Consider the following 72,089-nt stretch of genomic DNA (forward strand, 5'->3'; position numbering starts at 1 on the left):
GGTAAGCCAATCGCAGCATTGTTAGCAATCGTGGAAAATATCAGTAAGACAGTTCCTTCCCTCTTCCCAAATTCCCCGCATTTTAACATGGGTGCAGCAGCTTTTGTTTAGGAAGGACCAGGCACTTACCTTGCACTTTTGTAGCTCACTTCTCCGAAGCAGAGTGCGTTTTGGTTAACTCGCTAGTGCTGCACACTCCAGCACATACTCCATTTGAACAAATCTGCTGCTCAGCAGGTCTGATTTCCATAAACAGTGTGCACAAACTCTGTTGCCTTCAAGAGAAGGAACTGTGCTAGGTAGTTCCTTTTCCATATACAGAAGGATTACATCTACACAAATTTGCTAGTGCTAGAACACCAAGTTACTCTTAATTTTATTATTGCTCTTTTTCCCCCCTACACAGCCAGGTCTAAACAGGTACTACAAACACAAAGAGAGATCATACAAATATAGGGAATAAGAACTTTGTTTTTAGGAGAACTGAAATGATTTTAAAATATAAATTTGAGTGTGTGTGGGTTCCATTTCACTTAATTCCATCCATCAACCTACTCTGCAGCCAGTGACAGTTATACGAAGAAAGCCCTGGTTATGTTGCATCAAAGCTTACAAACTGTATAAGCTCTAAGAAGAGAGACTATTTGAAGACAGCTGCTGAATTCCTTGTGGAAGCTCCCTCCTCGCCCTTCTTATAGGCGACAGTGAACTTTAATGAGCTATTAAACTAATACATAACTGATTTTTCTAGGGTTTAAATAGCCAATAAATACCATTGAAGAGACTTACAAGTTAGCACTAAGTCAAATTAATTACAAGGTAAATATTAACTTACTAACCTCACTAAGACTTGCAGGCATAAGCTACAGATGAAGTAAAGGTATTTTCCCAGCTTCCATTTTCTCCCATGTTAAATATACTGCTGAATCTACTTCAGTTTGTTTGTATTCTGATACACTAACATACTGGTTAGTATGAAGATATTTCAGAGGTTATGTCCCAACTTTTCCTTTTCACGCCTCCGATTGAGTTTTTTTTCATAGTAAGTAATTAATATACACCGGACACTTAAAAATTGGTTTTGAAATCTGGTAGATAGAACTATGATAATGGAATAAAAACAACAGTTCCCTTTATAAAGAAAAACTGGATACCACTGATTATTAAAATGAGTTGCATCAACTCAGGGTTATTCTGCAGAGCTTTATGGAAGTCTGCTTCCTCCTTTGCAGTAGCTAGGATTAAAATAAATAAATAGATAATAAATCTAAGCATGCACATTTTCTTTCTTTGAAAATGTTTCATACTCCATATTGATTCTTGAAGAGGTGACTTTATTTTGGCAGATTATTTTTTTAGATAATTGAGTTCAAGACTACTTAAGCCTCACTCTGCAACCTGAATTTTTTAGAGCTGTAGTCAAGCAAAGTGTCAAATACTCATCCCTGTCCTCATTTGCATCCTGGGGCTGCTGTAACTTTCTTCAACTGCTGAAGGTAAAAAAAAGCTGAAAACAAACAGGGGCTGCTTCTGCCCAGATTCCCTCTACTCCAATAGTCTCATTCAGAGAGAGAGAGAGAGAGAACTGCAACAGGAATGTTTCTGTCCAGATATCCACCTCTGCATTGCAGTCACTTCCTTAAAATCGTAATTTCTATGGCTAAAAACTTAGCAGTCGGCTATGGTGTGTCCATGTGCAGCCAGAAAGACTAACAATTCCGTATCTGTTGGGAAACTTTAATCAAATAGTTGTTTCAGTAAAATAACACTCCACTGTTTTATATTTAGAAAATAAGTAAAAAAATTAGTACTGTTGAAAGCTTCATTATTAAATTGGCAAAACCATTATGTGAAGAAGTCAAAAGTCTGTAGGGCTTTTTTGGAATGGAGGGGTGGAAGAAGAGAGTGCTTTGTTCTGGTAACCACAGCTAGTAAGGGCAGTTAAATACAAAGAAGTGTGCAACATAATCCCAAATGTAAAACACAATTTAGCATGATGTAGTCACATGAGACTGTAACAATAACAGACATAACAGCAATTATTTGGAAACAAGAAACTGAGAAATGACATTTATTAAAATGAATGAGACTCAATGTCAGACTAAACAGCAAAAGCTGATGAAATTCCATCAAGCGCTGACGTGCAAAACATGAAATTAAAATGAAGACCCTCACCTAGAGCAACAGCCAGAGCAGGTTACGGAGGAGTACCACGCTCTAGAGGGCACTCTAGACCTTCCACTGGCTGCCTGGGCTAGAACCACCACAGCTGCAGTCCCACTATCAATGTAAGCACGTAACAGAACCCTCCACATTTTTGAACAACTCATAACCACCACACCTGAAAGCATTTGCAAGAGCAGGAGTGCAACTCATTAAAATGACAGACACTTCTCACTACACCAATAATTTCTAATGACTTTTTTTGTGCAAAAGTCCTATCTGCATACACTACCAACTTGCACAGATTCTGTAGTTTTCCCTCAAACAAAGAAGTCTCAAAATACTTTTCAAAAGACACTGTTAATTACTGTCCATTATGAGGGGAAAGCTAAGCACAGAGTAGTGATGAAACATATCAAATCCAGGGACAAAGTTAGACATGTCCTCCAATCTAACTAAACATTTATTACATAAACTTTGTTAATGAACTAGAATAAACAATTTACTCATGTTTGTCAGTGTATAAGAAAATAAATCAGCAGTTTCAGGCCAACTGATGAGTAAAGCCAAAGAGCAAAGAAAGCTCATAAACACACAGGTAAATAGAACTATTTTCATAGATTTATTTGAAAAATACTTACAAAAGCAAGTATGTTTGACACTAAAATAGTTAAACTTATTTTGTGTTTACATTGGTGTAATTAAGCGTGCAGCATTAACAGTCTTTTTTGTTTGAAGCATTGTTAGTTTGCCTTAAGGAAGTGGGGAAAATTCTGGTTTACTGATGAACAATGTCTCCCTGCCACTTCCTCAGCAGCAACTACAGCTGTGATCTCTGCCCGAGATCTCAGCACGCTGAAAACTGGATTTGCTTTACTAAATGACAGCCTGCCAAGTGCAGATTTACTGGAACCTGGAAGGCAGGTCAGGTTTTTTCCCCTAGGAAGCAACAGGAGAGAGGAAGGAGAGGAAAACAAAAGGATTGGGGTTTTTTGTCAAGAATTTACCAAAGCTACATTTCATGAAAGAGTCCTTAAAAATGTCCTTTTGTTAGTGGCCGTCTTCCTACAAAACATGTGCATACTTCTGAACTTACCCGTAAACCAATGCCCCTGAAGCTTACCATTCCTATAGCACTTCTTTGCTAGGAGAGGCCAGGACTAGCATAGCTAAGGTTCCCCCATCCAGACAGCAGTTCAGTAGTGTCAGAAATGAAATACAGTGCAATTAGTTTCCACATACTGTATAGCTACATTTTAAGACAAAACTGGCACAGATACTGATTGAAAGAGTTTGCTGTCTCCATGTAATCCATGCTCTGGCAACACCTATAGTCTGTTCACAGAGTGGTTTACCAGGGCACATGGAGTGGACGGGATCTCACCAGCCATTATTTTGCATGGTGCCAGTAGCTGCTGCTGCTCGAGCCAACGTATTTCTGTGTGCCTCTGAAGCAGAAGAAAAAGTCCCATCCATCACATGGACTGGCAGCATTCGCCTTCTGCCAGGCTGAGGGGTGTAGCTGTTCTGTCGCCAGTCATCTTCTGGGGGCATATCAACTCTCCTTGGACCCGGGGCCTTAACGCAAGAAGGGGGCACAGGACAACCTTGAGAGGCACCGGGATCCCAAGAAGGCTCATGTGGTATTCTTAAAGTGCTGTAGTCTGTGCTGGCTGGTAGCCTGCAACCGATGGCATAAGATTCATGCATTTGATGTTGCAAAGGCTGCTGGAGGAAGCCTTCTTGTAAACTCTTGCCTGGCTGGCCAGCGTGTTTCCCCCAGAGCGTCGTTCGTTTATCTGGTAACATGGCTGTTTGCCTGGCAGGGTAGCTCGTGTTCAGCCAATGGCCAGAGACACTTGATGCTCCACCTCCTAAATGCGGATTAACAAGAGGCTTTTGCCCCTGGGAGAGGGTGCCTTTGGGTGCACAAGGGAGACTCCCGTAGCTCAGTGCCACACCTGGGTAGTCTTCACCTTGGAAAGCTTCACCCCTGTCAGGCACAGCCAAAAGTTTCTGGATGATGTTCTTCTGATCTCCTGGGGTAGGGGAGTGGGGGGAGAGGGGGGAAAAAAAAAAATGGTTTGCTTGGTTATGTTTTTTGTTTCATCCTCTCAGAACTTTCAGCTGTGGCCAACAGGTGAAAGAACAAAACCAAAATCACTAGTACATCCAGTTACTGTTTGACATGCAAACCTGAGTAAAAGCTAGCTGTACCCTTTCTAACATTCACCTTCCTCACTGCATTTCCTCCCTACCCTACCACAGCTGCTGTCACAGACTTCAGATTTCTTTAATAGCCCTTCTGTCATCAAGGAGGAGCCCAACAAACTACTTGAAGGCTGATAGATCAAACTGGTTTTGATGGCTGTCACAGGGAAAATAATTCTCATGCAGGAATTAGTTATTTCTATTGGCACAATTACATGTGTGATTTGCTGGAATGAGTAGCTTGTGGAAGTACTCTCATACATGAGAACAAGGTGGTGGGTCTTACTGCTACTTTTATACTAAAGAAAATACATCACAAAGATGTGAATATTATTTTATATAAAGTCATCATGATGTTTCCATAAAGATTATTCCCTTTTGTTATGTCCACTTAGCACAGAATCACAGAACAACTCAAAAGGCCAAAGAAGAAAAAGAACGTGATTCGTCCTTCCAGATTTCTGGAGGAATTCAGGCAGATGGTGAAACATCATTATGAAAGACAAGATCTGAAGAGCTGTATTTCAGCAGTATTTCCGATCACGAAGGAGGATGAAAAGTCCTGTGATTACCTGACGGTTTACGTGCCTTGCCCACCATGCTGGGCATCAGTACATCATGGGGTAGGTGCTGCACCTGGTTTGGGTTGTGCTGGGGATCTAAGGGAAACACAGGAGGATCATGGGGGAAAGGAAGGGAAGTGGAGCTGGAAGAACGGTGGCTGGTGTCCACTGGCATTTTCCTCGTATTTGGTGCTTCCTTTTATAAAATGAGAAAGGAGAAGAAAAGAACATAACATGATGAGTAAACACAGAGTTGGGTTAAATCAAGCAAAGATGGTGTTGATCCAAGGAAAGGGATGAGTCACCGGAACAAAAACATGCATCGTGTGTAAAAAAGAAATACAAATAAAAACTCCATCAATCCAGTAAGGCTCTTACTGCAGTGGTGGGCTACTTAGGAGGATCATTTGACTGGAAATATACAAAGGAGAAAAAGCCAAAGCAAACTTTGGTTTGCAAACTGAATACACAGAACAATGTCAAGCCAGTCAGCATGCTACACAAGCCATGAAATAAAGAAGGGTATTGCTGATCCTTCCCTCCTATTTTCTAGCAGGCTTTACTGAAAGCTCTGATTTCAGACTATGACCAGATTTACCTGTTGCAGCTGAAGTATTTTCCAGTGCTGTGCCATTTCCCTCTATTAGCAGGTACCTACCCCAAAGCAGGGGTGGCCAAATGGCACAATAGCAAACAGTCACAGACTTGAGCCCAGTGACTAACTTGAAGACTGGTGACAGACAGCCATCCTATCAGCTGCTTCTGTTGTGGGGATAAAAACCTTCAGCACAGAGGGAGGTCTTGAACAGCTAGAGGTTTTTAAATGCTTCTGCCAGCACCTCCAGGTATGCATTAAAGCCCTCAACTAAAGCATGCTGAGGAGCAAACATTCAGAAGTTGACATATTCTTAGCTTATGGTACACAGCAGAAAGACAGAATCAGACCAACCAGTCTACATAACTCATTTTGCAACTGAGACTCTTCTACACGTATTATGCGGTTGGTTTCAAATCAAAAAACTTAAGCACAATTTGCAAAAAATTCAATCCAAGCCAAACCCTCACATTATATCTGGCTATGTTGCTAAACACCAACAATAATCTGTTATTGTTTTCCTCACTGACAGTTACTTGCACCTAAGACTACTTAACAGAGATAACAAAGGCAGGGGGAATCAATCTCCCTATTTTTAGTTACTTCCTGTATGTAACTGGCTGCATGTTATGTACCAAGTCTTGAATTGTCTCCCCTTTATGCTTACTTTTACTCTCTAAAAATGCTACTTGCTTAATACACCCACAAGACAGCAGAAACTTGCACATGGTTAGTGGTGTCTTTTTAAAATTAAAGGTGTATTAGAAGCTGTCTTGAAAATACTCTACATCAACTGCAAAAAATGTTTATACTGGATGTCTTTGTATACTGGCAAGTAATATTACCTCACCTGCTTACCAGCTGCAGCAGGTACTACTCTTAAATGACTCCTGAAGAAGATGGCTTTGTTACTTAAACAAAAGCTCTTCCTTCTTCAAAAGAGAGAACAAAAATTCACAAAGACAAGCTTTCATCATGGCTTATTATTCAGTTGTCTGCTGTCTTGTTTGTTAACTACTAAATACAGACAGAGAAAACAGCAACCCTACACACCGATGATGGCTCTTGGGAAAGCTGCACATCATTGTACTTACAAAACTGTGAGAAGAGACCAAGGTCTCTTCTCTGTTTGAGATGACTGTCCCACTGAGACTGCGAGCAATGCGACGGAAATTCTCTGCACTGTACATTTCCTCCTCTTCTGGTTCCCTGTTATGTTCTCTGGTATACGTGACCTGCAGACAATATCACACATTTCAGAAAAGGCTCTCCATAATATCAATTTTGTATAATAATTATAGAGAAAAGAGATCAATATAAATCTAGCAGACTACTTATACTTCAGTGAAACTCCATGACCTTTTCTTTTTTGAAATCCTTCATTCAGGTACTACCTTAAAAACCTAAAGCACATGGGTCTGTTTGGGTCTGATGATGAAAAATATTATTCCTTATAGTTTTTCTTTCTTTAGTAAATATACGCTGATTAATTTGTCTAAGTGAGATTCAGTCTTTTATAAGTATCTAAAGCCAGGACAAAAAGTCTCTACTGGGATGAATCTACCTAAAGGACTGACTGCTGCTACAGGCATCACTGCCCCTGTAGAGATATCATGGCTGCAACTGACAGCCATCCTATGATAAAGTACTACAGTCTTTTCATAACTGAAAAAAAAAATCTAGGATTATTTGATGAGTGCTGAAAGCTTGTTAGTCTTATGTTAGCAAGGGAAATGTTTATTCCTCCTTTCTTTTCCTCTGTTCTATAAGCAAGACCATTTAAGCTCCCTTTAATGAGTATGGAAGTATTATAGGAAATGTCATTTCCCCTTGAAAATACTTCTATGTTTTCACGTACAGGCACTGATAGGTAACTGCCAGTTATTTAAACAGTTTATCCTCAGAAAAAAAGAAGAAAAAGCATCTTCTCCCACTCTGAGGTGATCGACTACCAACTGTAGCAAATACCAAATTATCCCCCACTTTCGAAATATGTAGAATCATAGTGACACAGTAAAAAAAAAAAAGTCTGTGCCCCTGCAAATGGTAACATCAAGTAGCAGTTATCGTAAGTTGTGATGCAAGGCAGTTCATGTCAATATGCTGGAAGAGGCTAGATCTTAAAGTTTTCAGGGATATGTTCCTCAAAGTCAGCATTTAGATAATTTGATTGCATGCAAGCTGCATGTAGCACGAGTCACTGATTTTTTAGCTAATTAATCCTGAGCTAGACCGCACTTAAAATTCTCTCTAACATTAGTATCAATGACCCCAGTACCTTTTTCATAATATATTCCACTTCTCCCATTGTAAATTCTTTCATTTGCACAGGCCAAGCCCTTTCCCCTCTAGCACATCTTAAGTAACAACATGTCACCTTGGAGACAGAAGAGACAGCGGATCCACACAGACTGCGCTCGATCTCTGCTGTTGGGGTTTTCGAAAGACCCATGCCAGCTGTAGCATGCAGCTTCCTCACATTCAGGTTCGCAGAGACTGGGAAGGAAAGTGCTATGGTTAAATTCAACACTTGATTGCACATTTCGGCACATTTCTGACTATCTTAGGTCCGACTCCAGCAAAGACAGACAGACTATACACACAGAATGAGAAGTCATCAGAGATCCTTTGAACATTAATACATAAGCTAACTTCCAACATTTCAAGGGGAGACAGTCTATCAGGATATTCATGCCTGCTTCACTTGCCCTTTTGCAGGCTTCTGGGGAGCAGTTAATTTAACTATTTAAGACTTAAATGATTTAACTGCGCACCAGCACTTGTTTGATAGAGGTGAGATAGTTAAGGGGGCCTAAAGGGACAGCAAATCAGCTACCAGGAGCAAGTTACCTAAAGTTACTTGGGATAAACAAGACTCATCAGCCTTAAGCTCCCCACACATTCACCTGTTTGTTCCCACCCAATGCTACAGTTTGCCAGCCATTTGTTGTGCTGGTTAAATAATTAAAAGTGTATTTTTAACTAGGATTGCTACAGTTACTTCACTTCAGTGCAATCTGCACCAACCAGTTATAATCCTAACATTCCTCATGGAATAGACAGGCAGATCAACGACCTAATAAAGATGGTCACAGGGAATCTCTCTATAAAGGAAGAAAGGTGATGTGCTGGTAACGACACATTTTCTTCATTGAGGTGGCATTTAGAGGATCAGGTCTTTGCTTTAATCTCTGTTGTAAAGCTCCAGTAATGAAACAGACACATTTTCAGCATCATTCTGAATGCAAAGGTCTGGAAAAAAAGTTGATATGGGGCAGAAAGCTTACACAGCATTTGCAAATGAATAGGTAATCCAAGTTAAAAGCAAGAAAGAGCTGTCCTAGATTCACACAGGGGATTTTCATCCAGTTCATCACAGTAGATGCACTAGTTCAAACTTTTTGTTTTTATAAAGAATTTGCAGAACTTAGGAAGAAACATCTGAAAGTCACAGCAAACCAGAAGTAAAGATCTCAAACACAAACTCCACTTTAGAAGAACATCCGTATCTCATATCCCACATATATATAGTGGGAAAATAGGTAAGAAAAGTGTCAGCATAAGAAACAGGGCATTTGATGACAGAAATCTGAAGCTCCAGCTAATACTAAAGCAACTGGGCTTTATCCCGTTAGATACCCAGAAAGAGCCTCCAAAATCAGTAAGCTAAGGTAGGAACACATAAGACCTTCCGATTCAAGGCTGTGCAAGAGAGTATCTGCAAGGTTGTGAGGTCAGATCTTGCTTAACTCTGAAAGAAAACCAAAGGACAACAAATGGGCACCTTCGGATGTGTCACCTGGTCTGCCAGTGGACTGCAAGACAAGACAGTTTCACAGAAAACTTGAGCTGTTGAATAAAAACCTGTTCAAGAGTTTACTACAGTATTCACTCTGGTCACAGCCAGGGTTGATTTGTCAGGAACAATGGAGGCTCCACCTCCATAGGTGCAGGGCAGGGGAAAACCTGTCTTGTGTATGTATTGCAATATATATCACATATATATATTTCACTTTAATACCCATCAAGTTTCAGGCTGCTTTGTATTTAACCAGAAAATTCGTAGCTCTAATGCTATGACATGGATTACAAAGAAATTGACTTCACTTGTGCTAAGCAGAGAACCAAGGTTGCCCTATCTCAGGCAGGAGATTAGATCAGCTTAAGTGGGACTGGACTGCTGTCATCAAACTCTAATTGAATGTCTCCAGCACCAGCTGGATGTTCTCACCAACAGCAACAGAATCTGTTCATCTTCTTTCGGCACCAACTAATCCACAATGTCTCAAGGATTTTAGTGAAGATTGGGTACCCCCAGTGCTGCTTTCGCAAGTAATTTTCCAGAACTTAAAGCACATAGTCCTTAGCAAAACACAAGTTCAACTCTTGTAGATCTGGAAGCACTTTTAGAAGTTATTCCCCTCAACCAGGTACAGACTAAATTCTCAAATACAATACAATCAGTTAAAATTCACAAATGTGGAGAACATTAACTTCAGGCATAGAAACAGTTTAATAAATTCCAGAGGTGATGTAGGACTTTCAAACAGCAAAATTCAGCAGCCTGACCTAAGCAGCTAGTTCCCTACTTGAAAACAGGATCAGTTATTTCTGTGTTACTCTTAGCAGATGTTGCTCTCTGTTTGCCAAGATAACAGCTACTCTGCAGCCTCCCCAGGCAGTGCTATCACACTGCTTCTCTACCTATACAGTTAGAATGTTTCAGAGTGCACAGCCTCAATCTTTCTGTCTCTGTGCACAAATTCATGCCCATTTAACTAAATCAACTGGAAAGCGTACCTTCACCTATACCGGAGTACACAGGCAGGTGAACCAAGAAAAACAGCTGCAGCATTCTTACCTGATTGGTCAAATGGATACCTAGCACTGTCCTGTCTTCCCAAGAAAGGCCTAGTGGCCTGAGATGCCTGCAGACTAGTCTGATAGAGAGATTCCAGTTCTGAGAGCTCCTGTTCTGTGTCTTGATTCCACTGTGGATGCAGATGTACTGGGATCCTGCTCAAGTCATCTCCAACTGCTCTCTGATCAGAAAGGGGTGGACTCCTCCCAGGTACAGGAAGCCATTCAGTGTTCTTATTAGCCTTCTGAGAACTGTAATACCTAGTAACATTATCCACCCAACGGTCCACAGGCATAGAGGCAACCACGCTACTAGTAGCTCCATCATCCACCTGTTTCATTCCTCCATCATGACAGTGCCTTTCCAGGTAGGGTGCAGCAGGGTCTGCTATATTCTGTCCACCTCTTCTACACAGCTCTTCACTGTGAGAACAAATACTCTTAGAAGCAACATGTTGGGCACTAAAACCCTCCAAAGAAACTACCCCGTTCCTAATATCCACAGTTGAGTGTAATTTTTCAGAAGACTGTTTTTTGTTCTCTTGGTTTTGATGGATTAGCTGTCTGTAACCAGAGGATGAAGGGTTGATGAAAGATTTTTGTGTTAACTTTGGAGACTTCTCATCCTGACACACTGCAGCAATCCAGCCTTTTTCATGAGTACCTTTTCTCTGGGAGACTGCATGCATTTTCTGAAACTGCTCTGCCAAGGAACGAACATGTCCCTTTGTACTAAAAGCCTCAGATTTGCAACCTTCTGTGCCATATTCATCCTGTGAGGGCAATAAAATCTCATGGCTGTTTGCTCTGGAGTACTTATTTGTTTTCTGCAAAGGATCCAAGGAGCACTGCTGTGTAGGGGATGAAGTTGCAGGGGTCATTGCATGACAGGCCCCTAAATGATCAATGCTTGGCCGCACTGGAGAGCTTGCAAGTTTGGAACAAGGACTGTGCTGGCTGTCCTTTTCAGGAGATGCTGCTTGTGGTGGATGTGGACAAGGAAACAGTGTAGGCAAAGACCCGAAGTTTACTGTGTTAGCCTTGGATTTGTACTGAGGTATGAGAATAGGCGTTATGTTATGAACCTCTTCTAACTCGCTGCTACTGCAGCATTCCCTATAGTCTTTTGGCCCTGTGGCTGTGGTGTCAGCAAATTCCACACTATGGTGGGCTTCATTCTCAGTTCTTGCAGACCTCTCTGCCAACCCTTGCCTATAGGGAAAAGAGGGAACTTGGTCATGAAAATCAGCAGAAGCAGACTGGAAGTTTGGAGAGATCCTGTTGGATTGATTGCTTTCAGAAGGGGGCAAGGAGGAAGACTCTGGATATAATGATGAGTGCAATTCATGGCAGGAAGCAGGTGGGTGGAAGAAAGAACTGGACCCAAATTCCACTTCTTTGTTGGGTTCCAGTAGTACCTCCTGGCTCAGCAGTACTTGGAGCGGGCCAGTCTGTTCACTAAAACACACAGAAGGGTAAATGATTAGCAGTAGTTATTGCTTACGTTTATCCCTAGGGTGCAGAACTTGCACTAGGTGACGTATACCTCAACACACTTTTCTTTGCTAACTGTATTCTGATGAAGACTTTGCATTAATTCAGTAGATACATACATGTTAGTCCTTTGCTTCTAACCCTCGTTTCCTACTATAACTGATCTACTGAATCCATTTCATGTTGTTAAGATTATTTTGCTACAGTTCGGCTCTGTATAAAGTATTCTTCTACAGCACCCTAGGTACTTTAACAAGCAGACTGAGTGTGTGGGTAAGGATAACTGTAAGAATAAGAAAAACACCATTTATATAAAATAAAACAACTGTTTCCAACATACATTTTTGAAAATACTTTGGACACGTTCATGATCTGAACATGAACTGACAATTTTTCCTTAAGGTCCCTTCTCTCCAGGCAACTTCATGAAGTATGACTTGACAAATGGAAGGAACAAGTTGAAATCTCTCTCATATCATCTTTGTATTCTCATCTTTGAGATATTTATCCAACACATTAAATAAAGTTCAAGCTAAACATAACACTATTATTTTGTACTAATTTGTATTCTAAGTATACTTCTAAAAAATAATTTGTGTTCTATGCACCAATGCAAGACAATTATATCCTTGGGTCATACATGTCCTTGGCATTTTTCTGCATTTAGTTAGCATTTTAATATGCAGACAGAAAAAACAGTACCAAGTCCATGTGCCTGTGAGAAAATGACAGGCTACAAACAGCTCCAATAGAGAACTTAAGAAAACTGTAACATCATTGCTTCGTTTCCTCCTTGAGATGCATAGAATGAAAGTTATCATGAAGAGCTAGTTGGTATGTGTAGCGGAATGACTTTGTGAGTAATTGCAAACTTTGCACTGTCTACAACGTTATTTGTATCAAAGCAAGAGTACAGAACTCTGGCTAAGAATAGATTCTTTTCATTGGCTGCAATATTAACATTTGGTTGGATAGAACTTTTTGCAAAAGTAATGTTCTTTTCACAGAGCAGCAGGGAGCAAGTTCAGCATTAACAAAATTAGTTTAGAAAGTTTCTTTCTTTTATTTTCTTAGAATCTGCCAAAATGCATAATAGGGGCTCACATTGCTCCTGTAGAAGAGGATATAATGGACTCTTGATTGACAAAAAGATCAGCCCTCATTACATATAATTCAGCTACTGCAGGAAAAGAAAAGAACATTATGAACTATAGCCTGGCAGGTGTGCAAATTAACTGAGTTTTAGTATATAGCTGTATGTGGCATTTTAAAAAAAAGAAAAAGGATTCTCATCTGAGATTTCATCTAAGCTTCTGATAATACGACATGTAAGAAAGGGGAGAGGCAATAAAAGTAACAGTTCAAGAAACAGCCTAGAAATTGGATAGTTATGGTCTAGTGCTAGGAGGGAATGGCATGGGAAGAAATAAGGACTAAGCTGCATGCTAAGAGGGTAAGAAGAAAGGATCAGTTACAGCAGAGAGTTAATTATGCTATAGTTAAAGTCAGTATGAAAGAAAGAATCATGAAGAGATGCTGAAGAGGCTGCTAAGCCAGGCTACAGGATACTGTGAAGAACAGAAAGAAAATGAAGAATGATACAGCCATCAGGGAGAGTAGTCAAGGTGACAGGATCAGGAGCTGAATCCAAGAGTTGTACCACTGCATCACTAGAGAAGTGAACTAGAAAGAAAAGATCAGTGTACTTGACATTTTTGAAACTACAGAGCACTAAAACACGCCAGTTGCTGTTCCCAACGTAAAAGCAATTATAGCAAGATTTTTACTGTAGTACACTCTTTTACTGGCCAAGTCCTGAAACTGCTCCTGATTGTAAACAGTTGCACATTTCATCCTAACACACACCCCCTTTTTAGCCAGGTTATCGTCTATTGTATTCTTTCCCTTGGTGCATAAAATATCGATGCTGCCAGGCACTGACTGCTACAATTCTCTGTCACAGATCACATTTTGAACATGTGCACATTGAACTACTCTGTCAAGACTGGGGGGGAGAAAAAAAGGGGTAGTTGACCATCATATAATAGGATTTAACCTAAAGAAGAAAGGAATAGGAAGTAGCACTATAGGATTTGGACTATCCGGGGAATATATATAGTCTGCTATTTCTTTCCAGACTGCACTGCTCATAGATGCAGCTCAGATCTGGGTCTAGGTGATATACTTGGACTACCTTGTAGACTGGGCCATGGTGCCGCCCTGTGGTGGGTGCCAGGCTGGCGGCGGCAGCGGCTGCGATGGCTGTTGGTGCTGCATGCGATCCTGGAGGCTCCGGGCTTTTCGGATACTGATTTGCAGCTTCTTATCGACTAGGGCTCTGCTGTGAGTGCTAGCGCTGGCATCATGCATGGCAAGTCTTAGTTTAGCTAAAATGCAAAAGAAAACATAGCAGAAAACAAACAGAAAAAAGGAATAAAATTGAAAAAGAAAAAAAAGAAAAAAGATGCAGCAAGAACATAAAACATGGACCATGCAAATACTGCCACAAAAGAGTTCACAAGGATGCTATTGTTTCCATTAATGCACATTCAGCTTAGCCAGGTGTCCAAACATGTTAATCGAAACTAAACCAAAATAAAGTTAAAAAAAAAAAAAAATTATCCATGTTTTAGCCCAACTTCTCATCCCCTTCACACAGGCTCTTTCTAACCCTACCATGTTGATGCTTCATTCTATCACCTACCCTTCTCCTGTATCCTCCATACCTGGGACTCCCTTTATGTGCAGGAATACCCAGCTGGGATTTGAGATTCAGCATATACCTTGCTGCAATGGAAGCTAATAGAGCTATCACAACAGCTGTATGCTGCGCCCCTTATTCTGCAGTCCATACGAGCCAATTTCTAAATGCAAATGCACAGGAGCTACCCATTCTGTCTGCAGCCATTCTATACAGACAGAGAGGAGCATGGGGTGAGACAGCCAGCCAGTCATAATGGAAAAAGACCAAAAATAAAATGAAATCACATAGCACACATTCTCAAAGGTCACAATGCATTTAAGCACTTCAATGTCCTAATGCTTTTTTCTTCATGAAAGTCAGGTATAGCATAGCTCATTTCTGTTAATCCAGAGGACTCAAGAATGGGCTACCATTTTCTTCCTATGCTACACCCTCCATGAGAAACAGGGGAGCTTAATGTCTTTTGTAATTTGGTCTGAAGATGGGGAAAATAATTGAGGACCAAGTGGCAGGAGGAGTTACCTACCAGGTGCTTGCTGAAATGCACCATTTAGCACCAAAAAGGGCACATCAGCACCCCAGTGCTGTTACTGCCATAGTGCTGGAGAGAACAAAAATGGATGCAAACATGAAAAAAAGAGATGGAAGAGGAACAGGATTAAAACCCCCAAAAGGGAATGTTTGAGAAAAGGAAAGATTCTGTCTCCCTGCACATACCTGAAGACCAGCTGGATCCCCATATTTCTACCTGACCATTTAACGTGATTCAATGCTTCAGACTTTTTTCCTATGATACTAGTAAACTGTCAAAAGCACAATAGCTCAGGCGGTTAGAGTTACTTACATATAGCTTCATTACAGAGCGCCAAAGCTGCAGCACAATCCCCCTTCTGCTCCTGATTCAGCGACTCTTCAAAGATTGAGTCTGCCTCCTGCATCGACTTCTCAAAGCCATCACTCCTCCCTGCAATGGGCAGCACCCTTCATTTTGGTTTCATTCATTGCAGAACCCTCACTTACCCTCATCCCATTCATGATTGCCAAATTCTTCCACATATGGAGTCTCGCAGAGGCTGCACATATCCCAGACCACATCACCTAACCTTCCCTAAGCAGAAGTACAACTTGAGCACCCCGAGATGCTTGACATCCACACAGTAAAACAATCTGAACCAGAATTTTTGCTCGAATTTTGTTTACTTGAGAGAGTTGTACTGGCTTATTATATTATTTTCAACAGTCTAAAACCAGTATAAAAGATGGTACAGACATACCACAGAGTCAGTTCAGATGACTTCTGTCAAGTAGGAATTAATCAAAATTTAGAATTAAATCTAAATCAAAACATATCAGTAAAAGAAATAGAGCATGTCAGGGCTTTCCTTGTACATTATCTTAAGTCCCCTCCCAAAAAATCATCTGTGTCTTCTTCAGATATCCAATTACTTCCATACAAATTGGAAACAAACTGAAACAAACCAAGATGTCTGGGGAACAAAAAAATCAGACTTGAGTGCAAGTGTAAACGCCTTCACAAAATACTTGTACAAACGTGTTCAGTGCATACATTCAACTGCTGAAAGAGACATATGGAATATGAAAACCCTACAGTCTTGCAGCTTTAGGAGGAAAAACATGTGTAAGCCAAAAAGAAAGGGTCAATTGTCAAGAATTCTTTTTGCAACAATTTAGAAAACAGTATTGGAGAAGAAAAGGATAAATCATCCTTGGACATGCAAGAGAAAGGTGAAACACTGTGTCCTGGCATCAGAACATCCAGTTCTGAAGGAGGAAATGCCCAAACAATCTGGTCTCACCTATTATGCATTATGCAAGTTATGCACTAAAATGCACACATTCAAATGAGGCAGGGGAAAACAGAAAATAAAACTTGACTTTTTGTTTTGTTTAGGGGTGGGGTTTTTAAACGGAATGTCTCTGTCATTGTGGTAGAGAACATGAGTATCTTTATTGGCCAACAATAAATTCTCAAATTGCATAACATATGCTATGGCCTGGCCTGCTCCCCAACACCCTTGTACACAGATGCAAACATAAACTCTCTTATACCATAAACCCCAAAGAACTCACATGAAAAGCAAGTAGTGCAGAGAGAAATAAGAGTTGTTAGAGCAGTGAGTTAATCAAGCAGCACATTCAGTTTCAAAATCAAGGCTACTGAGGCTTGTAATCAAAGCCAGTATATTCAAGTTAGCTTTCTTTGCATGAATTTAGCAGTTTACTTGAGGGAAAATGAGTCACAAGCGTTCTGGAGTTCTGCGTACAAGCAAGCCTTCCAGGCAGTCAAGCAGTCTGTTAATGTTAAGCTATTACATCTCTGACTGGGGTGGGGAAAGGCTTAAAAGGAATAAAAACTTTCTCAAATCTCAAGTCAATGCCTGTAAACTCCTCAAATGTTCTACTGAAGTCTTTTTTGATTAAGCATTATTCTAGTTTACTTTCTTTTTAACAAGGAAAAGCTAAGCAATTTTTGCTTTTACCAACTAATACATCAAGAGATCAAAGAGGGGTAACGTCTTGGAGAATATGCTATTTTCTTTCGGGCAGGAGAGGCAGAGAAGACAACATCCTCCTCATGCTCAACAAGAGAGGTTTACTTTTAAATTTTTACATCATTAGCATTTATGTTACAAAAGTAAACACTAATACTAATAAAAAAAGACATCCATCTACTCTGGTACATCAGAATTTTTCACCTGGTTACTGGCAGGTCACAGCAGGACTGTAAAGGATAACTAAGTGGCTCACTGATGGTCAGCAAAAGTTATAGAAACATTCCCACAGTCAGACATTCTCATAGAGATCATATTTTTCAGCTACCATATGCACAGTGACATTCTGGCAGCTGAGCAGTTGGCATGGCTGTAGGCTGCAGCGCACTTGCTGTATTGTGCCCAGAGCTGGCATTGCTGTGGGGTGCCCTTCTCCTTCCTCTCTGTCCTGCAGCAGGAAACCAGCACCTCAACTCTTATCTACGACAAGTTTGAGCAAGCAGCATGGGGAGCAACGAGGCCTGGCAACACAGGAGGCCACAGTGGGTTTGCCCCAATCATGCATGCATTTGTGGGAGCAGAACTTAGGTGTTCATTAGACCTTCCCTTGGCTCTGCTGACCTACCAACAATCCCCCAGTTAAACGCTCTACCAGGCTTCAGGCTTCACTCCTGACTGGGTCAGTGTACTTCATCCCCTCACTGGCTGATGGAAGGCTAAAACAAAGGTGCCACATGTGAACCCTGTCACCAAGTTCCCTGTGCTGCAGCTCCATCCTTCCAATTAAACCTTTTCTGCTGCCAACCCCTGCCAGAAACATGAGGAGTCATGGAAAAGACAACCAAACTTAGTATTTGGCTTTTTAATTCTGCTCCCCCACCGCCCCCTGCAATTCTTTCTCCTTAGAAGAGATATGTAAGCTAAACCCAGCTCAGATTTTCAACATTAGATCCTGCTTAAGCCTGCCGCAGTACTTGTTCCCACCCCTGTGCTGTGGCTGCACAGCTGGGCAGGAAGAAAGAGTGGAAAGTACAAGGGCAGGAACAAGCAGAATTGCTTAGGTCAGTGATGCTACCAGAAACAAAACAATGGCCTAAACGGACAAGCTATGCTGCAGGTGGACCTGAGCTGTTTGAGAGGTACAAACAGCCCTGCCCATTCCAAGATCCTGGTTGAAGCCTTGTAGCTAAATCTAGGTATCAATACTAGTAATGGTGTGTATGACCACATAAAAATGAAAAGGTGCAAATATATTAAAACCACCTCTGCACTACTTTGTTGTCTCATTTAAGAAGGAATTTGGTCAAAATACCAAACAGGTTTTTTTGCATCCTACACGTCTGAAATTGATGGTCTTTCACTAACTGAAGGTACAAAACTGTAACGGAGGGGGGAGAGAGAGAGAGACTTACAGTAGGGAATTAAGTTCAAAGGTTCAAAAAACTTCAGCGCTACAATCTCGCAAAACATACTGCATTCAAAAAGTTACCCTGATTCTGCAGTTCATCTAGATCCATGAACCTGCTGGGACGGGGATTAAAGCCCATTGCTGCCTCCATTTCTTTTTCTCTTTTTCTGCGTAGTTCTTGTTCACGCGCTCTCCTTGCCACCTCCTCTTGCAATTCATCCAGTTCACTCTTTAACGGGACAAACATCTCCCCACCTTCAAAAACAAAACAAACAAAACAAAACAAAACAAAAAAAAACCCAAACCCAAAAACATGTTTTGATAGTAAAAAATCTCTTAAAGTATCCCTTAAAAGACAGAGAAATATTAACGGAGAATGCAACTAATGCTAGAACATAACAGACTGACTAAGCAAAGACCACAGAATGTCAGATCACAAATTTTGCTGTTTTACTTTTAAAACCCTGCCCAAGCCATTTGGTTTCCAATTGCCTCTCTGTGTCACTGACTGGCAGAAATGCTGCAGTATTGCTTCAAGCTCCCCTGCAGCACAGCCCATCCCTGGATTCACTGACCCAAGAAACAGCAAACGGAACAGAGAGAGCCACTGGAAGAGATAACCCTAAGCTGATGCTGAAATCTTGAGGCTTCTTACTGTGCTTATAATTTGTAAATAATGCTCTGTCAAATTAGCCAGATCATTAGCTTTAGTAAGTAAAATGGATTCCAACCGAGATGCTTTTCATCTAACTGCAGAAGCAGATGAAAATGGAAGGAAAATAAAGCATATCAATATCCTTGTCAACACAGCAGAAATCTATCAGTCATCATTTTCACTTCAACTATGACCTGTATTCAAAAAGTGTCTTCTCCCTTTCCTTTCTCCAGACATTCTCTGGAATAAAGTATTTGCTCAGAACGATATATAATCAGAATGAATATCTGCTGAAGAGTTCAGCCTTAGCCCAAACATCTTGTAAATATTCATTCTCATTTCTGACAATTTTGAATTTTGTACATCACTATGAGCTCCTTTTCAGGACTTGTCAATCCTACTAAGTTATTATGAGTTATGCTTGGGAAGATATTTTCCACTGATGGTAGAATACTGAGTTACAGGAGAGAATAGGCAAAATAGCTTTACTTTATCAGTTAAGTCAATACTCAAAAAAAGATGCCAGAGCAACATGATCAAAGGAATATTCCAACAAAGTTTTTTTACAACCCCCTTTGGTAAAGCTGGGAAGTTATATCTTGTAAAACTGTGTTATGTTCCTTACTGTTTCTTTTCCCTTTCCTCAATTTTCACTGTGAAGATAAAACATCCAGAAAGTAACTAACAACTCCAACACAATTTACCTTGCAAAACCACTGCTATTGAGGAAGTGTTATCTTACCATTTCCAATGGTGTGTGGGCTGTTAGCCCAGCTCCCAATTGATGAAGTAGACTCCACTTCCAAGATGCTGCTACTGTGAGACTTTGGGATGTTACGCCAGGCAGGAACCAATCCACCTGCTCGTTTCATATGAGCATCCCTCCAAGAAGAGAGTAATTACAGTTTACCATTTTACTCATGTCTCCAGGAGAAATTATATCCACCTTATCATCATCACATAAATATTTACTTGCATTTTAATTTTATTAAAAAAAAGTCTACCACAAGAAAATCTTGGGAGAAACAGGGGAAAAGAAAGTTAACAAGGGGGAGGACAATAATTCTGATCTCCTCCATGAGAGTATGCAGTGCATATTAAAACTGTGGTCTGATAGCTGTTCTCAACAGATTCTTACAGCTGAAAATCTACTATTCTGGCCATAAACAGTCTCAGTTTGTGATTGCCTGAAGCTTCCTAAGCCAAGGAGAGAAACATATTGTGCTGCCTATTTATTTTTGCATATAAATATTACAACTGTCTTGCAAGACTTCAATGAACTTCTCAGACTGAACATGTCGAAGATTTCTATACAAGACTTGATTTCTCATTTTGTACAAGGCTTCTATCACGCAACACCTTAACTGAAAACAAAAAGGTGTATGAGCTGTTCAAAGGACAAGCAAGAAGTCTGATATTTGAGTTTTTAAATCATAGACTAAGGGTACGACTATTTCAGATGCATCATTTTAGTCAACATTTCTCATTCAAATGAACCTCATTTCTTTTCCTTCTCACTAGCAGTAAGCTATCAATATACTGAGAAGAAAAGGAACCAAATGCACTCAGATTCCTATTTCCTTTCTATCTCTTCCCTAACCCAATAAACCTGCACTACAAGTTAGGAACCCAATTTACATTTTTTTAAAAAAATGTTCTACACCATTATGTAACTACAGAAAAGAAATCGAGACTTCAATCACTCCAAAAATGAAGTTTGTTGAAATCTACCTGTGGGTACTTGAACTTTCAGACAAAGGCATGTCCAGGCTAACTGGGCTGTTGCTGTTGCGTTCACTGCTTTCATAGCCAGACTCCATCCTCTGTATTAGATGAGGATGTTGATCCACCATGTGATGCTGGGTGCCCCGGCCTAGCACACCACGCTTGTATCTGACATTTGACTGGCTTGATCTTGTTTCTTGAACAGGGTGTTCCTTCACCTCATTCTCAATAAGCTCTTTACCTGTCAAGACAAAAGAATATAGCTTGGTAGAAGATCCAAGCTTCAATACCAGCAAATCGTCTATACATACGTTAGCTTCTCAGCCATGCTTAGCACTGCCTTTAATTTAGTGTAAAACTAGCAATATTAAGCAGAAAAATACCCAGTATTTTTACAGCGCTCCTAGTAATATTAAGCAATAATCTATTCAACAAATTTATTTTTTAATCTCTCCCTTTAGTATAACTTACCATATTCCCCCCCGCAAGTAACAATCAAGTCTGGAAAGAAAATCCCTTCCTCCCCATAACAATTTGTATTTGTACAAGATCATTTTACAGTATATTCAACTGTATTTCCAGTTTATATTTGTTATTGTACTCTGTCATATCTACTTCAGATACTGCACTTCTTACATTGTTTATTTTGCCACTTAGAATTTGATGAGGCTTGCTTATATAACTTTATTTCATAGAGGACAGGAAAACTTTTTCTTTTTTTCTTTTTTTTTTTTCTTTTTTTTTTTTTGTTAATTCTTCCTTACTGATTTTACTGTGTATTCCTACTTGCTTCTTGTTTGCTCCCCTTGCTTCCTTCCCTGGAGCTGTATTCTCCTCTCCCTTCATCTTCCCTATATATCTCTCTTCATGCTTCCCAATTTTTTTCAATCTTTAGCTCCTTCCAGTTGGTATCATCTGTCCCTCCCTCTCTTCCAGGCCCCCAAATTTCTGCAACAGCATCCTCACTAAGCACAATTCTACTGCCAGTCACACAAACCTCTGTCCTTCAAGCACTCTGAGATGGGAGCGCAGCAGCCTAAGTAGCGTAATAGCATAAAAACCAGGAACTGGTAAACTGCTCTCCGCACCCTTTATAGTTTCAGGAGTACCCTCCTCTTGAGAGGGAGCAAAATAACTGTTACATTCATTTGCAGACCGGGAAAAGGAAAGCAGGGGGCTGGGGCGGGGGCAACAAAAGATACCCAAAGTTGTTTCACAACAGATTTTGTTACCTTCAAAAACAGCAAAGCTCTACATACAAGTTGCATAGCTACTACAGGTGTAAAACGATCCCAGATAAACAAACACTGGCTGCCAGGCTCTTAACCTCACAATAAGAACGCAGCACTGATACACAAGGTACTTGCCGCACCATAGTCTGAGCCGTCATGCAAAAATACCATGATGAGCCAGAAAAAACACCCCAGACGAATACAAAAGGCCATTCCAAGGGATGAAATTCCAGATACTTAGCAGTCTATCCCTGTGTCCATTTAAACAGAGCAGATGGTAATGCTTCCCTTATTATTTCCTTACATGTGAAATTTAGCACACAGAAAGCAAACTATCATACATGCAAAATGAATACCCACATAGACACTAGCCTTGAAGGCTGACCTCAATGCCATGTTCAAAATTTCACTTTCCTACTCTACTTCAACAAAACTGGATAGCAGAGGATTACAAATTCCACGCATGCTGAAATAAATCTTTCTTCTCAAACTCTTACCTGCCTCTTCAGAGAAGGGGCTAAGCTGAGTGTAGCCACAGTGTTTCCTCTTGTCTTTACTGAAGATGCTGTCTATATTCAGAGACTCTCTTTTGGGTCTCCAGGTTGGCCGGTACCTGCTAGACGAACTAGATTTAGACTCACTACTGGTACTCTCCACTTCCCAGTCTCGAGAGTGTACAGACAGGCTTTTTGATGGTCGTGTTTCTGCCTGATCCACGCTACTGCCTCCACGAGGGGAATTCTGGATGGTTTGAGAGATCTGCTGTGGTCTGCTGTGGATCATATTGCTCACTGTCTCTTTAAATTCCCTCAGCCTGCTGGATGGTTTGGGGGCAGTTCTGGGGGCTTGTTTCTCCTTCAAGGTTTCTCCTGCAGTTTACAGAGACAGCAAAAGCCACAAAAACAACTTCAGATTAAACCAGCAACCCTACTTGCAGCACCTTCATACAGACTTTGAAAAGTAAAAAACCAAACCAAACCAAAAAAAACCCCAACAAAATTAAAAAACACCCAACCAACACCCCCCAAACAAACAAACAACAACAACAAAAAAGACAGGTAAAATACAGACAAAGATATAAGAAACAAGGAGGGAAATATATGTACACATTGAGGATCTTAAAAACATGCAGAAAGAGATACTGATACTTGAAATAAAGTAACATCTCTTGCCTTCACTATGGTATCCTGATGACTGAGCCTCATCTCCTTTTCGCCAAGACCGGCTAGAACTCCTCTTGCGGTCTGCCAGTGAGCCCTTTTTGGAAACATGCCTCTGATTGCACTCACTGTCAGTCAGGTGCCCTGGAAGGACAGAACAACACAGTAGAGATGACAAGAGCCTTCGGACCAAGTGTTCTGCGTGCTAAGAGCAGCAGGGCTCTCCTGCTCCTTAGGAGCTGCAGACGCTCCAATGCTAACTGGCAGGTTTGGCTAAGTTTTTGTATCCAAAAGTTTTTGGTTTTGTCTTGGGGAGGGGAGGGTGTTCTGTTTTTAAGGTCATAAAAGAGCAATACAGCCCCTCCAAGGACTCTGGTTAGTAAGAGTTCATCCATGGGGAGAGGAAAAAGTTGACTCTGCCTTGTCTTCTAATAGTCTAAGGACACCACTTTCTTGCTATCTGAATACTTTTTCAGTTTTAATGGCCATGAACACGAAAATCCTGAGGACAGCTTGCTTGACAATACTCTGTTGAACAAAGACTCAAACACATGAACAAGTTACCACTACTGCACATCATCAATGCAGTGCTCTGCACTACTATCCATCTGTACTCTCTTCACCTGTAGCAAATACTAAGTAATCTGAGTTAGCTTAGTCTATAGTGAAGATGAAGACGCCACAGTTGGCTCTCAAGGGCTAAGCCAGCTAATTCACATCTGCCACAAGCTAAGAGCATACGCACAAACCATCAACATGGATCAGCTGACACATGACAACGTATCCTTACTATAGCTCACGTGTCTGAGTGCTAATATTTTCTCTTGCACGCAATTTATTCCCCATTTCCTCACATCAAATGTGAATTTAGAGTATTTGTCATCGCAAGTTTTCCATATTGCCTTTTCTTAATTTTATCGTTCTCACACATTCACAGTCCTAAACCTGCAAGCACAAACACACACATGGCTTTACTCACGTGAGTAGTCCCAAGCAGAGATGCAGGGTAAGAAGGGAATTTATGAATACGCTACAAAGACTTTTCTCTAGCCTTTATATCACCAACTTTCACCTTGCATAGGATGATAGGAAAGGAAAATCCCTACTACCCAATAGTGGATTAACAGCCCCCAGACTACAGAGCTGGCTGTTCTGAGCCTTCCCCCTTCTCTAGAAATTAACATAAAAATCAACAACATTTAAAGCAGATTTTACACATAAAATGGTACCTTCAACAGTTGAAAAAAAAAAAAAAAATCACTTCAACTACAATTGCTACAAAGATACTATAATAAATGAGTGGGAAGGAATCCAAACAACAAAAAGCAAGCTACACAAGACTCGCATTTCTATTCATTTGCAAAGCAGAGAAAGATTTTGTAGCCAAATTCTTTAGGAACAAGCAGATCGTATAAAAGAAAAGAAATTAAGGAAGTAAAATAGAAATGTTGGCAGTGAAGATAGGAGATGTGCAGCATTTAGGTGACTGAGCATGAGTCAGTGCTTTGGGAGAATTGTTTTTTTTTTCCTTCACACCATAGACTGTCACACATCTTTTAGGGACTGAAAGAACAGTATTATCTTACACCTTGTAGTGGCTCCCTCAAGATAGAAGAGGCTTATGTTTCACTTCAGAGTGTACAACGTCTCTAGTTAAACATTCTTCCCCCCAAAGTTGTTCAACCTGACAGGGAGTGCTTGGTTAGCATCCTTCAAGTACTGTAACAGAAACTATTTAAAGATAATTAGTGCTGCTGGAGCTATCTTAGGGTCTGCATGGACTAATTAGAGCCCAACTTAGCCTTGTAGAATGAAGGCTGCTAGCTTTGTATAAATATTTTCTCCTCCTTTCATAAACTGCAAATTTTGTCCTGTTGTCACTGGACGTTTAATAGCCATGGAGGAGATGCCAAGAATCAAAAGTTTGCAGGACACAGACCTAGACCCTCTGGAACAAAGACCAAATCCAACATAATGCATGAATATAGGAATTACAATCCCAAGAATATTAGCAAACACTTTACACTCATTTTTTTTTAGTTCACTAAAATAACAAGCCACGATTTCTGTGTGAGTGCCCTATCATATACTTAAAAGGTGTCCCTTGCTGGATGTATCAATTAAATACCTCATCCTCCAGAGGTGGGATGGCTTCATAAGCAAACAGTGATATTCAAAGGAAAAGTTTGGGTTTGTTGGGGTTGTGTGCATGTCTAAGAATATGTTAGAGAAGAGAATTAAATCAAACAGGTTAAGACAGTGTCCTGGTTTCGGCTGGGATAGAGTTAATTTTCTTCCTAGTAGCAGGCATAGTGCTGTGTTTTGGATTTAGTAGGAGAAGAATGTTGATAACATGCTGATGTTTTTAGTTGTTGCTAAGTACTGCTTATGCTAGTCAAGGACTTTTCAGCTTCCCATGCTCTGCCAGGTGCACAAGAAACTGGGAGGGGGCACAGCCAGAATAGTTGATCCAAACTGGCCAAAGGGCTATTCCATGCCATATGACGTCATGCTTAGTATATAAGCTGGGGGGGGGGGTGGCTGGGGAGCAGCGATCGCTGCTCGGGAACTGTCTGGGTATCGGTTGGCGGGTGGTGAGCAATTGCATTGTGCATCACTTGCTTTGTATATTATTATTGTTATTATCATTATTATATAATCATTACTATTTTACTTTATTTCAATTATTAAACTGTTCTTATCTCAACCCAGGAGTGTTTCTCACTCTTACTCCTCCAATTCTCTCCCCCATCCCATCGGGGTAGGGGGAATGAGCGAGCGGCTGTGTGGTGCTTAGTTGCTGGCTGGGGCTAAACCACGACAGACAGAAAACCTTACTCCCTCCCACTGAAATCTCAGCTGCATGAATAGGGCAGGCAGAATACACACATTTTTCTCAGCAGCACAGGTTGGTAGGAGCAAGAGAGGGCTTATGCAGCCACTCTTCATGCCCCCATTCTGAAGTACCTGGGTGCCTGAGGTCATACAACCCAATGGTGGTCCTTCCCTGGAGGACGATGTGGGATAGGGTCCATAATTTTCTGGGCTGGAGTAGTGGGTAAATGATCATTAAATGAAGAATCCTGCTCTTGCCCAGAACGATTCAGTTGACAGCTCAATGTGGATGGCTTCTTTATAGCCCCACGGATCAGCATGTGATGACCGAGCAGTTGTATGAGTTGGCAGAGTGGCTTTTTTGGAAAGGTTTTGGGTAGGTAAAAAAAAAGAGGGGAAATGCCCAGACAGGTGGCTAGCTAAGGGGACAGACTGACTATAGCTAATGCTGAATCAAGGAAGATGAGGACAACTGAATTTAGGTGGTGAGACGGGCTAAGCTGAAGGGAATAACACAGGATAGAATCAGTAGGAGAAGAAAGAAAAAGAAAAGGAGAAAGTCACTAAAAATGACAGAACAAAAGGTTACATGGTAAACTTCATGCTTACATGATTGCAACCATCCCCCTACCCTCCCTTTTCTGCTGACTTTTGCATGGCGAGTTCTGCAGGGAGGAACCTAATCCAATAAACTCTGTGCCACTTTTGCAGACTATATAAACAATATTCCACTAGCATTTTCCATTTTGTCTTCTTCATACTCTGAAGATCAATATAAATTCTGTTTCTTCATCACTCAAATTCTGCTCCAACTTTCCCTTCTTTCTCACATTCTACCTAGGACTATGACTGGAACCCAGGGTGTTAAGTATTTGCTAAAACATTGAAAGTACTGTCAGGCTACCTAAAACCATGTATTACAGTTACTTGGATCTCTGATGAAGAATGAAAGAGTACTGAAGGAAACAGACTTGAAACATTTTTTTCCAGATTTTGATGTGAAAAATATTTGTACCATAGAGTGTTTCAGATGAAACAAATACACATATATCATCACAATACAAGAGAGCAACTATTTTGCAACTAAAAGGACAAAGTGGTGTGATAGCTGTTGACACTCTAGTGCAACCAACAGTTGCCGATTCAACTGTTATGCCTTCTTAGAAACTCTATTTAAGGCACAATAAAGTAACTTTTCAAACAGACTTAGTAGATGATATTTCTGATGCTTGAGAAGTCTGACCTTAACTCACGCACTACTTTTCAGAAGTGATGTTAGAAGTTAGTACTCTACGCAGAAACAGGCTGACTAGGGTCACTGGGCATGAATAATAGAGGAGATCTAAGACTTCACACTTCCAGTTAACCTCTTTTCAACTAAACAGTGTTCAGGCAGATTGTTCAGCTGCCCAAAGGAACATATATACAGATTGTCTTCTCATTGCAGATTTTCACTTAACTTGCTTCCATGGCACAGGCAGGAAATCATCTTATGCTCCTCCCTGGGGAAGTAAATACTACCAACACCCACTTACATAGAAAGTCCTTAGTGCTCAAGTATGGGAGATTCTGGTGATGAAAGCCCCTTTCCCAGACAGCTGCAACTCCTGAAATGAAGTAACTGCCCATAGATAAGTAAGTAGCACACACAACACTTACCAAACCGTACAGTGGCACTGTACAACACTCAACTTCCAGAATTACACAACAAAGAGAGCAAGTGGGATTGTGGATAACAGAAAACATGTCTGTAAATGTTTGTCTGGCTAGATACAAGTCTACAAAAGCCAACAAAACATTTAAAATTATGCTTATTTTTTGTGAATGCCAATGGCTCATTACAAACCAAAAACATTTAGGATACTAAACACTGTAAACTATTCTTTTACAGGTTGTATATAGAGAGATTTTTCACTGGAATCCACTGCAGTCATCATATTTAATGACAATAATCACACAGATGTAACGGTATCTGCTACCTGTGTCCCTGCTGCTTTGTGAAGCTGCATCATTCTCCACATTGTAGATGACCGTCCCCTGGGAGTCAGAGGAGAAGTGACTGACCACAGACTCATGGTGTGCCTGTTTATAAGGATAGCTGTCTGTAGAGGAATCTGTCCTGGTATCACTCGAGATGGAAGGTTCTCTCCCTAGGGAAGGAAGCAGTGTCAAGGAAGTAATGTCAAATATCAGTCTTTTTGGGCTATTATAAAAGTCAGGAGAGGCTAAAAAAAGAAAACAGGAATGAAAAAGAGGGAACTACACAGAAGTTAACAGAAAAACAGTACCAAACATACAAACTCTGATTCAAGGACACTAGAGCTTATGGGAAAGGTGCTCTCCTTTGGAAGAGGGGGGGCGGGGAGAGTGTCATTCCTTCTGCAAATTTTATTTCTTTCTGATAACTCCAAATTTATCAAATCCTTTTATTATGCAAAATTAAACTACATCCCTTGGACTGGAAGTACACGAGTACCACACTGAAATTATTCTTTTTTAAATTTCAACACTGTCAATTGTAATTAAAATATGAAATACACTGCTTCAGGGAAAGTTGAAGTTAAAATATTAATCAAGTACAAAATATTAATAAGGTAACAAGAACATCACAAGTTATAATTATTAACACATTTCATCTATTATGAATCAAAAGCTTATCTAGTAAAACTTTATACTGAAATTATATTACCTAAAGCAAAGTAACCTGCTCCTTCTCAAGAAGCTAGCATTGGTCCACTGCACAGGTGGGAAATGGAAAAGGATGAAGTTTCACAATCCAACTTCAGTACAGTAATTCCTAAACTCAAAGAGGAGAAAAAGACAACCTCCTCCCACCACTTTCAGTACAGAAAATTAAAAATCTGAACAGTTTGAAAGCTGTTGGCCGTTTTACATATGTGATGTATATACTGCTGAATATACAGGATATTAAATTCATACTTGTTCCTCAGTGAAGAAATTAACAAAGAAAAAAGAATTAAAGAAGAAAGTCATTCTTAGGTTTAATCGCAAACACTCAGCCTGAGGGCACTTCACACTTTCAGTGAGAGCAAATCCTGTAGCTGATGTTCTGTTTAAGGATGCCTAACAACTTCTGAAGTCAGAAACTTCCCCCCACCTCCCTACTGGCTAAAAATCTTATTGGTCTAAAGAAGTATAGAATACAGCTGTTAATGGAGATGACAGTCACAGAAAGAAGGGTGAATACAGGCAACAGGAATCAGTGCTGTGGAACAGAGTACTAGAAAATAATTTGTAAACTTAAGTCTTTATTCAACAGAAATATCAAAAACATCACAAGACTTGTCTGCACTTAGCTTCACAACATTTCATACCAGCACCTTGGACAATCTTTCCTCCGTAATTTGTAGTATCAGATCTTGATGTGATTAGATGCATTTATCAGATTCCGTTGACAAAAATTCAGGTACAATATTGTGATTAACAACTTAATAAGCAATTTCTATTCATTTCTGAATTATGGGCTGTGGATATCTGATAACACTGTATCCAGAAGAAGCTGTAGTTACACTTAGTGAGAGATAAAAAGGCCATTCTGAAAAAAGTATATTAGGGTAGAAAACTCTGGATATCAACAAGGCTAGAAAATAATTCACTTCTATTTGACAGGAAAATGTGTAGGGTATAATTTCTCCTGGCACATCAACCTGCAGTATCTCACAAATTCTCTCAAGAGCTTGGTATCAATGTTGAACACAGCAGACTACAGGAATAAGCCTTGAGGACTCACCAAGTATTTTTGAAATGAAAGAGCAGGTTACTCACTACAGCCTTCTGAATTTTATCTGAAAGGAAACACCTTTTTATATATATATTTTTGTATTCAGCTTCCTGAAGTCATTTGAAAACAAAATAATATTAGATACTGCAGAGACAATGAGCAGAAAGGTTATCTGTGTATTGCCCGGAGAACAACCAGCAGAACAGCAAGGGAAATTTACAGCATATATTGACCTGCGGCTTGGAGAAGTGCTCACAACTGATACATAGCACTGAGGGCCCTCCTCTCCCTCCTCCAGACTTCCCCTTTTTTTCAGAACAGGAAGACAGGTTTATAAATTGCAAGGCATCTTGTCAAGTGAGAAGTGAAGGTCATCTTACCAGTGTTTTTATTTGCATTTATTTTGAGAGGAGTTGGAGATTTATTTCATTACTGGTAGATTGTCAACACATAAATAAGGAGAGAGCAGATGTTCTCTACAGTTTCATTGACCAGGAAGCATAAAGTTAGCTATTGGCCAGGAAAACCATATTCTTGGAATTACAGTTGTATAAATAGGCTAAAATCCTGGAAGAAAGGTTGCATTTCCGGGTTTAGTCTTGCCTTGCTATTCGTGGCAACTTATAAACGTCTCTAATTGAGGATATTCTCTGCAAATGTCCAAAAATAGAAACAATCTTCTTTTGCAAAGCCATTACAATATAAACTTAGATCTGATTTTTATTTTCACCCTATCTGGATTGCAACTGCTTATCTTTCTCAGAATGTAACTATTCCTTTTTAAATGAGGTCTCATCCCCCAACGGTGCAACTAAATGTCTGAAAGTGTCCAGAACTTCAGTAAACCAACAGCCCGTTCAGACCACTACCGATATCTTGAGCAGACCAATTTCTAACTTCTGAAGCACCTATTTGGACATACCTTTCTAATTCAACAGACTACCATTAACACAAAGAATTCAGGAAGTAGAAACGTGTAGAAGACCTCTGAGATGTTAAATGCTACAAATCTGTAGCTGTAGAACTTTCTGGATGCAAAACAGACTATGAAAAATGAAGAAGTAAACATGATCTATGGGCATAAGCCTTTGCCAATGCCTTCCCCTTTAGTTTCCCACAAACCAGTTCATATCTCTTGGACTGCTTTATCTGAGTAAAAGACAAGCCAAAGGCTGAAGATAAGCTGCACTGATTCTCTCTCATTCTTTATTTTTAATGAAAATTTTCTTCCCCTTCCCTGCACATCCCTTCACTATCCTAGCAAAGGACTCATTTATGTTTCCTTAATGTTTCTTTTCCCTGACTTCCCTCCCAAGTTTAATTCTGCAGCTTCCTTTAATTTTTATGTGTTCGTTCATCCCTGCTCTTGTTCCCTTCCTGTTAAAACTGCTGATGGATTTATGAACTCAGTCACTGAAGTCACCAGTTATTACCCCTCTCTATGTCCATGCCACAACAGCTGCTTCACTTCCCGCTCCCCATCCTGCCAGTTTCTTTCTCCAAACCTTTTTGGAAAAGATTACTACCCAAACAATCATCAGATTTGGACTGAGAGAGAGGTTCAAAGATGAAACACTGGAATTCCTCTGCAAAATTCTAGATCAGCTTGACAGGCAACAAGGACCCCTGCTAACAAAACCGCACCCAAAACAGAAGAAAAACTTTTCACATGCAGCATCACAGTATAAAAGTGTAAGGCATATAGTCCAGACTGCTTACCCGAGTCTTCACTATCATAGCAAGTCCTGCTATATTGCTGTAAATCCACTTGAGGGGGCAAGTCCTGTGTTGACACTGGAGTTCCTCTGGGATCTGCATACAGCAGCAGCAAAGGCTGATAATGACCTTTAATGCACTTTGTCACAACATCTTTCCATTTTGGACCAATCTGAATTAACAACAACAAAAAAATGCACAAGAAAGGTTTTCTGTCATCGCTTTCTATAATAAGCTCTCTTTTTTTCCCTTGCACTTCTTTCAGAGTTTGATCTTCCACTGACTTTCTTTAACTCCTTCTGTACCCAGCATTGAACTGGACTCACCAAGAAAACTCTGATTCTTGGTCACATGTTGGAAAACACATCAAAAAGAGATATGAATTCTAAAATGTAACTGAAAGGAAACTGACTCTTAAAATCGGCATTTCCAGTCCTCTTTGAGATTCACCTTATTTGAGAAAAAACAGTATCACTTGTGACACCAGCTGGTCAAAACCACACCTTTGCAACACCCTGGAACCAACCCACCTAAAATCAAGGTATTCACCATCTTATGGCTAAACAAATTACAATTCCTGCTAAAAATACGACTACAAAAATAATCCTTCCCTTTCAGATTTTTTTTTCCATAAAAAAACTTTTCATCCTCTGAAACGCTCTAATGTTGCATCAGTAAAAAAAAAGAAATGTTAACAAAATTTGTTAATCCATCCATCAGCATAAACAAAACAAACAATAAAAGACATCAACAGTATGACAGCAAATTCAAGTCAAAGCTAACCACTTTGGTGTGTGAATATTTCTGCTGTTACAGAACCTCTGCAAAAATTTTGATCAGTCAGGCAATAATTCATATAATTAAATTAATCTCAAAAATCTTCCCCATTTACTAATACAGGTTTCATCTAATACACTGAACATCTATTGCAACAAATTTGCTCCATACACGAGTACTCTACCAAAGCACTGCAGTACCTATCCTTGGTAAAGTTTTGCTGCAGAGAAATGTGACTGTGAACAAATGCAAGGATTAGTTTTTCCTTTGAGACTGTGTTTGGCATTAACACAGGAGAAAACTTTCCTCTCTCATCTCTGTGCTTCCATGACTAGAAGGAATAAAAGGCGAGTGGTGTGAAATAATGCCAAACAAACTAATAGCATGTAATAACTGTGTGGCAAGATCCCAGCACTGGTATCTTCAATGTCAAGGACCTCATGCTTGGTGAAAAGGGTGGCGGGGGGGGGGGGGGGGGGGGAGGGAAGCACTAACAGAAGAAGCAGAAAATCTGTTGTTGGCAGCAGCCACTGGGAAAGACTGGCATCTAGATACTTCAACAAAGACCCCAAAAAGCAGGCACTAAATAGCTTTACCACTTGACAGCAAGTGAAAGAGATGTATGTTAGCTGTGCGCACAAGCAAACTGTAGGTTTTCAAACAACAGCATAAAAGCAAGATTAGCAGCCAACAGAACAGAACTAAGAATAGGGCTTCCGAGATTTCTGGTATACTTTTTTGAGTGCGCTTTACTTTGCTCAGAAAAAGGAGTGACAGAGTTATGGATCTTGAGTGGAAAAATAGCCAAAATTTCTCAAAATCTGTAGAAAACAGTATGGATTTACACAGAAGTAGCTAACAAATTTCTAACAGATTATTTTTCTAAACATTATTTTCTCACCTCTTTGACATGAGCATCATCAAAGTACATCCACTTGCGGATTTTAGTTTGGAAGAAGAAGGTAGAATAGTGTTTTCCATAGTAACAGATCATTCCCACCAAATACAACTCCGAGTGTTTTGCTCTATCATCAGTTACTCTGAAGAAGAGCTTCAAGAAAGGAGGTAGGAAAATGAAAAGAGAAATTAATAAAATGCCCAGAATTTTACATACTGCTTTGTGTTCGAAGATCTCAAAGTACTATAGAGAGGTGTCAGGTTTTTACCCCAAGAGACAGAGAAAACAAAGCAATAAATAAAATAAATAAAAGTAATTAACCAATGTTTAAGCAAACCCAGTGACATCAACCAGGAACAGACTCCTACCAACTCACCAGATGCTCAAGAATTGAGTCAGTCTTGGAGATTGTGGCTGTACTTCAAGGAAGACATTTACAACAACGATATAATATCTTTTCAGAATTTGAAGTGTGATTCTATTCTGAAAATTTGTATTCTCTGTATCATGCTTGCTGATTATATCAAATACTGTTTAAAACATTCATTCCTCTGCTTCACAGAAACAAAGCAGTTCTGACAGTGAACAGCTGGCATTTATTTTGACTTAAGCAAAGACAAATTTGTGACAACACCACATAAAAGACGAACTGAAGGCATTAGTAGGTCAAAAGAACTCAGCACATACAAAAGTTGTTTTCTGACTATTTAATTGACCATGTTTTATTTAAAAACACACAGGACTAATTTTTTAGTGCATTACTGCTTTATTATGCCAGGACCACACTGTTTCATAATGACATTTCCATTAACTTGCACTAATTTTGGTACACTATGCACTGGCCAATGCATTTTTTTATATATGTGTGTATATTTATATATATATATTTTTGTATTATTTTAATGTAATATCTCAATGCTACAAGAAGACACAGCTACAATTTGGTATACCAATAATTCAGCTCTAAAGCATCAGCTAATGTAGAATAAGTGAATCCTCTAGGGGACAAACCTCCAGATCCCAAACACTACTTAATTTAATCTATCTTTCAATCACAGTGCCAGCCACCATCTCTCAGAGACTGTTCAGTTATAAATAACTCTTAAGTGTTACAACCACACACTTCAAAGAAAACAGGATTTAAAGAAGTTAAAAAAAACCCCAAACAACCCCAAACTACATTTTGTTTTCAAAAGAAATAAAAATAAGCTTCTGTTCTTCAAAATGAAAGAGTACGTATGTATTTTCATAGAAATGAAATGCAAGATTTCCTTGCACTTAAAAATATTTTTTGAGTCAGACAAGCTCTGTTTTCTGGAGTAATTTTTAATTTTCAGTCATTTCAGAAATTCGAGAATATGCAATTACACTAGTCTGCCCTCTACTCCTCTATTTATGGACACTGAAAAGCTAAAGATGCTGACTTTTTATTTTTCTCAATCTGCAATTATAGACTACCATGAGAAAGACTGTACTTGTATGTAGCGTCAAAATACAAAAAACTCACATCTCCGAGTTTAAGGCAAGTGCCCAGGCTGTGAATCACATCCTCAGCCAGATCAGAGTGGTCCGAGTCCCAAACCAAGCCAATGGTGATGATCTGTGGAGAGTTCATCAGCACACGACGAATCCGGATTTTTTCCCCACAGTTACTCTGAGGATTTAAATAAAACAAAACATTAATATAATCCTTCCGTTATTATAATGTTAGGGCAAGGCACTAACAAGTACAAGTTTCAAAAGTACAGCTTCCAAAGTGGAAGTGAAACACAGTAGATATAATATGCTCAGTGTCAAGATCTGAGCTCCATATGTCACAGATGAGAAGCGTTATCAAGACGCCGATTCTTGATACACTGCTGATTCTTCCTCATGCTACTGATAATGATTAAAAGGTATAGCGCATGAGTAGGCTTATTTAAAAAAAGATAAACAAGCATACATGAAAGATCCCAAAAATATTCTTAGGGATTGGAGGGAAAGCTCGCTTTCTTTTGATCAGAATCTAGTTAAAAATTGTATTTACAGAGACTGATCGTTTATATGACAGTGTCAGAAAAGCCTTCAAGGTGTTGCTTTGCTGTTAAAATTGGGTGGTTGTTCTACCAGGTATCTCAAGCGTCTCACCTTAGACAGGATAGTTAGCTCAGTATTCATATAAACATGAGAACAGCAGCTGGAAGATCAGGAGAATAAGAGGTGCTTTACTAACCCACAGCAGCTGTTCATTTCTTATTTCCTGTTTCCCTTCCCCCTCCCATTTTTTTTTTTTTTTTTTTTTTTTAAAATAACTACCAGTGCTTATCTACTGGCCAGTCTCCCCTCATTCTCTAGCCAGACTATTTCTCAGAGATAAGCTTGCTTGTGAAGTTAAGACATTTCTCAGTGGTCCTTCCAATCCATCACCTGTTGGAATTGCGGGCATCTTTAAAGCACCATGAGAAAAGTTCACCATCTGAATTAAGAGACTACCACTGTAATTTTAGCAAACAATGCATTATCTTTTTGCGGGGGAGGGGGGACAACAGCTACAACAAAGTCCCTTTGCAACACCCACTTTCCCGCTGTGGCAGGTCACAAAGGCACCTCTGCAAGATACCAAGGGGGAAAAAAAACCCAAAAACCAAAAAACCAACATTTTCATACTGAGAATAGAGAATAGTTTTCTACAGAGACACATTTCACAATTGGATATAACCATTCCTGACACTACAACCAGGGAAGAGATCACAAAGCATTTCTTCCCCGCAGCCATCTAGAAAATTAACCAGTCCCAATTATCAATGAGAAACAAAAATGAAAAATTAAAAAGAGAAAGAAACAAGCTTAACAACAAGGCAACGAGACAGATTACAGGTAGAGGACTGTGATGTTTAAATGTAGATATGAGGTTTTAATATTAAGATTACTATATTCACACATATTTTGCAAGGGTCATTCCAAGTACAAGCATTCCTGTAGACTGCCTCACAACAAACTTATCTTACTCTCAAATTGTCGTCTTTACTTCAGCTAGCTAATATCAGCATTTTCTGCAAGACAGGAGGAATATGGCATCCTGATAAAAAGCTTCCCTCGCATGACTTCTAGGCCACCCTTAGCTAAGCCTCAACAGAAAAATTTCCCAAATAGAAAAAGAAAGGGGCAGCAAACACTGCTAAGCAATTTTATCCACCAGTTCTTTCACAGTTAAATAGCAGTTCACCCTGACAAAGAATGTCCTTCTATTAAATTTCCTATGCTTTGGCTATTAAGTAGCTAGACTTACATGAATCTTTTGAAGAACAATACAGTATCTTTATTTTTTTTTACTCAGATAAGTGAGCCACTACTTGCCAATATTCCAAAAAAAGAAAATAATGTTTTGATGAAGACTAAAAGTGAATGTTTCAGAGTTATAAGCTACAGAAAGGGGTGGCAGGGTAAAATGGAAATACACTGCCCCCAGGGAACAGGCACACAAGCCATTCCTGTTAGAGCCTGTACTGCTTCACTGAGGACTGGTGAGGCATCTAACAGTAGCATTACATGAAGCAGCAATTATGCAGCTGTTTCCTGCCCTACCTATTAATCAATATGTAAAAAAGTTTGATGATAACTCTTCCTTGTATACTTATATAAAGCCCTGGATATGGACATACTCAAATTAGAAGGTAGAACAAGATATCACACTCTTGCTTTAGAAATCAAGCCCGTATGATTTAAAAGAAAAAAAAAAAAAAAATCATTTCATATTTACTTGAAAAATTTTTATTTTTCTTAACCCAACTGATACACAGACTTAATTCAGCCGAATTTTGTCGGACTTTTACTGCATAGCAGAACGGAACATTTATAAGAATAGCAGCCTGTAACTATCAACTGGACATATGCAGTTAATTGTTTTTAAGCAGTTAAATGCCAGTCATCACTCAGAATAACTATAGCCTACACTTTCCGGTCAGTATCTCCCACACTCTGAACAGCAAACCTCACTCGGAAAAACAAACCAATACTCCCCCAAATTTTCTGTGATGATTCCTGCCTTTGGCATAGCTCTTGCACATACACTGTGTAGCCTACAAGCCCTTCGCTGTTGGGATATTCTCTGGCAGCGGGAAACAGCAGTCCTTTCTCTTTCCCTCTGACCAAGATTTTGGTTGTACGCTGCAGGTACAGCAGTTTGGTCAACAGTTCAACTTATCCAACTGAAAGGTAGTAATGAAGTTGAATGGAAGCTTATCTAGGGAAAACAACCGATCTTATACACGTAATTACAGTGACTGGTACAAAAGTTCTACTACCTGTGCCATAGCATGGTACTGCTGAAAAGATTTTACAAGAAATAAGTACTTCTTTTCTCATGCTATTATTACAGATCAAGCACTCTACCCTCAACAGAAATAATCACCGGAGAAAATGGATGAACTGTGGGAACACTGTTCTAAAAAGCCTAGCTAATCAAAACCACTGTCAACATACAGAAATCTCCTATAAAACACAGAGCCCCCAAATTCTTTGTCATTTCCATTTCTTTAGGTAAGATCCCAGAACTCTCACCATAGGATGAGAGCAGCATGATTGCAGCTTCAGGTAATGCTAGTGCTGGAGGCCTCACCAACTCTCAGTGAAGTTGAACAGGAAACATATGATAGGTACTTCTAGCAGCAACACAGGCTTGAACAGGAATGGATTGTGTAGCCATTCCCCGGCAGCAATGTAAGCATTTCCAGTTTATTCCCCCTCATCACCTTTTTTTTGTGGTTTCTAACTCTGAAACACTCATTTTTAAGTTTCCATCCAAACACTATGTCTATTCCTGTTCTCAGTACTTGTGCCTAGTCAAAGAAAGACTCAACATCAGTAGTTTTTCCCTTTCTTCATTCAATAACTGAGAGGTACTGAATTCAAACCCAAAGAAGACTCTCTGACCTATCCTTTTTATCATTATGATGACCTAAACCTTGAAAATGCTCATCAGTTAGAGGTGCACATCACTGTAATCTACCAAACCTCTTCTGTCTGTGCGTTGTCGTCCCCACCCCCCCCCACCGCAAAAGGAAAATTAAGGATACTAACTGGACAGTTTCGCAGGTCTCCCATAGTGCTGGCGTTCTGGAGTAGCTCTCCAAACATATCTGGAGTTGGTTTCTCTCGTCTCTCCAGCATACAAATAGCTTGATTGCTTCAGTATAGAGAAAGCATGGAAAACAAAAGTTTAGTAATAAAATAAAAACCCAAACCCACATTAAGTAAGTATATGTTTCACTTAAATCTTATGAAAAGTTAAGAACCTTAAAATACACAACACTTTTCATATTTAATATTGTAGTACAGAAAAATCACATAATTAAGTGTGAATTACTACACCTTCCAGGATAACACTGCATAAAGAAAACAAGGAAAACTTAAAAATAGAAACAGTTCCTAGTTTGGCTTAAAATTTACATCTTAAAAGCAAGCTTTAGCATTTTGATAAATACTTGATTTCAAAAGGAAGTATTTGCTTCAAAATGGTTCCCTTCAGTAACCACAACCCTAGTAAAGTAGCACAGTAAAGTACATCCTTAATAATAATAAAACTATAGACAAAAAATAGCACGGTACCCAATTGATTTCACTGTCCAAGCTGAAAGAAAGATTACAGTAAGTACACAAGAATACTAGTGCTCAAAGCATGTTCAAGCTTAAAATGGTTTAAGAGGTAAACAAACATATCAGTATTTATTGGTGTTTTTAAAATAATGCGTGACTTAAGATTTATTGAGATATTTAATCTAAAATATTGAATACCGTTTACATCATTCTTTTCCTGTTTTTCTAATAAATAATATTCTGATACACAGTGTCTGCTGGTAACCTAAAGAAAAACTACAGCTTGATGGAACAGCAGGTAGAAGCCAGAAGGGGGAATGCTTTACAATACTCCTGATACACTGGTAAAGTGGTAGCTTTTAACAGAGATCTGCACAAGAAGAGCAACCAACATTTTTCAAGACAATTTTTTGGGGCTCTGTAACAGTATGTCTCATGTGCAGGACAAGAAAAAAAGAAGTTTTCATCCCAATCAAAATTTCAAGGCAGAAGTGAATAAGTCTGATGGAGGCAGGAGTCTGTTAAGCAGCTTTTAACTGAGCAGCCACCTACTGAAAGAGACTTCTCTAGCTTTCATTCAAACAAACTACTATAGAACTAGAGCTATTGCTCTGTGCACCATCTCCTTTAATGAAAGGTCATGGTGACCAGGGGAGTTCCCCAACAACTAGAAAAAACAAGAGCCATATATCCATCCAAGAAAGAGGATCTGAGGAACGACAGGCTGGTCAGTCTCAGTCCAGTACCTGGGGTGATGACAGACCAAATCCCCTTGGAAATCATCTCCAGGCATATGAAGGACAAGAAGGTGGGTCAGAGCAGCCAGCATGGTTTTACCAAGGGCAAACTATGCCTGACCTACTCGATTATCTCCTATCATAAAGTGATGGGTTCCGTCATTTGGTCTCTAGCAAGGTTTCCAAGTCATCTACAGAGTTCTTGTGGCCAGACTGGGAGGTGTGGACTGCACAGGTAGAATACAATGTGGACAAAAACCTAGTTGGACCTTCAGGCTCAGAGGATCAAAACATAACCAGCAGTCAGTTGTGTTCCTCAGGGGTTAATACTGGGGCTGATGCTATTTAACATTTTTATTAACAACCTGAATGATGGATCAGAATACACCCACATCAAGTTTACAGATGACACCAAACTGGATGGAGCAGTCAATATACAGAAAGGGAGCGGTGCCATCCAGAAGGATCTTGACAGGTCGGAGGAACAAGCTGACAGGAACCTCATGAAATTCAGTAAAGGAAAATACAAAGTCCTGCACCTCAGACAGATCACATTCAGTGCAACAGTACTGGCTGGGCACTGAATGGCTGAGGAGCAACATCGCAGAAAGCTGGTAGACAAGCTGAACATAAGCCGGACTCTTTGCAGAGGTGAACAGAGGAAGGACAAGAGGCAAAACACGCAGAAAGGGAAATTCTGACTGAATATAAGGAAAAAAAAATTCACACTGAATGGTTAAGCACTGGAACAGGCAGCGCAGAGAAGTCATGGAATTTCTGTCCTTGAACATTTTCAAAACTCAGCTGCACAAAACCCCAAGCAGCCTAATGTAGCTTTGAAGTTAGCCCTTCTTTGAACAGGAGGATGAAATAGATGTCCAAAAGTCCTTTCCAGCATAAATTATTTTTTATTTTTCTTATCTTGCTTCTTAACTTACCTGCTCACATATTAAGGTCTTTCAAAATGTGCATTAGTCCATGCCACTACAGTTGTCAGATTCAGAATCATAAACAAGTAGACACACTGACTCATGCCTAAATTGGTATCTTCTGCTCCACTAAATTCTCATGTTCTTTATCATAGTTATCAAAGCTCCACCAACTTTGAACAAACCATATTCTAGATATTTAATCTTGTGAAGGTAAAGATCAAACTGCAATAGCAATATAAAAAACCCAAGTTCTCTTCCCTGTAAAAATCTCAACTCACCAGAGTGAGGTTGTGGAAATATAATGTACCATCTGGATGAAAGGTAACGGGTCAGAGGTGGCACCACAGCTGGTACAAACACACTGAAAAGAAAGAAAACATAACATTAAACAGGTATTTCCACAGCAACACTTCTGCTTGTATCTTTTCTACCATGGCAATGCATGTCTTAGGAAGGAAAATTTGAAACTTGAGAACTGGCAATTTGTATAAAGCATGTATCATTACCTCACCTGTTCAAACAAGGTCATCGCAAACTTCTGATGGGAAACACAATGTGGTGCAGTGCAAATATCTTCCTTTGTCTCATCTGCAATGTGGAAGTGAATTCGCATTAACAGGTTTTCCTAGACAAAGAGAGAAGAAAAAGCAAAAAAAGCATTAGATCATTTCAAATGTAGACAAAAGTTAAAATATAAATTACAAAAACATGTCAGATGCAATAATGTTATAAGCGTTATTTCTGGAGACACAAAGCTCCTGCAAATTTTTGGAAGTTGCTTAGAAAACAAAGACATTGGCATTTCTGTTATATCAAAGAAATGGGCTACCACTTTTGAGTTGAAATGCTACATCAGGTAACTATTTATTTTATTTACTAGCACAGCTGAAGATTCTGTCACTGATTATTCTTTCCAATTCTCAAGCATCAATGGATTTGACCAAATGTAACAGGCAGAGCAGCTCTGCAGTTCTAAAAATCACTGGGTTGCCACTAACTTCTCCTCATCAACACAAAGTAACCTGAATCAATTTCTGTATTCCACAAGGGCTCTGAAATAGGGCAAATAATCTACATTCTATCAAAAAGGGGGAGAACTAATAAATCATAGAATCGTTTAGGTTGGAAAAGACCTTTAAGATCATCCAGTCCAACCATTAACCTACACTACCAAGTCCACACTAAACCAATTAAGGTAAACTAGACTAAACCATGTCCCCAAGTGCCACATCTACCCATTTTTTGAACACTTCCAGGGATGGTGACTCCACCACCTCTCTGCGCAGCCTGTTCCAATGCTTGACTACCCTTTCCGTGAAGAAATTTCTCCTAATTTCCAACCTAAACCTCCCCTGGCGCAGCTTGAGCCCATTTCCTCTCGTCCTATCACTAACTACTTGGGAGAAGAGACCAACGCCCACCTCACTACAGCCTCCTTTCAGGTAGTTGTAGAGAGCGGTAAGGTCTCCCCTCAGCCTCCTCTTCTCTAGGCTAAACAATCCCAGTTCCCTGGGAAGAGGCAAACTAAATTCTGCATGAAACAAAAGCACTGAACATTTTCTAGATGTTACTTCAGATAACTCCATCTGTTTTCAAGTTCCCAGGAGCTCTTGTCCTAAGACCTTCTCTCCTCCCACTGTTGTCAATGTTAATCTGGGGGTGCCAGAAGTCTGCTGTCACCTCTTCCAGGAGCACACTTTTCATTATCACTATGAGATGCCTGGATGGTTTATAGGCCTGCAACAAGCAGGTCAAGATTAATTATTAGGCAAAATAGCTCTGACCTCGTACAATTTCCCTTGAACTTCAGAATCTAAGCTCTTCTGCTATTTAAACTAAATCTCTGCCTTTAGGGCTGGAAAGGTTAACTAAGTGAAAAGCTATGGAATTATCTCTGCCTTAAAGCTTAACCTCAAAAGAGAACTTGTACCCATTTTAACTGTCCTTGTGCCAGTACAGTTAACCTAACAAACCTGCTTGTGGGGACTCCCACAGCTGTATTAGATGGGCTATTTAGATTAGCTTTCTCCAGGAAGAAACTAAATCAAAAGTGCCCATGTTCTACTACATGCAGAACTCTGTTCAAGTGCTGGACTGCATGCAATGATTTGATGTAACTATGCTCACAGGGGCTCCTGTGTAGGCTGATGTAATTTATTTCACTTTGAGGCTTTATTGGTACAATCTACTTCCATTTTATGCAAGCTCATTAAACTATACTATTTTGCTGTATTAATATTCTACAAACACGATATTTTGGGTTATCATATGCCATTAACAGTCCACTTAGAGAAGAACTACAATAGCGATATGCATTTATCCCATTTCTATGATCTATTACAGCGTAGTATCAAATTAGGTAGGTATAGGAAATGAAAGATTTAACATATAGAAAGGACTCCACTCTGATAGGTATTTTCCCTGGAAAAAGTTTTACCTTGCAGTAGTAAACCCAGTGTGTTTGTACTTTGGTTAAGAATTATCATCTTTGTTAGCAACCAAGTAGGATACAAACACACTGGGGCCACCCTATGGACACTATCATTCCAAAAAGGGAAGCAGCCTAAAGGTCAGCAAGACCTCCTAATTAAGTTAAAGAAATTTAGGAGACTGGAGAAGGAAGAGGAGGAAATGTGGGTAAGAATAAGATCTTAACATAATGGATGCCAAAAAAGAGTTTGAGTATAAAAAGAATGCAGGTGGGTAAACCTAAGGATGCAAGATTTGTGTAAAAGCCATCTCCCCACCACACTGGTGAGATAAACAACCTAAAAAAAAAATTTGTCAGATAGTTTACAAATATAGCAACAGATATATTGGAGAGGATCCATTTTACTGTTGCTTACCTCAACTTGCAAATGTAAACAACTGTGTTGGGTTGTGTTTGGTTTATTTATTTATTTTTTACTTTCCCTTAGCTAGAGTTTGTGAAAACACAATTTCAGAGTAACTGGCCAATGAAATGTCTTTCACCCTTTTGAGGTGATCCTTAAAACTAGAATCCTGGATAATTCTTGCAGTGCAATTTTTTTTTTTTTTTTTACAATTCATCTCCAAAACACACTTGAGACTGCAAGCAGTACGTATGCAAAAGCAACTGTAAAAATGGTTAACATTGATGTTTCCATTTCAACATCACTAGCAATGACTCTCAAACCAAATACTGTATCCCCACTTCAAGCTTGGGGATCTCTCTGTGGACTTTTCCAGGTCACACGTGCAAGGTCTGTTGGAATTTGGGGAGGGGAAGAAGGGAGAGGAAAAGAAAAAATTGCATAGTGGGGGTTGATGTCTATGCCTGTCAAACCATCTTTCAGTTGTATCAGTTATACTCACAAAACATTCAGCAGCATCATCCATGATGCCCAGCTGGAAGCGTTGCTCATCCTGAAATGTCTTTGCAAGAGCGGTGCGCAGAGCATCAGAAGGCAGTACCTTCTCACTGCTACATTGAAACTGATTGAAGATACTCTAGTAAGAAAACAAAAAGATAGTTAAGTTACTGTATTTTCAAAACATGACTCAAGTTATCTGAAAACAAACAGCAAACCTTTAACCCACTCTGATTAAGCAACACACAAATATTTGTATTGTACAAGGACTACAAGAGAAAATCCTGAAAGTTCTTCCTTGGAAATCATATGCACCTTTACATTCCTTCCTTTCACATATCCAAGGCAGGGTGGGGAGCTTAGGGGTAAATTTCCCTTGGTGTCAATCCCCCTTGGATCCCCCTCCAGATTTGATTCCTGAAGCAAATACAACGGACACCAAAACTTCCTCACTTTTTATCCTATTTCTCCCTCTCCAGTTCACTTTTTCACTCCCACCTCGGCAGCTTTCTTCTTACACATGCTGCCTTCTTTCCTCTTTCAAGCAACTCTTTCCAAATATCTTAGCACTTAAACAGCCGCAACCTGCTGCTTGCACTCTAACGAATTTACCTTCCAATAAGCCCAAGAAGTGGGTAAGAATCAGATGATTTTGGGGTCAGCATGCAGGAGGGAAAAGGCACAACATGAACAGCAGTTCCCATGTATGGCCAGCTGTTCACTTGTTGCCATAAACCTGCATTTTCATAACGGTAACTCACAGGTCATCTGGGTAATCATTTCCAAGGATGAGCACTTCTATAAAGACGCATTATTGTCTAAAGTGTGGGTTATATGCATGAAAGTTTAGTACATATTCCCAACTGATTAAAAACCCACTTTCATTTTGTGTGTGTGTATATGTGTGTGCACATGCGTGTGCGAGATATCCAAAAGATCTTCTGAATAGTTAAATTTTTTTTCATCACAAAATAATTACAGCCTTCACAATTAAAACTAAAAAACTTTCATTAAATATAAATAGCAGAAAACTGAAATCTGTTACCACAACCACAGAACAAAAATAATCCAGTAACAAAGAATTCTGTGAAGAACTCTAATATGTAAAATCAGGAAGTAAAAGTTCCCAATATTATATAGAAGAATGCTTCCTAGAATTTGTAATGACACAGCACACAAGTCTTATGATGTCACTGCATCATGCGTTTTAGGGCATGTTGGAACATAATGCTTGCAGGAAGTCCCAAAAGCACCTCGAATGGTGTCAAATTTACTTTGAACACGGGGGGGGGGGGGGTGGTGTGGTGGGGGGTGGTGGTTTTCATTAGGTTTTGGTCAGGGGTTTTGGGGTGGGGGGTTTTTGGGGGGGAGGTGGGGTTGATTCTCCTTTTCCTTATTTTTCAAGATAGGTTCTTTGCGCACCTTCAGAACAGGTCTTTCTTGTCTCTCAGCCTTAGATGGACAGGTGTGGCATTTACTGCAGTTTCATCACTTTAAGTTATCTCAGTCAGATCTCTCTCCTTAATTTCAGGTCTTGCCCTTGAGTGATACTGTTAATCACTAACACATTTGTTCCATATACAGGAAAGCCAGCTGGGCACAGACCAGGAAAGCACTGCTGATTCTGACCCAGGAGTTTTCATGACACCTTTCCTCCAAGTGCTTCTGGAACTTAGGAAGAACTTTATATATCAAACATTCAAACTTTTTTCTCTTTCAAAAACTTCTTCACCTGAATTTGAAGATAGTGAAAACCCCATTAGTGCATTCACCACGCTGATGATCTCTCTCAATGGCCACATTCCAACACAAATGAGCGTATCCCTAACAGCAGCAACAATATGAAAAGATCCCGCTAAAAGCTTCATGAACAAGAGAAGTCTCTCCTATTTTACCAGTTTTCAGTAACTAAAACCAAGGATGCAGAACAACAAAAAAAATTAGCTTAACATAAGATCTGAGCAATTACTAATACTGTATTAGCAGCAGTACTTTGATTTCTACACTGACAACCTACTGGCATGTTGGTAAGTCTACAAGCCAAGACAAAGAACAGCATGAGCAAGGGATTTTTCAGATAGGAAGTATGCCTTCTGGTTACACTGCATTCCTGAGGTCTATATAAAGAAGCAGTCCATCTCCTTCCATATCCCCTTCCCTACAGATCTTCAAAGGTCTGGAAAGGGTAGCAGAGACAGCAGAATTAGGAAGCGTTCTTTAAGAGGAACAAATTGCCAAAGTCCATCTAGTTGCATCTAGTCCTTCCCCAAGTACTAAGTCAAGATCAACTACAGTTACATAGTTGATCTTTCACCAGCTTGCTCTCAGAGGCATCCAAATGTGGAAATTCCTTAACCATCCCAGGCAATCTATTGTAGGGCCTGACTTGGCTTATTACCATTCAGAAGGCTTTTTCCTAGTTTTCTAACTAGAAGCTTCATGTCCTTTCCACTACAGGTCTGGGCTTCTGACATACGCCAGAACAATGGCTTGCAGAGTCAGTGGTCTTCCAAAATAATTTCCTCCAGTTTGTGAAGTGTGGAGAATCAACGTAAACTTTCTAAAGCTTCAGAGGAAAACAACCTGAGGTTTGAGACAAGGAACCTTTATCATACAACTATTCAAGTTATTCTATGATTCCAAGTTAAAACCTGGCTTTCTATTTCAGAATGCTAAAGCTCACATGCCTGATCATAAACTGAGTTGTTCTTAATTTGTTTAGAGAATAAATATAGTAATTGTTCTTTGAGGTAATTCATGGGATTGATATTTTAGAGTTCTTTTAAGTTTTAAAGATTTGGAAGACTGAAATACATGTGAATCCCCCAAGATCTGCTCCAAATTATTTCTAACAGTGTTTGGAATCCATTTTCTCCGTAGGAAAGAACTATTCAATTTATTTGGGGTAAACTGACATCTGCAGTGTGTATCTAACCATACTGATGAAACAAACCCCAGACTTGATATACATGCACATATGACTTTCTAATCAAGCATGTAGAAGCAGGCTGGCATAAGAATAAATTGATGGCTGAAGACAACAGGAAGCAGCTACTGAATCAGATCAGTGTCCATACACTGTAAAGTTGAGTTCTGTCCTTGGCAGCTTTCTGAGAACTAATTATTCTCTTCCAGCATTGTGCAGAAGTTCCTTCTGGATGGGGATATTGCTGCAGCGCTAGCGGTGTGGTTATTTCTTTCAAAGAACAAAACGTTCTCCCTAAACGCTTTAGGATTCCCTACATGAACAGTTTCTGCCTTTTAGCAAAAGCTACAAATATTAACATGGGCAATCCTCATCCTTCTCTCACTGCTCAACGTATCAGTATTATTCTTGCTGTCACAGAATTGTGACAGTATGTTTTTCTTTTTTTTCCTTTTTTTTTTTTGAAAAAAAAAAAAAACAAAAAACTTTCTCTCCATTTCAATAGCATGCCCTTCTTACTCCATTCCCTTCATTGGTCTTTTTTTTCTTGTCTATAGTACCTAATCTCTCATCCAGAACATCACACTCTTCTCCTGATGCAGCCTCTTACTCACTACAACAACCTGCTATCAATAAAAGTTCTGTTGCTAAAATCACTTTTCTCCCATCCAACCACATCAGCCTCTACCCACAGTATTTCCACTAGCTCACATTTCTTCCCCGCATTTCCTCATGTTATATTCGCCTTCAAGGGTGCAAATAATTCTAGCTCTATTTGGTTTTGTGTCTTTGGATCTCTTTCCAAACCTCCAAGTCTGATAGCAATCAACCTAGATTTCCATTATTCTTTTATTTTACAGTCTCTCTTCCATTTTTATTTGCACTGTGCCCTGAACATTAACATAAGGTCCCCAATATGGACCATAAAGTCAGGCATCCTTGGCTACTACCAAAATCAAACAAAAATATACTTTCCATGAGTTTTGTTTAAGAGGGTGTCAGTAAAAGAAACCCAAATCACAGAGTGTCTACATCAACTAGGTGACAGTTTATTAACTGCTTGATCAAGATCAAAAAAGGCAGCCATTATTTGGAAGCTTCAATTACCAGTTTATTAATTCAGGAAACTGTACTTGCTGCTAGTTTTTTTGTCAGGCAGTGCCAACAGCGGGGGGGGGAACCCCCAAAGTTTAAACAATAAAAGTAATTATTTTATATATTTCTACTACTGTCTTACCCTGAAATACTATCCTAATTTGGAAAAAAGCACAGAACAAGAGGATGAAATCTTTGCAAGCAACCTATTACTGTCTCAACCATACAGTGAACTTTTCATAACAAATCCCTCCATTTCAATCAGGTGGCTAATCAGAACCATGAACTATAGTCATTCCACTTCTTTAAAGCACTCTAATACTCTATTGTTCTCAGTGTTCACCTTAGAAAACAACATCATTTCTACACAGAAAATTCACATTCTTCCTGCTTTTGTTGCACATGACAAAATTACAGAAAAGACCAGCCCTACTGGAATTTATCAATCAATAGAGCATTCTTCTTTGCAAACTACAAAAAACACTCTGTCCTGTATCCTGGCACTACGGAGCTCCCAGTACAATCCCTGGAAGGAGAACAAACTCTCTGTGGCATGCTCAGTACAGTGGACGGATTTCCCCCTTCCTGCCCTCTTCCAGCTGTGATAAACAAACACCAAAGCAAAGTCATGCTCCAGAAAAAGGAAAATAAAACAGAACACAGTAGACTTCAACATTAATAATAAATCAAAAAGCTGTTCCAGTGTTACAGCATGCAAACCGCAGAGTGGTAAGGACAGCTTATGTACTGGAAAACACACTTAAATAATGCCGTATCTTAAGCAACAGTGTTTGGGATTCCAGCAGAGTCTGCATCTCTGCCTTGTCTTTTTGTACCTGTTGATGCAAGGTTCCTTCAAAATCACCGATGAACCTATGTCTGGAATGATTTCAGGGTTCATTTTGTAGCCATGTAAACACAGCCAGGTAGCACAGCAAGTTTTAAAATCCCTTGAGGAATTTGTGCAATGGATGTCTTCAATGCAGTACAAAAATAAAAGTGATTTCATATCAGGTATGACATCACTGTCCTGTGATCCCTCATTTTATAAATAAAAGTAATTTAAAATTACAACTAGTATTTATAGAGCTAGCTGAGCATTTACAGTAAATAATGCGCATGACATCAGAATCCCTAGAAACAGTTGCAGCAAGCCAAGAAAGCGTGGAAAAAATACAACTTCTTTGGTGTTATTCAAAGGCTAAATTTAGCTTATTGAAGACTATCTTCCTCTAAAATCAATGGGAAGAGACTGTCGCCTTTAGAGCAACGGTTCAAAGCAGGGGAAGAGTGTGAACCCTCTCTGCACAACACAGGAGGTATCCTCCAAAGGAACCTGGAGTGGAGGCGGGGACACGATGTAGACTCTTCCCCCCAAGTGCTGCCCCTTTCCCAGGCCAGGCTGGAATCTGAACATGCCAACATGCTTTGGAGAAGAGTAAACATGTCCTGCCTCCTCGCCTGGTCTGGACAGTATTTCGGGCAGATCCACCTGACAGCATGCAAGGCTAATTACCTCTCCCCAGACCCTAATGGGAGATTTTCGCATGGTATAGAGCTCCAAATTCTTGGGTTCCCACTGGATGCAGCCATATCTTCTCCCCCATCTTAGCAAAGCCTAAGGCGAGATTCAAGAGAAAGAGGATGTCAAAGACCTGGAGGCTAAGCTGACATTACCCTGGCAGGACAACAGTTAAAGGCTTCCAGAGCATGGGAGGGCTGGGGCAGGGGAAGAGATGAGCACAGAAGGGAAGGGATGATCCTGCTGCACTGAGACATGAAACACGCTCTTGGTGATGCTTGCAGTGTTAGGTGCATATTAAGCACATTGTCCCATTTGTCTTATACAAGTTTACACATCGCACGTGCCAGACAGCCAGACTTTTACAGCAGGAAAAAAAGGGCAGTTTGAGAACACTGATCCAGAGGGCAGCAGAGAACAAGTAAATACCTTAAACAGCCTTTTCTCCTCATCTACTGCATGCTTAAGGAGTTTACAAAGATGGATGTGAGAATCTCCACGGTTTGGGGCTATCCCTTTTGCATACCTTTACCATTTAGTACCCCTACCTTTTCAGTTGCATGCAAGCAAGACAGCCTGTTTCTGGCATTTGGGGATTTTTTTTGAGAGATGAGGGGAGGTTTGCATCCCCAATTTCACTTAGACTTAAGTGACACCCTTTATTACTCACCTATATAATAGTATTTGACTTCATAACAACATAAAAATGGGGGGAAATTTTGAAATATTTATGTACACACATCAACATTTTACACAAGTTATAAGTGGAAACTTGTCACAGCATCACCCAAAGAAAAACATAAAATTGCTTTATGAACTTAAGGGAGCCAGGAATAAAACAGTTCTGTAACTTCTAACAAATTCCTACATATTTCTTCTCTTGTATAGTTTTACAATAGACCTGTAAACTTTCTGAAGGTTCTTGAATAGGCTTGGGTAGAACACACAGAAATTTCCCATGAAGAACAGACTCTAGATTGAGAAAACATTAACATTTTGGTTTGGATTAAAGCCAGCTGGAATTCATTTATTTACTTTGTCAAGTAGTGGTTACTGCTCATATTCAGAAATACTTGTCCAGATAATTCTTTACCTGTTTACGCATTTCTTCATAGTTTTTCATTGTATATTGAGTGTCGTGAGCTATAGGAATTCTGCACACAGCCAGATGCAAGTTTTCTAAAATGTGCAGAAGTACTTTGAGGATTTGGTGCAACGTTATAGCTTTGTTGGAAACTAAGGGTTGTAACACCTTCTGGCTAAGCATGGCATTGGTAAGAACTTCAGATAGGAAACAAACAAGCAAAAAATGCTTGCAGATATCTGGGAACAAGAAGAGAGCGCAGCAACTTTTTCAAAGGCTGCTCAATTTAAAAAATAAGCATATGGCTGCAGGCATGCAATTTGTGAATTCTGCCACTCTACCTGTCACTTCCAAGTTTATAATAGCATACTGCACACTTCAGCAAGACATCAAAAGCAAGAATTTCATTACAAAACTAAACACTCCTCAACCCAATGTCTGCTTTTAATACATATATTCCAGAGCTCCTGTCATCTTCCGGTCTTACTATAGTGCTTTTCCCTCTTATACTGGTACTGCTAAAGCAGGTGCATCTTTGTCCAGAGTTTATCTTTCAATACCGGTTCCACAAAGGTTTATCCTCTCCTTTTTCCTATAACATCATTTTTGTTTTTCCCTCTTTTGCAGTACTCTCATTCAGAAAAGAACTTCAACTATTATCTATAAAACCTCTCAACTCTGCCACAGAGTCCAGTCTACTTTCATTCAAATGGCAGAACTTGTCTGATCTCCTGGTATTTCCTTGCCATATCTTGCTGTTAGGTTAAACCCCAGAACAGCAAAAGCTTACATTCGCAATAATTTCCTAAATCCTTTTCTTTCTGTCCTCACCTCAGCTAACAAAGAACGCCAGCACTCACTTGGCAATACTCGAGGGCATGATCCAAGAATTAGCTTCAAATGATTTATCCCACTGAACTTAATGACCTCAAACCAGATCATGCCTCAGTCTTACCACTTCCCTATAAGGAAGGGGATATATTTAATACTCTATCTTTTCTTTGTCTGGATAGCTCTATTTCTGACTTCAGATGTGCTATCTTGCTCCTAACCCACTGTTATATCCTCTTCTGATGATACTGCTGTAAATATCCTGTCTCATCATTTCAACAGATATATGTATTGAGACAAATTTCCCTTCAGAAGGAAATTACTTATCTTCTCTCACGCCTTAATAGCCTCCTCTTCGTTCTTTTGCAAGGGAAAACCCCTCAACAACAGTCCAAAAACTCACTAGATAATTCATTTCAAGCTCGTCTCTAGGAGAACACCTGTAAAGTCACTTAACAGTAGCAAGACAGCTATTATCCTACAAATATTGCCTGTGAACTTCAGATGATCTCAATTTAAACCTTGCACTCTCTATTTTGACATACTTATAACATATGCTGTCTGTCCTTTTCATTACTGCACACAGAATTCATGACACAGGAAGTCGTCCCACAATAAATTTAAGTATTTAGTTGGACTTTACAATCCGTTTGTGATCAAAGAAAATACCTCAGTCTCAATTTCAGGAACAAACATCACTGCTCAGGAAGATTAAAGCTGGTATTTTCATCGTGTTTGCATCACGTCCATTTCTCCCACAAGGTTCTAAGGAACCGTGGGTTTGAAGTAGCAAAAGTTAGAAAGGAGGGCACAAAAAACCAGAAGTGCTAAAAATTAATGGGTGGAGACAAATGGAGATGTAGGATTGCACAATTTACTCAAGTACATAACAGTACTCAGAATCAGAGCTAGCATCTAGATCTTACTGTCCAGGCAGCATCTATGACAGTCAGTTATTGTATCTGTATCTACAAACAGAATTGATTTTTTTTTTTTAAAACAGAGACCACAAAGAGCTGAGCCATTTAATGCAGACATCAATATTTACAGTAGAAAATACCTCTTAGTCTTACATAATGAACAGTTTTGAACAGAAAGGCGTAAAGCTAAATGGCCTTCTCCATGCTGACATTTAGAGTACCTCTGAAGGAAAGGTAAGCTCTGAAGAGCATACTAACTGTATGCAGTATAATACTTATAAACCAAATGATAAATGAGAAAAAACAAAGCAAACTCATGTTTTACTGGCTGAACTAATCTTTCAAACGACATGAAGGCTCACAATGATCTGCACTCCATTGATACAGAGTTCTTGTATCTGAAACTTTACCTACAATAATTTCCACAATTTATTGGCTTGAACATATTTTAAAAACAGTACTGTGAGTGTCTTGGGCCAGTATCTATCAGATTTACCTTTGCTCTCAAATTTCCAGATGCAAGGTTGATTACACATATTAATCAAGTATTGGAAATATTTCTGGTTTGGTTTTTTTTTTTAGAAATTTGTTTTTAATTTATTTGAAACTTTTACCTTAAGAGCACAGAAGATGCAAGAATCACCCATGCATTTGTGCGTTGTGATTTGCCGGAAACTGCGGCGAAAAATGTCCAGGTGCCAGAGAACCTGAAACACAAAAAGGGACACAGCCAATTTTATGAATATTTAAAATAAAATACTGCATAAAGGTCTGACTAAAACTGCACACACTAAATAATCCCAGAAGTACACCAATGCCAGTGAACACCACTTTTAAAACGGGATGCCTTTTATCTAACTACAAGCTGACATTTTCATCGTTCTTCCTCCGCTGTAGCGGTCACATGCATTAATTTACAGTAGGACATCCCTCTGAATTTCTTGCCGTGTGCTTTTAGATTAAAACACTTGCTGCTTTATCCGTGTGGCAGTGCCAGCTTAAACAGCAGTTGCCCTGACTGCTCCCCTGCGCTGGCCACAGCTGGCCGCCGTGCAGCCGCACCGTGAGGCTGGGCAGAGCTGCCAAGGACACCCACCGACCGCGGGGGCCGAAACTCGCCTGTCCTTCCACCTCCTAAGGCAGCCTCCTTGTTCCGAGCAGGAAGCCCAAACGTTGGAAAAATGGAGCACCAGCAGCATATACATTAACAAGTTCTTGCAAGTCAAAATGATAAATTACTAAAAGCCGTTATGCCCAGTATTATCATTAGTAAGTATACTTACATGCCATGACTACTGGCAGATTTCTAACCCTATCCTGTGTGGGCAGTTACACTTTTCTCTCAGGACAATTACGGTGGTAATAACAGGTATGTGACCAGGTACAGTGACAGTGTACAAAAGCAAGTGGGCTTTTATATGTTCTGCTAGCAACAGTGAGAGGTAACGTTTGCTCTGACAGCACCAAGTTTTAAGTTTTACCACTAAATCTGTGCAATCTTGGGCAATTATCTAAATTTGTATCTGTAAAATAGCAACAATACTGATCTCTGAGGTGTTTCACAGTCAGCTCTTTATATATAAAAAGATGGCCAGAGCTGGCTATTTCAGCTTCAACTATTGATAAGTGGACTTTCTTGTAAGCCTCCGAGCCACCAGCCTTTCAGGAGACAGAAGCTTGCACTGAAAGAAGCCCTGACCTAAAAATCGCATCCTGCCAGGTTCCGGACAGAGCAGCAAGGTCCAGGCTGGCATCCGACTGGCTAAATGCTTCATTAGCATACACAGAGGGACCAAACTTCTTATTTCTGATTAATCTGCCCAGATCAACCAGCTAGAAAAAAAAATTAGCCCTCTGAAAAAAGTTGTGCTGGTTTCAAGAAGTGTTTCCAGCTGGAACAATTTAACTAAACCATAGCACACAAATGTTACTTCAAATTATATTTAAAAACACATTTATTGAATATTTCATCTGTAAAGTCTCCCAAAACTTCAGAATTGTCATGGCTATGTTTATACTCAAACTCTCCCTATACTTAAGGGCCTGGGAGGCAACATAGCCTTGGAACCATCTGATTACACACCACATTCCTGAAGAACTACTGCAGACTTCACAAAAGGACAAAAAAATAATACATTTAGGAATGAGTCCAGTTTTTCAATGTAATTAATGGCCTTCAGAGTTTCTTGAATGTTTATAGAAATACTTAATAGTAAGGAGCCACAAACATTCAAGAACCTCTCAGACTAACACTGAATGTTAAAAAAATTAAGATTAAAAACCCAGAAATACATATTTCATTAAATTATTACCATCTTGGTTTTGTTGGTGGTGGTTTTTTTTTCTTTTTAATTCAGCTTTGACTGTAGATATTTTTAGTATCCTATCTCTCTTGAGCTTTAGAAGAAAACGGTTTATATAGAAGACTAAAGGCCAGGTTGTAGGCTTTCATCTTCATGTATGGCATGCAGCTGATGTTAGGCTCTACTCAGTTCTGACCTAGGTTCAGTAACTCAGTATTAGGAGGCAGCCAATGATTACACCTTACAACTTAACTGAAGCAATTAATACGGCACGTCACTGGAAACCCCACTTTTCTTATAATAAGTTCCCTTTGTACCCAGTCCTGTATTTCATGGCATATTAAGCCTATTGAGGGTCACTGGTGTTTCTATTTGTATTACTTGCATCACAGGGGTATCTTGAAGCCTGAAGTTAGTTGAGAACCTAATCGTGCCCATCGGAAAAAAAAAAAACAAAACCACCAAAAAACAAAACACAAAAACATGGTGACAGAATCTGTGCTACACAGATAAGTCATATGAAGGGAAGGAAACTGATGTGGAGGAAGGGTTTTAAACCCTGCAGCCAGAAGGACTGAATCTCAAATGTCAGACATTCAAAACATCTAAACGGTGACGATACCACTATAGCAGCCATACCACTCCACTAAGTTTTGACACAGGAAAAGCTTTTTCTTCTAAATCAAAAGGTAAAGACTCAATCATCTAAACTAAGCAACAAATCAGCAGTTACAAAGAAAACTGGACTACATAAAAAGGATTTTGTATAGGTATTATCAACCCTTGAACGTGACTGGTTCAACAAAAGAAGTTAAATTTACTTTTAAGGCATAGACATACTGCAAGCTATGCAATATTCTACTATTTTAAAACAAATTTTCTACATATATTTTCATCTTTGGTTGACATATTACAAGTTTACACAAACAAGAGATGCAAGTACACGAAGTGATAACTACGTGAATGCTGTTGATTTCACCAGGAAAACCTGAAAATTAAAAAAAGCTGTTCTATAACTCAGGTAATCTGCACTTCCAAACACAGCTTTATTCTGTCTAGGCCCACAAACAATTACTTAGTCAAGCCTGGCTGTATTTGTTGCACAGACAAGCCTAAGAAAATACCACGATAGACAGAGGACAAACACAGAAACATTTATCATTATGTGCTCTTACCTGTAGCGCACTATTCAGGAAGCAACTGTTCTGTCCTGGTTCATTGCTGAGACCTTTACTGGGTGCTATTGAGGTGGTATTTCGTGGAGTAAACATGCCCTGTACATTCCCCCGACCCACAGAAAAGTAATTTCTTTTCCAAGACATCTTCCACTTTCAGCTGTAGAATACGCAGGCTTAGGCTGGCAGATCAGACCCTTCCTCTTTCACCAAAATTCCAAACTGGAACAACATCCAATCTTCTTTAAATTATAGTTTAAACAGAATTTATTCTTTCATCAGGACACAAGCAGTTTGCTGCTTTTAAATCCAGCCCAAGATGTTATTCTTCATTTGATTTATATGTATGCAAAAACCTCTTTTACAAGCAGCCACATACAAAGTTTGCAAAGGGAAGGAATCCATGGCCATGCAAGTTCATCTGTTATGCTGCTTCTTCCTTTTCCAAACAGGCAGTAACTTCAGGGAACAAATGGCAAATTAAGGAGGTCCCAGAATTGAGAGGAGAAAAACAACAGCTACCTCCCGCACCCCAAATACCCCAGCTTCTCTAATCCTTTTATAATCCTCCTGGAGAAGATAGGAAAAATCCAATTACTTAGGAGAAGAAAAACCAAAACCAAAATGAAACCTTGGCAGCTCCCTTTCAGTTACATCTATCTTGGGTGATGAAAGAGACATTATCCTCACAGGGGAAAAAGCAGCAACTCCAGGACTTGAGAGTGAAGAGCTTTAAAGCAGCAAATAGTCTCCGATACAGTTCTACTTCTGCGTGCGATCTGTAGAAGTTTCTTCTCCTGATCCTCCTTTTGCAATCGGAATGCCCAGCTGTGCCAGAAAGCTTGAGAGAGAAAAATAATCAAAGGCTTGCGTCACTTAATTACTCTCTTGGTTTTGTGGTGTTCTGCCAAGACCAGTGTTGCCTCACCTCCCACAATACACTGAATCTTCTGAGACAAAGCAAAAAATACAAACCTTCCCCCACCCAAAAAATAAAATAACATGGAAAAGAACACAGCATTCTGAGAAAAGTATGTAAGAGCAAGAGGGCTGGAATATGTTGGAAGGGTTAAGAAGGAAGTTAGATTAAAAAAATAAAACACAACATTCATGTGAACTCCATGGCAGTTTTCATATGTATTCTTTACAATCTTGAAGTGTGAAATTTCTTTAAGATATCCTAGTCATTCAAACAGTAGTATGAGGATTTGTGAGTCTGCAGCTAGCATGTTGTCTACCTTAGAACTGGGATTTTGCACTGAACTTGGAAGGCCGAGAAGACAAAGGCACGAGGCTCTCCTCTGACTCAGCAGCCTACAGCTCTCTCCAGAACAAAACAGACTCCAAATTTGCTTAATCAGAAACTACCTGCCTCTCTATAAAAAGTTACTTAATCTAGGTACACTGGATGTACAGTGTCTTCCAAAAGACAGAGCTTCTGAAGAAGCCAGAAGAATCGTTCAAGAGAAACCACTATTCCTACCACAAGTTCTCTTTTGCCCTCATCTCACAGGAAATGTAAAAAAGAATTTGTTCTAAGAAATTCCTAGAAACAGGAACTACAAGATTCATGGCAAAACATTTCTTAAAGTTCTCACAAGTGTAGCCCACCTTTATTTACTTTACAGACAACTGCATAATATTTTCCAAGGACATTCCCAATGACATATAGGATTATCCCATTTTTTATACACATAATAACAACTGAATGTACCTATTACAGCTGGTATAGGCAAGATGACTCTATTCCGCATGTTTTGAAGTAGTAATTGCAGCATGCAGTCACTACAAAATAGACACACACAGGGTCTGCACACCAGCAAAAATGAACTAAGAGAATAATTTCTTACAAAGATATGCTGGGTATCTGTGAAGGCACGTCTTTTACTTTCTACACAATTATAAATTCTTCCTCTCCTATCAAAAAACAGAAAGAACTTCCTTAACGTCTGCAAATGTGTTACAGCAGCCTAATCCATTCCCTTCTAGTAATATTTTGTTTGTACTTCTATTAAACTCTTTCTACAAATATTAATGAAGTCTCAGCATTGCTGTAAGGCAGGCAAATACCTATATACAGATGAATATTCTTCTTGGTTGCCAGAGTGCCATGCAAAATTTTCAGATGTGCTTGCAAGCCTGCAGACACAGACCATTACCATGCCCGTCGCACAACATTCCTGAGCACTGAACGTGTACAGGATTCATTTCAAAGCAATTTCAGCCTCAGCCCCCTTTCTTTGCTCAATCCCTTAATGAGCCATGAGCCAACCGTACTGTGTGAGGTAATTCACTTTCAAGCAGCAATTTAAGGATCTCTGTAAACCAACACCACTTGCAATAGGTGCAGTGGCTAAGCCTGCACCGCAGGGATGAGTAGAACACCACGTGGAATGAGCTGAGGCAAGCAGGCTCTGTGCTAACTCACAAAAACCCCTGAGCCAAGCACTGCTTCCTTCCACAGCACCTACGAAAAGATGGAAAATACAATCCAAAACACACTCAAGATGCACAGCTGTGAGCAATGCTTATTCAGTGGACTTCCAAGGTCAAAACAAGATTCTGCTCTCAAAATGGGCTATAAAACTTTAAGTACTTTTTCAGCCAAGCTGTCTCAGTTATGACAATGTGCATATGTTTTTTCTATTGATTTTTATTGTCTTCAAACCAGAATCAAATTAGAGGCTTTGCAGTTTGCCTGTCATTGCAGCAAGACTATTGCAAGCTGGCCAGGACTCTCGCGGTAACCGTGCAAGCTTACTACCTGCACTGCATTTGCACACGCTTAGCAGAACTGACTTCTTATCACACCTTCGCTATGATCGCTCACAGGAGCAAGTTCAGGCTGATCAATTGGCGATTTGGCCTTTGCAGAGTTAAAACAAGCAGAAAACACTTAAGCTGGTAACCACCCAGCTATGACAAAACCAGATCTCTGGAGATAACTGGCAGCTTCACACTTTGCCAACATCTAAAAAACTTACCAAAGTTTTATAATAGCTACAAAATAGAACCCTAATTAATCTGAAATATATGTAAGACACTATTCATATGGATTATTTACAGCCCCACTTCGCTTCTGCTCTACCATAAAAAGGGGAACAAAAAGCAAGCAGGAAAAAAGTTTTTGTAAAAACCAACCATCATTATTAAAATACCCTGTTTTGTTTCCACCACCACTGGCAAACCATCAGTAGAAAAAAGCTAACCCTCCCACACTTTAAACACCCAACATACAATTGCGAAGCAACAGCAGTGATCTGTAAGGGAAGAGGAAGGCTCCTGCTGCGCAAGCCTGTCAGCAGATGTAGGTATTCTCCAAACGTGCTACTTCTCCCAGGTACTACGTTAGCTTGTAAGAGGTCCCAACCACAGAACTAAAGAAAAACAAAATTTACTTTCGGAAATGAAATCACAATAACACTGTGATGATATATGCCACAAGCTACAGAGAATATAGTTAAGTGAGAAGAAAACATTTTCATGTATTATTCTGATTAAAGGAGTTTGAGAAAGACTGCTCCCCTATTACGAACACATAAAAGCCAATACCTTTTCAATAGTACAAGGAAAATGCCTACAATTTAATGCCGATGGGGTTTCCCAGCCTTCTGTAGCATTTTAATGTTAGGTGACAACTGCAGCACCACATAACTCTTGTATTAAAAAAAACAAAACCAAAAAACAACACACACAAAAAAACAATGAAAAAAACACCAAAACCAAAACCCAAACCCCACAACAGATGACAGATTCAAAAGCTGTAGCTACTGTATGTCCCAGTGGCATCTTGACATGACTCCAGGAAACCAAGTCTGAAGTAAAAGAGAAAGGTATTATCAGACACAAGAAAACTGTTCTTATAGAAGAGAGATGGGATTCTCATTGCTGGCAATTTTACTAATACAGAAATATGACCAGAATAGGAGGAGTGCCAGATGCAAAAGCATAAATGATGCTCTTGGTTCATTACTCAAAACATTATCTTAGAGACCCAATGAACTGAGGCAGAAAGCCTGAAAACTTTTGAGGTACTTGAATTTTATTTATCATATTAAGAATACTATTCACTGGAATAAGGCACAAAATTAATCTAGCCAGTGTGATTAAAAAAGCGAACTATATCCCTGAAAAGTTGCATAGCCTTATAATTATTATACAAGTGTTATAATATAGAGTAAATAATATATAAAGAAATATATAAAGACTATATAATAAAAAAAGGAAATCCAACATTCTAGATCTTCCCTTGAATTCATGCTGTTTGGCAACAGCTTTCTTTGGGAAGTAGGGAGGGCTCGCAGCTGCAGAGACAGGCTCAGCAGACAAGAGAAGGGCATGGGGGCACCACTCCCATCGCATCTCCGGCAGCACAACCCCAGAGCAAAGCTGGCCTGGACCAACACGTACTTCTGTCCTGAAGAAACACGAGCCTGTCCTTGGGACAGCAGAGCACAGCACCCTACAGCACATGTACCACAAAAGACTTCCAAGTCCCTGTTCATTCTCATATTCACTTGCTAAATCAACCACATTGAAACAACATCTGAAGTTGTACCCTTCGTTCTCTGGCGAGGTCCCACTATCACCGTTCATTTTAAGGGGAAAAAAAAATTGTAATACTCCTCTCTTACTGCAGTCTCACGTCTCTCCAAACGTTTTAGGCTATTGCTTGATGAACCACTCCAGGCACGTGGCTGAATTAAAACAACCCATTTAGGAAAGGAGACACTTCCATTTACTACTAGGTATGGCTAAAACAACCAATTAAGTATTTATCACACCGTTAAATCTGAAAGCAGAGGTCCAGAATTTTTCATTACTTCTGAATAAACTTTCAAAGCACAGAACAAAGTAAATGCTTCAATGTGTGAATGTGTGTGTTTTTAGAAAAAGAGTCCCCCCCGACTCCCAAGATCCTTCCACCTTTTCTGGCGGTAGGGAGTAGATTAACAGTGTTGAGGGCAAATTGTCCTTTCACATGCCGCAACACCTCTGAAAGCCTAAACAGATGAGAAATGGCTTTTGAATCCCTTAAATATTTTTTGAAAGAAAGAGCAAAAGAAAGAGCTGTCCAAGACAATGATTTTGGTGAGTTTTCACCCAGATGGCTCCTGGCAGGGTTGCTCTTTTGGTGAGGAAGCACAAGAACGATCTCCTCGACTGATCCCATGGCTGTTCTCAGCTAGAGGGAAAGAGTTTTCACATCTAGAGGCTTGAGAACATACTTTCTCCACATAGCTGAAATGATGAAAATATTTGCTAATTTCTGCATGGATTAAATTATATTTAATTGCAGAGCTATCACTATTAAGACCTTCATTTACAGTTCAGACATCCCAAAGGATAGCCAGCTTTGCAAGTCAGTCTAAATTCAATCTTGAAGGTGATGAAATAAAATAGAGGGACAGCAAAAGTTCCCATTACCGAATAACCATGAGGCTGGATGAAGGAAAGATTGAACAGGGCAGCAATCTTCCAGGTAAACATCCCCAACAGAAGTCAGCTGCCGCACAACCAAAGAGGGGATAACTTCCTCCTCTCGAGGATGTCTCCTCTTTCTGAGATTCTTAGCTAGCCGGAAATACTGCACAGATTTCTTTGCGCACCTAGACAATACAGCGTAACTACAAAAAGGTACAATTATTTCCATTCAGCTCTATCTCCAAGAACTTTTTGATAGTGCTAATGGGACAATAGAGAAAAGGAAACTTTCTGGTTTATGCATGCATTTTCTCAGTTTTGATTGCTATGCTGGGAGAAAGACTGGAAAAAAGCCTGTTATGCTTTTGCTGTCAAGCTTACACCCATTTGTCAGTCTTTCTCTTAAAGGAACAACTTAATTACCCAACTCTCTGCTTACTTGTGCCTACTGGGTGGGACTAGGAACTGACAGCACCTGACAGCGCCGCTGATGCCCGTGACACACTCATACTGGCCTTCCTTATTTTTCATTCTGCTATTGCACAATTCCTAGTCTGCAAAGTGTTGTAAAGATACGACAAAGCTGTGAGTATCAGAGACCTTAGCCTAACTCCCCAGAACCATGTTAGAAAATATACTCAGAGTTTGCATAAGGTTATGATAAATGGTCTTTCAGACACCAGGGAAATGCTTCCACTTACCTGATGCAAAAATAATTATCCAATGTTAGGCAAAAATTTGCTAGTAAGACCTTCAAAATCATCTTGGAGTGAAGATTAAAAACAAAACTTTCCCCAAATCCACAGATGTACTACTTTAGAGAGTAAGGGTACGTCAAGCCTGTGACAAGCACTACAGGTTTCCCAGAAGACACAATGAAGGCCACCTCTAAGAGGCCACCTCAAGATAATGGAAACCAAAACTGAAGGGACTAGACAGAACAGTGAGCAAACCGGGATAACACGCATCCTTGACTAAAACTGCAGTCGTTTTGGTCATCTACCACTGTATTTGTACAGCCTACCAACCACTAGAAGAAAATGTAGGCAGGATACTGATGGGCCAAATTGCCTCTTGAGAATACAGCTCCCTGAAGTGGCAACGCTGGCATTTCTGAACTAGTAGACAACTTAGTGCTTCTACAGTGATCAGAGAGAGAAAACTGAACACATTTTTTATGAAGAAAGAATATATTCTTATACCAACTTTTCAAACCAACAAATAACCGATGAAAAACAAGAACAAACCCACTCTATGCTCCTGTTAACTGCTCAGACCAACAAGGGGCATGGAGAGACCATGTTCTGCAGAAACACCCCAAAGTGAGACTCTGCAAGCTGCTGAGGTCAAGTGTATCTTTATACTGCATGAAGATATTCTTTGCAGCAAACAGTTCTCCAGCTTCTTCATCCAAAAGGCTTGCGAGTTTTATAAAACTATAGTGGACTGTCTCTTAAAACAGTGTAATGAAATCTTGTGAACACTTACCTAATTTGAATCATTTGATTTTAAGCCTGACAGTCAGCCAAATCTATTTAAAGAGCATCTCTCTAAAAATGCAGCAGAAAGCCATTGGCTTTGAACTGCAGAAGGTTCAGTGATGCTGCAGGGCTGGAAATGTCTACCTACTCGAGCTCGAGGGGAAACTCTCTGCTTCTTCCCAACTGCCTAGAGGTGCTTCTCCAGGGTTACAAAGTCTTAGCAGTCATTTCTGCGGCCCTTCCCAAAAGAAGGGCATCAGCTGATAAACACCTATCTTCCATGCAAACACAGGACCACACAGACTTCTGTTAAAAGTAGTGGAAAAAGTATGTCATTTATCCCACATAGCTACCGAGAGAGAGAAGAGTAGGGTAGCCGTGTCCACACTTTCATAAAGCAGTTACAAGGACCCAAAGTACCTAGTTGGCTCTCAGATAATCAGAAAAGCTATTAAACCCCATCCAGTAAAGAGCTCCAACACAAAATGACAACCATCAAAGGCAAGCTACAATTAAAAATAAAAAAGCCAAACACACAGCTCTAAATACCTAACGCCAGCATTACAGCCTTTTCTGATAAAAAATAACTTAACCTGCAAGATGATCTAGAAGTTTCTGGAAGAAAGTATCTCTTGTTAGAGACTGCAATTTATAAGAGCATAATGTGGGGTAATCAAATAATAAAGGGCTTCTGTTTGACGACAAACAACGAGAGAGATGAGGTCAGAACCAGAGACGCAAAGGCCACGTTATTTACTTTGTGTGGGCTTATTGCCAAAACACACTTCACTCCCCAGATAAAACCTTTACTCATATCAGAAACATGGTATTAATAACCACTGATCTCATGCATCACGGTACTTTCAGCACATGCATTTGCTGTGGAGGTTACAGGGAACGGAGGCAGACGAGCCTACAGCTTTGTGTCCTACTTCTGAAATCCTTCACAAGCAGCTGCCCCCCTTTCTGTTACACAGCCCAAAGGATCTGTTATCTCAACAACTTTTCTTTGACAGTTGAAGAGGAAAGGAATATATATAAAGAAAGTCTGCCCAGCCTGAAGGAAATTCAAATAATTTCAAAATATTTGCACTTCCTTCAGATCTCCCCTTCACAGTTGCCCCACTCTTCAAGGCCATAATAAAAGCCTGCATCTTAACACACCTGCATTTCCAAAGCGCTTATCCTAAAGTTTTGTGTTACTTTCTACATGGAATGTAAGCTTACTCTCCCAAGCCTGTATTTCAAAAACACCCTACCTACCCCTAGGCTTGGTGCTGGACATTTCACAAGGAAGAAGGGTGGGGTTGAAACCAGCTTTTCATCCCACTCCATATAGAACTTGTGGACTTCAGATAAACGGGGAAAACATAGCAGCTTCAAATGTTATGCAAGTGCTCAAAAGCAGTTGAGCATCACCAGTCAATCCTGTGTAACACAGAAAATCACGACAAATAGGAACCGGCCAGCTGTCAACCATATGGTGAAATGGAAGGTTCTGGTTTGATTCTAGCGAATGCTCAGCCAGCCTCCTGCTGCCAGTTACTCCCCTTCCAAGTCTTCACCTTGGCTCTCCAAAGGGGACCTTCAAGATGAATTCAGTATTTGATACAATCTCCAGATATAAACAAACATTTTCACTGCAAAATTCTGTATTTTGCAGCCATGAGCTATTGCAACAAGACTTCAAGGCCCTTTTTCCTGTGGCACCTTATTCACAAGAAAATAATCTCATCTCTCTTCCAATAATACCACTGACCCAAAAAACCAAAAGTTTTCTACTTTGGCTTGCAAATTCCAGTCCAACAATGACTAAAGAGTTCCTAGAAGCTTTCAGAAGTAGTCAGCAGTATTCAGCAACATAAGGCTTAATGGCTGACAACTTATTAAATCTTAAAATCCTGCTGCCGTTCTTTTCCTGACCTTGCAGACTTTCACTGCTGAGCAGCATCAAAAAAAATTTTTGGAAAAATTCCTCCTCTTCTATAACAGCTACCTTGTTATAACTATGAGTTCTCCCATCAATCTTCACATCCCTTTCCTTCCTTAGAACACAAGTCAGTAGCAATCAACTCCCAGATCATATGCTGCTCACATTACAGCACCACAAACCCCTGTTTCATTAAACATGATTTCATTATACCTTGATTTCAGTAACATTTGAAACAACGGAATGTGTTAATGCACACACATCCACAATGCATAAAAAACACAGGTAAGCAAGAAATGGATTTTGCAGGAAAAGACGCAAACGTAACAACTCCAGCACCATTAGCACTTCAGTTTCAAAAGAAAGACAACGCAGACTAAGCAAAGGCAGCAACACATTGAGAGTAGCAATTGATTTTGACCAAACAGATGGACAGCCTTCAGGTGGAAAAATACGTCTTTCTGGTGATGTGTTAAGAATCTCAAAGTCAAATACTGCAACACACTGTTCTCTCCAGGTAGTGCTCAAGAGGAAAGACGACACCCAGGGCAGAAATAAGTTCTCTCAACACAGGCACACGAATGGACTTTCTGATACCACTGGCTAGTGAAAACCTCCACACAGGGTGAGCAGACACAATTCCCACCTCCCTCATGATCAACAGCTGGGGCCAGACAATATATTTGATAGCACCATCAAAGCATTTACTCCCTCCCTCTTTTCTCTTACCTCAGGATAGTATTTGGTATTAAAATAATAGTTACAGCTTATTCTCAAAACTATTAATTCACTGTATTTTGTGTTTTATCTACCTATACCACCATTACCACATAGCAAGATGGCTCGGAACACTCACGTTCTTGCCAGACCTGTAGCGTACCAAGGTGCAAAAATGAAGCAGTATAGAACAACTCACACAAACAAAGGATAGGCAGAGAGAGAAAGAGTGAGCAGCAGTTTAAGGTGCCTGTGCTGGGTCCCAGTATTAAATGCTTACATCATTTTTTCCTGTCTTGCTAAAACTGACAAGAAGGAGTACTGCTGCACCACAGAACATTATACAGATTAATACTTCTACATAAAAATATAAAACCATGCACCCAGCATCCACAATATGCTGATTATTCCTCTTTTTTTAAGCAGTCATCTGTGCTGTATAGCTATAAATAACACTTCAGCAGAATCACGAGTGTGCACACACATGCATAAGCATTTAATAATCTCAACTTGAGTTTAAGATCATTACTATTTAGTTTTAGAGGAATAAGCATAACTAACAAGAACAGGGAAATTTGGTTTTGCTTCATTTGGGTTTGTATACAGAAGCATTTTCCCACAAAACCCATGGAAGACTTCAGAACCTCAGTAGGAAAAACACTTGCACATACCACAAGAAAAAATCTTACTCAGTCAAAACATCCCACCTCCAACAGCAGCTAATAGCATATGGGAAGAGTAAAACAAATAGGTTGGGGGAAACATACCATTATACCATACACCTCACCAACAACCTGGAACAGACAAGCAGGGGGAATAGAATTCACAGCCTGATTTCTTTTCTATACAACTAGGAGACCAGCAGAAGAAAACGTGATCAATGCATTTAGGGAAATTACAGAGGAAAAGACTGTGCAAGCTGGTGAGGTTGGTGCCCCCCCCCCCTTTTTTTTTTTTTTAAATAGGAAGCAAACAGACATGACCAAACCTCAGAACTTTACATCCCAAACTTGCACACGGTGCTCGTCTCCCACTAGCAAATAAAGCCATGGCTTCCCTGTGGCTCTTGCACCCCAAGACCAGACCTGGCTGACTGGGCCATTGCCGGCTGAGCCGACAGCCGTGGACATACCGTGCCTCTCCTCAGCTGCAGCCCCAATCCATCATACCATCTCATCAAGTAAGTGGCCATTTTGCAGGGCTCTCTGTGTTTTAAAGAGGATAATAACTGAACGAACAACAGTCCTGAACTCACAGCTAAACATCAAATACAGGCAAGATCACGTAATGATTCCTGCAAACACAGGAAAGGAGCCCTTGTATAACAGGACGTGCAGCTCCCGCGGTTACCTGAAATTTTACTTTCATTGAGAAGCCCCTTACAAATAGACAATTTATTCTGCTTAAATTCTTCTGGTATAAGATTCTGAAAGATGTACTAGAATAAATATTTTGGAGAACAAAAAACCCCTGATACCTTTAAATCAAGCAGTTGGTAAAAAAAGCCTTCAAATCCAGTTCAACCTATTTCACTGTGTGAAATTTGGAGTAGATGGCCAAAACAAGCAAAAGGTACTTACTTTGATTTTCATCTACAGTATATTTGTCAGAAATACATTTCAGAAATGAAAACATTACAGAATACGCATAGTATACACAGATGGAAGTTTCATGTGTGCAAAGCAGATTGTATCCTATAAACATGTTTTCCAAAATACAGATCTTTCATTTTATGTTAGAACTGAAAGTAAGGTGAAGCCCTAAGATTTGCATGTGAACTTTCACAAAACTCTGGCCTCTTTGAACTCAAAGTCTGAATTCAAATTTCTAATTTATGATTCAAGGAGACTGTTACGTAAGTCTTACCAGATGCTACCATAAGGAACTACTTCTATACTGATTTAAAAAACCTATACAACTCTTTCCTCACCGATTTTAAGATCTTAAAATCTTGGGATCTGCTGGAAAGAAAGCTGCTGTTCATTCTATAAAATGCAGAAACAATGCTGCCATTACCTTGTATCAAAACCAGGCTTATGGAGATATTATTGTTTTCATTCAGAAAGGTTATTTCATCTTCACCAGAAAAGTACTGTGGAACTACCAAATGCAAAAGGGATTATTTTGTGTCCTGCTGTGGCCTGGAGAGATCCACAAAGCGTGAAAGAGGCTCTTGTTAAGTACAAGTAGGCTCTGTCCTAATGGGTCACAGAAGCAGAAGCTGTGCAAATGCAGGATAATACAAGCTGAACAGACCAGTTTGGTGTTGGGGTAAGAAAAAGAAGAATGATGTCAACAGCATTGATTTATTTTTTCTCTGCCTGGCAATGAAATGACACTAGTGAGTGGCACCAGAAGCTCCCTATTAAATAAAAAAAAAAAAAAAAAAAAAAAAGAACAACAATAAAAAAGCACAACCAACAAAAAAAACCCCAGAAAGTGCTCAAGAGGAGGTATATACCATGAAAGGAGCCTTTCCACATTATTTGCAGGTTGCTCACTGGCAGAAAAAGAGCATGAACAGGTAGTTCACAGGAATGCCTCTCTCTGCAAGTGAAAGAAGCCTGTTAAACATGAAATTACAACAGAATTCTGTGGGTGCCAGGAAAGTTATAATACATTTGACCAACTGCTACACATGGAGAGGAGAACACCCTTATAAAACTTTTTGTTGTTGTTATTTTAAAACAGAATGAAAAAGAGCAAGTTGGAGGGTATATACACATGCCCGTATCTACAAAAACAAGGCCTGGCCTGACAGCACTGCAAAGTACCCAGCCAACAGCAAACGTTAAAGCCACTGAGTTCAACACTGAAAGCGCAGCTAGGGGAAATAGCAGCCTTGCTCAACTTCAGACAACAGGATTTCAGCCTGGATTGTAAATAAAAGTATGCTTACTTCAGACATTTAGTTTAATTTCTTTCTGCAGTGGTTCAACTGTTTCAGTGCTGCTGTGGGTGTGAGCTCTACTGGAAAGCAAGCAGCTACTTCTGTTCCTCTCCCAAATCTGCTCCTGCACCAATGGCCGAAACCACCTGTGAAACTAAAGACAACGTGCGTCTGGCAGAAACCACATACCCGTCTAACAGTGACTCCCAGGAGTGCTGCAAGGTTAAGCACAAAGGATTACACAGCTTCTGGCTTAGTCCAGCCCACAACACATGAAATTTAGAAAGCACAGCATCCTAAACTGGTATGTTATTTTCTATGTACTCTGTTCATCTTTTTTGTTTTTTTCTCCCCTGCACAGAGAAGCACCCAGCCTAAACTGATGTGTCTCACCCCTTCAAGCAGAGTGCCTCAGGGAACAGGGCTGGGGTGGAACATGGAGAAGCTCTGGGCAAAGGTCTTGGGCAGAAGACTACAGCAGCTCTAGGGCTTCTTCCGCTCCATCTCACGCAGCAGGGGATGGGGATTAACTGGGTCTCAGGATGATATCATTTATGTAAGTATTTGTTTTCTTGCTTCTAATTATGTGTGTCATCCTTTAAGAGTGTGGCTGTCCTATGTAGCACCCTTGGGGGCAGGGGTAAAGCCCCATCCTGCCCTGTTGCCCCTGGGGAGGTACGAAGGTATTCAAAGGAGAGGGCTCCAGGGACTGCAGGGTATGGCTGGCCTCAGACATGGCACAAAATTTCTCACAGACATTTGGGGCCACTCAGTGACTGACAGGCTGGGAAGCAGAGACATAGCAGGCAACAAGAAAGTTGCACACCAGCATATTTCCATTTTGTTTTCCCTAGTTCTTTGGAATTTTCTCTTTTAAAAAAAGCAAAATTTCTAGTACTTATTTAAATAAAATTTGGCTTTTTTGATTTTAAAATCCTTTAAATCTTTTGGGGGCGCACCACAGGAGAAGGGTTAGACACGTCCGTCTCAAACCTGTGAAGGCCTCCATATCCTGCTATGGCAACTCAAGATGGTCTTCGAGACTGGCTTCTTCCCACAGCCCCCAGTCCAGACCACATGGCTGCCCCGACACCAGCACCACCTGGAGCTGGTCACAGGACAGAGCCTTCACCTTCCAGCTGCACAGCAGAGTCACATGCCACACACTGCCCACTCCTCCTCTTGCCAAATGCTGTTAGGACAACACCTGTTGCTACTGCTCCAGGCTCGCACCTCCAAGCATTGTAACACTGTACAATATAACTTGTTTTCCCCAGAATTCCCTAGACAATAACGCTGGCGACACAAAAAGCTGCTGAAGGGACGTAACACTTGTGTTTGACAGAAGAGGGTCTGAGGAAGATTAGCACCTTGGTACGGAAACAGATGCAGATCCAGAACACCAGCAAGACAGTAAGAGGACAAACCCAAACATTGTCCTGTTTAAAAGTCCTCTTCCTCAGAATAACCAGCCTTCAAGGAACAATCACCTGACATCTGGGAAAGCAACATCTGTAAAAGCCATCCTTATTAAGAAGGGTTACCACACCACAATGGTATTTTCAGTCACCTCATTACACCGCAATAAATGCTTTTTTGAGAAATCAATCACCAAGTTTTCCTTCGATACGAGAAAAAGCATTCAGATGCGCTGTTACTGTTACTACTATTATCCATTGCTTAACCAGCATTACAACATATAACACTTCCTTATACGCACCTGTAAGGGAGACAGGAAAAAATAAGAATATTCTACCCAGATTAAGAGTCTATGCATCCTTCCTCTGTGATTAAGAAAATAAAGTAAATCATACACATGTGTGTGTGCACACGTGCAACCAAGTGGCTGACCTGGAAAAATCTTACATTTCTGGTCAATCAGGACTGAAGTCACTCCATTTGAAGCTAAACTGCTTTGAGCTTGAGCCAAAATGTGTGGTGTTAGATGTATTTTCTTTGCTAGACTAGAAGGAAGTTTTGCTGGCTTTTTAACGTTCTCATTTTTTCCCAGTCTCCCCAAGTTTTCCAATTCTAATGTACTCTGGTGACCCAGGTGCTCACCAATTAGGAATAGTAAAGCACATCCTCTTGTGAAACTGAGTACATTAGAAACTTAGAGAAATTCTGTGGAATTTTATACATATTAATACATCCGTTAAAAAGATTATTATTACGATACAAAATATCAGAACCTGAAAAGATGCAACTGGAAAATGGATGAAATTACATGGCTGTGACACACTGTTCTTTGGGAAGAGTAATCCCGTCTTGCAGCTTATATCCATGACAACTCCCAGGAGAAACACCAACTGATTAACATCACTTGGCTCTTGGTAGAATCAAGAAACATGTCTTACTACAAAACCTTCCTACAAATGCATTTGTTCCAGCTCTCCATGTTGCTTCTTCATTACTAGAAAAAACACATTTTCTTGAATAAAACTATATAAAGATGTTTAAATCTATTCAGAAGGGTAGTATGAGCATAATTTTCTCTAGCACATTGCTTTGACTATATCCCACTATTCCCCCTTCCCATGGTATGTCACTCTCCCTGCGTTCGCTTCTAAGGGCCATCGGGTCTAGCATAATACTGACTTTCCTATCTGTAAGTGCATTATTAAATCCTGCCCCAAAAGTTGATGGTGCCAACCTTCACCAGCTATTTGTTACATTATAAAGCAAGTGCTTCTGTTTTCTCTCCCTCAGAGAAGATGGAAACATACCAAAAACATCTACAAAACTATCTGGTTATCCTCCAAATCACTCTTTTCCTGCCAAGCACGGAGAAGCTCAGCGGCAAGGCAGCAGGTGTGCCAAAACCATTGTTCATCGTGACAGCCACCACAGTCTGCTTCCTTCGCTCCTCTGGCTGTTTGTCATGTTTCTTTGGCCTTAGATAGGGAACACTCTAACCCGGAATCAGCCTGTTTGGGTTTTTAAGACTCCTAAAACTCTGGGATTACTGACTGTAACCTACAGGCGTAACTACGTTATAAATGAACATAAACCCCTGTATGTCCACCACAATGCTTCTCCATTTGTCAAAGAAAAGTAAGAGGTTTCTTGACCTGCCAGTTAAAAAAAAAAAAAAAAGAAAAGAAAAGAAAAAAAAAAAGCCTAAGGCTTCTCTAACTCCCACCAAGTACAATGTACTAGAAGAAGGACCCATCACCTCAGACAGAGGATGTCTGTCTGAGAGTGACCTTTTTTATATGGCAAAAGTAGCCCAAAATCTCATGGCCACCGAAGTAGGGAGGAGGGCACTCCCCTCTTTCCACTCCAGGGCTCTGGGGCAGTCAGTTAACAGCTCTGCCCTTTGGCTCACAACAGCAAATTCAGCTCACAAAATTAGCACTTTTGGGGGGATGGGAAGAGGGGAGGAGAAGGGCTTGCTTTATTTCCTACTGGTTTAGTGAGCTGAATCAACTCATCAAGAAGTTATAGCAAGGGCAAGGAGAGCAGGACTTTCTCTTCCAGGTGTGGATCAGCTAAGCCCTGCCTCGGCAGACTATGATCAATCTCAGGCAGCCCAAAACACACTGGGATTACAAAGAAGTTATTCCTTAAAAAAAAAATTTGGAATGCATTTGAACAGTCAGAATGTGTTTATTATACTGAATGATGAGCAATGGAAATGATATATAGATTATTTTTTTCTTCCCCTCTGGTGAAAAAAATCTAGAACTGGATTTATCATTTTGTGGAATTAAAACCTCTGCTTAGTATCGCCACATGTATGAAAATAGATTGTGGGGTTTTCTTCAAATCTACAAATTTAAACAAAGATGTACTTTATGCTAAGCTCAAGCAGTGAGAAGTATGGAATAGCAGTGGTAGACTTCCAAAATTCACAGAATAATTACTATTTATTTTGGAAACAAGACACTTTACAGAAGGCAGGGGATTAGGAAACCAGCCAAAGCAAGTTAACTTTCACAAATCAACACATTAAAATAATAAAA

The 72,089-nt window shown here is 39.9% G+C and overlaps 1 protein-coding gene across 1 annotated transcript; it reads right to left on the bottom strand.

Annotated features, from left to right (window-relative positions):
- Positions 1 to 3,503: 3,503 nt before the first annotated feature.
- On the bottom strand, positions 3,504 to 55,938 carry USP54 (ubiquitin specific peptidase 54). The gene is made up of 23 exons (XM_075717375.1): positions 55,683 to 55,938; positions 52,819 to 52,911; positions 43,831 to 43,965; positions 41,006 to 41,119; positions 40,773 to 40,855; positions 38,310 to 38,415; positions 34,759 to 34,905; positions 33,255 to 33,404; positions 31,580 to 31,748; positions 28,098 to 28,268; positions 27,654 to 27,725; positions 23,296 to 23,427; positions 22,621 to 22,992; positions 20,898 to 21,132; positions 19,909 to 20,048; positions 18,593 to 18,766; positions 15,435 to 15,554; positions 14,081 to 14,273; positions 10,394 to 11,850; positions 7,910 to 8,028; positions 6,627 to 6,767; positions 4,947 to 5,133; positions 3,504 to 4,202 (listed from the first exon to the last, which is right to left on the bottom strand). Exons 1-23 carry the CDS (start codon positions 55,827 to 55,829, stop codon positions 3,544 to 3,546), a joined length of 5,316 nt encoding a protein of 1,771 aa, XP_075573490.1. The 5' UTR covers positions 55,830 to 55,938; the 3' UTR covers positions 3,504 to 3,543.
- Positions 55,939 to 72,089: the final 16,151 nt, after the last annotated feature.

The sequence above is a fragment of the Pelecanus crispus genome, chromosome 10 (assembly GCF_030463565.1).
Source record: "Pelecanus crispus isolate bPelCri1 chromosome 10, bPelCri1.pri, whole genome shotgun sequence".
Taxonomy (NCBI): domain Eukaryota; kingdom Metazoa; phylum Chordata; class Aves; order Pelecaniformes; family Pelecanidae; genus Pelecanus; species Pelecanus crispus.

What these genes read in the sequence shown, in the direction of transcription:
- USP54 (XM_075717375.1), bottom strand. Translation starts at nt 55,829, where the DNA reads ATGTCTTGGAAAAGAAATTACTTTTCTGTGGGTCGGGGGAATGTACAG. An exon ending in ATGATGCTGCTGAATGTTTT is followed by an intron (nt 41,120 to 43,830) that starts GTGAGTATAACT and finishes CTCTTTGTCTAG; the next exon opens with GAAAACCTGTTAATGCGAAT. An exon ending in CGATGACCTTGTTTGAACAG is followed by an intron (nt 40,856 to 41,005) that starts GTGAGGTAATGA and finishes CTTTCTTTTCAG; the next exon opens with TGTGTTTGTACCAGCTGTGG.